General features: G+C 38.1%; 3 protein-coding genes and 2 pseudogenes across 4 annotated transcripts in view; 1 reads left to right on the top strand and 4 right to left on the bottom strand.

The window, feature by feature from the left end:
* Window positions 1-2,458: 2,458 nt before the first annotated feature.
* LOC128572985 (olfactory receptor 2T27-like) lies at window positions 2,459-3,412 on the bottom strand. The gene has a single exon (XM_053573171.1). It carries the CDS (start codon window positions 3,410-3,412, stop codon window positions 2,459-2,461), a length of 954 nt encoding a protein of 317 aa, XP_053429146.1.
* Window positions 3,413-17,128: 13,716 nt separating this feature from the next.
* LOC128572542 (olfactory receptor 2T1-like) lies at window positions 17,129-27,634 on the bottom strand (annotated as a pseudogene).
* Window positions 27,635-46,591: 18,957 nt separating this feature from the next.
* Window positions 46,592-47,994, top strand: LOC128572984 (elongation factor 1-gamma-like; annotated as a pseudogene). The gene has a single exon (XR_008376290.1). The product of XR_008376290.1 is annotated as an elongation factor 1-gamma-like (transcript).
* A 3,713-nt stretch (window positions 47,995-51,707) lies between these two features.
* LOC128572541 (olfactory receptor 2T6) lies at window positions 51,708-52,661 on the bottom strand. The gene has a single exon (XM_053572568.1). The coding sequence runs from the start codon at window positions 52,659-52,661 to the stop codon at window positions 51,708-51,710; it is 954 nt and encodes a 317-aa protein (XP_053428543.1).
* Window positions 52,662-65,301: 12,640 nt separating this feature from the next.
* LOC128572539 (E3 SUMO-protein ligase RanBP2-like) overlaps window positions 65,302-72,089 on the bottom strand; it is a 6,972-nt gene continuing 184 nt past the window's right edge. Inside the window, 4 exon segments of the mRNA XM_053572566.1 lie at window positions 65,302-66,702; window positions 66,705-66,799; window positions 66,801-67,416; window positions 67,419-67,509. Coding sequence (XP_053428541.1) covers window positions 65,507-66,702; window positions 66,705-66,799; window positions 66,801-67,416; window positions 67,419-67,509 — 1,998 coding nt within the window. The 3' untranslated portion in view covers window positions 65,302-65,506.

The following is a 72,089-nucleotide window of genomic DNA, read 5'->3' as shown; positions in this document are numbered from 1 at the left end:
GGGACATTTAGGAATAAGAAACAATGTCATCTTCCACCCATATGTCTTTTGAAATGCAAAATGGAAATTATGTGCCTTTGACAAATTATGTGCCTCTGCAATGAGATGTTTTCCCTTTTTTTTGCCCAGGTGTAGAAGCTAGATTTTTCTGAAGCATATGTCAACTCCCAGAAGACTTGTCTACACAAATGTAAATTCCCAAATACTTACATTTTAAAACTGAGCTTATAGATAAGTACATTTTCTTTTTCTAATGCAAATAATTTTCTTCTTAGCTAATATAAGTTCCAAGATATAAAAGTAAGAAAATGAGGACTTAAAACAGAATAAATTTTAAGGAAACAGGGAATAAACATAATTTTCTCCATCAGAATGATACTGGTTAATATAAAACAATTTATTAAAATTATTAAATGCAGGCTTGGCACCTGTAGCTCAAGTGGCTAAGGCGCTAGCCACATACCCCAGAGCTGGCGGGTTCGAATACAGCCTGGGGCTTGCCAAACAGCAATGAGGACTACAACCAAAAAATAGCCGCATTGTGGTGGATGCCTGTAGTCCCAGCTACTTGGGAGGCTGAGGCAAGAGACTCACTTAAGCCCAGGAGTTGGAGGTTGCTGTGAGCTGTGATGCCACAGCACTCTTCCCAGGGCAATGGCTTGAGGCTCTATCTCAAATATATATATATATATATTATATAATATATATAATATAATATATATATATTATAATATATATATATAATGCAAAAGAGTAAATTAAAATTCGAAAGGTAGAGAAAATGTGAGTAATACATATTAATTTCCATTTAATAAATCAATATTTTGCTGACAAAAGTGTCTCATTACTTTGCAGAAGGAATTTCAGAAATAAAATATATTAGGATATACATTGGGCCATCATATAATTTAAATAAGATGAAAACTTTAATAAGGTAAAACTTATAACTTTTTCCATATTAAATGATCTTATTTAAAAGTCAGGGAAATGAGGGATAGAAAAGGTAGGAGCCATCCACATGGCAATAATTTTTTTTTTAATACAATGAACCCATCATGCTGGGATGATTTTTAGTAAAACATTATAAGGGAAAAATAAAGGTAGATATCAATGTGCTGGTCTCCTCTAAACTTTAGTGTCTATAAGCTATATGGATACAATTAAGTTGAAAAAATTAATTACATAGAGTTACGGCATCTTTTTTCCATCATTAATAACCATTTGATTGAATTAAATGCTATGGAAGACCAAAAAATTCACTTGTAGAAAAATTGGTTAAATATTAAAATAATATGGTAGTTTCCCCCTTGCTTGAGGTTTTACTTTCTGCAAGGTCAGTTACCACTTCATGTATGAAAATATAAAATGGAAAATTTTAAAACTAAATGGGTCATATGTTTTTTTAAGTTGTACACTGTTCTGTACATGATGTAGCATGATGACATCTTGCACCATCCAGCTTCATCCAGCTGGGGACATAATTTTATCCCTCTGTCCAGTGTATCCACACTGTGCTACCTGCCCACCCATTAGCCACTCAGTAGCTATCTCAGTTATGAGGTCAAATGTCAAGGTGTTGCAGTCCCTGTATTCATGCAACCCTTATTTAACTTAATAATGGTACCAAAGAATAGAAGGGATGCTGACAATTCAAATATGCCAAACAGAGGCTACAGTGTTCCCTGTCACCTTTCATGAAAAGGTGAAATTTCATGATCAAATAAGGAAAAAAAAATTGTATGCTGAGGTTGCTAAGATCTGCAGGTAGCACAAATTTTATTTTTGAAATTGTTAGGAAGGAAAAACAAATTCATGCTGGTTTTGCTGTCACACCTCACAATGCAAAAGTGACAGCCACAGTGCATGACAAGTGGTTACTTACAATGAAAAAGGTATCAAATTTGTGCTTAAAAGACATGAACAGAAGCGTGTTCCAAATGACAGTAAGGTGGTTGGGTACAATCAGGGGTTTCAGGCATTCACGGAGGTCTTAAGACATTTCATAAACAAAGGTGGGAGGAGGGATTACTAAATTTGAAATCCAATCTGATAATATTTGACGAGTCTATTCCTTGTAATGGTGAACTGGCAGACTGTCTAAAGAGAGACAGTAGTGAGAAATCACAGGAGAAGCTGAAAATGACCATTTCTTTTGACAAGACTGAGCATAGCTAGTTATAGATTACTGTGTGATTTCCAGTAGAAAATACCTTTTGTTAAAAGCAGATGGGTGACTGCTGAAAACCCAAATTTGTTTCTGCTTCATCCAAAATTGTCCATTGTTCAGAATTCTCATACCTTCCAAAAATGACCAAATCCTCAAAATCCCAGTCTGCTTTCAAAATCCCATGAATGCCCCACAATCATTTATGTATTTAGACAGAGACTATTTCAATTCCAAGGTGATGACAAAGACCTGCAGTCTATTTTCAAACCTCTAGCAGCACATGCAATTTCTTTAGAAAGTGGTTACCTTTCCTAAGGACAAACACCTCCTCAGAGACTTGCGTAGGGCCCCTATGACATCCTTGTTCCTGAGGCTGTAGATAAGTGGGTTGAGCATTGGTGTGAGGATGGTGTAGAAGGCGGACACAGCCTTGTCCTGGTCGGGGGTGTGGTAAGAGCGAGGCAGCACATATGTGTACATGGAGGCCCCATAGTACAGGCTGACAACCATCATGTGTGAGGAGCAGGTGGCCACAGCCTTTCGCCTTCCCTCTGCCTCACTCATCCTATAAACAGTAATGAGAATTCTAGTATAGGATGCTGAGATAACAGAGAAAGGGATGAGGAGCATCAGGATACAGCAGATATACATGGCTGTCTCATAGGTAGATGTGTCCATACAGGAGAGCTTCAGAAGGGCAGGGGCCTCACAGAAGAAGTGGTTGATTTCCCGAGAGGCACAGAAGGGGAACTGCATGGTGATTGGGGTGAGCAAGAATCCATCTAGAGATCCTCCCAGCCAGGCTGCTGCCACAATCAACAAGCACACCTTGCGGTTCATAAGGACAGGGTAACGCAGAGGGTTGCAGATGGCTACATAGCGGTCGTAGGACATGAGTCCTAGGAAGAAGGACTCAGCTCCCGCCAAAGTCAGGTAGAGGAAGTGTTGAGCAGTACATCCTGCAAAGGAAATGACCCTCTGTCTCATCACCTGGTCGATCAGCATCTTAGGCACAATGGTGGAAATGTAGAGGATGTCCATGAGGGAAAGCTGGCTGAGCAGGAAGTACATGGGGGTGTGGAGGCGACTGTCTATGTGAATGAGAATGATCATGACTGTGTTGCTGGCTATGGAGATCACAAAGATCAGGAGAATGAGGGCAAAGAGAAGCCCGGGGAAACGGGTGCTGCTGAACAAACCCAAGAGGATGAAGTCTGCATATATGGAATAATTGCCCCACTCCATGGTACTGTAGGGGACACAAAAGAGAGAGAATGATGTGGTAGAGGTAGTTGGAAAAAATATATTTTACATGAAACATTCTGATGTGGTCATGGATGTATCAGAAGATATGAATTTCAACTCATGAAACTCGATACTTAATTTCTTGATCAAACAGCCTGAGTAGGATTGTACTATGTCTTATCACATAATATTATTCACTTGAAGATAATGTTTGATATCCTGACTATTGCTTGTTAATTTAGAGGTTGTAATGAAGCAATTTTATGTCCTTTTGTTCGTGAACATTCTTTTTCTCTCTCTCTCAAGCACAATCTTAACATTGAAAGGGGTGAACAGAAAACAGAGGAAAATTGAACCAGCTGAGAGTAAGGGAAGGAGGAGGCCCCACCCTAGACTGCTCTACCTCCACTAGGCTCTCATTCTCAGAATCCACTTTAAAAACCCCAATTAAGGGTGGCACCTGTGGCTCAAGGAGTAGGGCCCCGGCCCCATATACGGGAGGTGGTGGGTTCAAGCCCTGCCCTGGCCAAAACTGCAAAAAAAAAAAAGATAAATAAATAAGAGCATATATTTTGCCTATAATGGATAGGCAAAATAATCATGTTGACTTTACCTGATTTACAGCACTCTTCTCCCATTTGTACATTGTAAATCTTGAGTGCTTAACTTACATCTAGTAGACTAATAGATTTGGGGTATTTGAAACTAATGCAATGAATGATAAACCACAAGATCTCTGAACTCTGAGGCATAATCTGATAATCAGCAAAAAAGCAAGCAAAGGAAAAAATAATGTTTAGCATCGAGCAGTGTTTTTTTTCTTCTTTTTAGCAGAAAACTACTGATTTTCTAATAAAATACAACTCAGTCGACATGATTAAGTGAAATGGGAGCAATAATTAATATATAACTTTTTAATAGAAAAAGGAATAAAAATCTGATTTAAACAATAGTTGAGATATTATCTCCCCAAAGAGGAACTTTTCTATTAAGTGTGAAGTTAGATTATGCATATGTAGCTATTTCAGCTGAATAACATTTTGCCACATTTATGCACACTTATGGATTATTTGGACAGCTTCTTTCAGAATCATGTAGATCTGCAGTACACACATGGAAGCTGTGAGCCTTATGAAACTGTGGAGTACACGACAGTACTGCTCCCCATTGAGATGTGCTTGTTATTTTCCTATAAATTCAGAGAATGATCAATGGTCAGTGGAGGCCAAGGACTGGGGCTACTGTTGGTCCACAAGACATACTGAATAAGCCCAAAATGGACAACTGGGATCCCAAATCTGCCTATGAGGGTGGAGGTGTCCCCCACTCTTACTCCAATTATTCCTTGCACTGAAACTCAGTAATGAGACCCAGGAGACCTCCCCAACACTCCTCACAGAGGGGAGATTTGAGTGGCTCCATAATTACTTTATAATTACTCAGATTTTAAGAACTTCTTTTGTCAGTCACTATTGATTCATGCCCTGAATTTTAAAAATTACAGAGTAGCATAATAACTTTTTATAATATTTGGAAAATAAGAAAAAAATGGAGTTAACTGTAATACTGTAGGCCACCATATAATAACTACTTTACATCTATGCATAATTTTAAACTTTAGTATACTTTCAATTATATATGTATATATGGTGTATAATGAAGGTGTGCAGTCTTTACAAAGAATATTGCAACATCTGAATGATGTGAATGCATTTACTTAATTATCCTTCGGTTGACATTCACATCACTTATAAGTTTGCTTACAATATATAATATTATGAGGTTAATTCTTTGTGATGGACCATGGAAGAAAGATTATTGGGCCTCAGAAGCCCATCACCAAGTTGTCAAAGTTTTCAACAGTGGTGATGAACACATGTGGTCCTGTGCTTGCCCCAGCAATTAGCCCTCGTATATAAACATGCATTAATATGGATTTCTTTGATTACTAAGAAATTTGGACATATTATTACATGCATTGTTTTTATCTTTTAATTACTTGATAATTGATTATAAATGATCATTGCATGGCCTTTGCTCTTTTCTTTATTGATTTATCAGAACCAACAAGTTCTCTTTATAGAATATGAGCATTCTTTCCATGTAATATTTCCTGCAACGATTTTACCCAAACTATTTTACATAATTGTAAGTTTATATTTAAGGCCCAAAAAGGTTAAAAAAGTTATGGGTCAGGATATTTATTTTATCCCTTTATCCTCTAAGTTTATTTTGAAAAGTTATTCCCAATATAGGTGTATGATTAGTGTATCATTCCATTTTACCTCAGTTATCATACCTTTATTAATGTATACTATTTTAAGTATACATTAATATACTTAATGTATACTTAGTAAATAAGTATACAATAAATGTCTAGAATTTATTTTGGTTTTTGTTGGAAATTATGGAACTATTGGTGTCTTTATATGGCCAAGCATATAATAAATTTTTCCTTTAAGATCATGCCAATGAGTTCAAATTTCTAGTTCTTCAAATAAGCAATAGAAATGACTTTCTCACTGAAGTTCCACCACTTCTTTCTGTTGATGTGGTAACACTTCATTATGGGTGAAATTAATCTAGTTAATTAAAATCTGATATGAAATATGAGTACTAAAAAACAGAGGGGTGTTAGCTGAGCCTTAAGCAATACTGTAATAGCAGTGAAAATTCACTTGGAATCTCACTGTCTTTGTCTTTCCTCTGAATATCAGGTAACCAGTTTTCTTTTTCTTTTTCCTTTCCCTTTGTCATTGTTTTTTTTTTTTTTTTTTTTTTTTGGTCTGGATCCAGATTTGAACACACCACTTCCAGTATATGGGATCAGCGCCCTAGTCCTCGTGCCATAGGCACCGCCCCCTTTTTCTCATTTTCCTACCAGTCTCTGGTCTGTGCCAAAGATTGGCATACTTCTTGGTGGCCACTTTGGAAGATGTCTGAGAGTGCTAAAAGGCTAAATTAGATAGGACAGAGGACAACTGGCATAGACAGGAACTGTCTTGGGAAAACAGAAATAAATGGTGACCCTCGCTACATAAACCATTGAACCCTCTGTACAATTGATCCATTATGTCTCCTCCTCAGCAGTATTTCCATATATAGTCTCACTCAAATGGAGGTACAAAAGGAGCTTTCTAACATAAAATCATTTAAGGAATCTTTAGAATAGTAGAGATATTTTGCTTAAAGTAAAGGGCCCATTATCATTCGAAATCAGATCATTTGAAAGCAGATAAAGGGCACAATTACCTTTTCAGGTGTCTTGAGAAAAATTGAACCTGTGGTTTTTATTTCCTGCCTTGAAACCACTTTATGTTTGATCTTTTATGTGTAATATTGTGAACATTAAACATAGTTTAGGGTCAGAAACTCAGTTTTGCATCCTATCTTCATCATTTTCAAGCTTCTGAATATTTAATAAGCCACTTGCATATTCTATGCTATCTGCCTCCAGTAATTTCTAAGTATCAAATGAGAAAATGTGGTGCAATAGGTTCTTGGAGCAAGATATGGAGGATTTTCCTAACAAAAACACTTTTAGAAATAATTACCTGAGAAGACCAAATGCTAAAAATAAACTAGAAAAAAAAATCTCCCATTAGATATTTTAAAATCATTTAAGTGAAAATGCTGCTCCAAAGGCAGCACTGGAAACTTTGTTGAATCTTTACTTTGAAGTGAATCTGTATGAAGTTTCTGGAGCAGAGAAGTCAGCTACATTCTGATGTACGTGGCAGATAGTTAAGTCCAACCTATCAGCTGGGAGAACAAATGAGGTCATAAGATCCAAAGCTTACATGAATAACACTCATGCAAAAATATCTAGAATTAGAATCCTGAGACATGTAGACTTCAGTATTTCTAATATTTCTGTGAATTTAACCAGCTTTCTAGAAAGTCTAGAATCTGACAGTGAAAACATCTGTGATTGATAATAAAGTTCTTACTGTTGGGGGGTCTAGCAGCCATACACAAACCCTTTTCCCTTCTGTTCTTCTCCTAAGACAAAGAAACAAAGGATCTGATCTGACCAGCACCTCCTCCCCAGAAGTTCAGGCCAAAAGGCTCTACCCTGACAGGCAATCCGTGGAATGCACCCACCTCTTAGGGCCCTATATTATAGTGGTCTCTAACTGACCCTGGGCACAGCCATGATCTTTGCACTGCCCAGGCAGGTCACCCTCCCCTTTCAATAAATTTGGACTGAATTTCTTCTCTGCAGCCTCATCTCTGCAAGATACCATTTACACCTTTCACTTACCTTACACAAGGCTTCCCCAAACTTGATGATCTTAAGCCAAAGATCTAGTACCTACTGTTCTGAGAAAAATCTTAAAGAACTAAAGAAGTTGTAATTGGTTAGCATTTCTTTTTATCTAGTAAATGTGAGCAACTAAGAGGCACAGATCAGACCTTCCAAACTGAAGACTTTCTGAATTCTGAAGTAAAGTAAAGAGGAGAGGATTGTACAGGCTGGAGCAGCTTTGAATTCAAGAATAAAGAAGGTCAGTGGTTTGAGCATGAGATTATACCTTGTTGCATAGAAGAAGGATCAGTCTCTACCTCATATGAGATCTTTTGTATGAGATCTTTTGAAATAGATAATCCTAGAGGTATAGATTGAGGACCTAGAGACAGACAAGACTGAGTTTTAAATTCCTAATGATGAAGATCCAGGGGGAGTTGACAATAGCTACATCATGTAGGCTGTTAAAAAACAAAATAGACCTAGTGAGTGAAATAGAATAGTGTGCATCATGGCGAGAGAGCAGCACTCCCATTTGGAGAAAAACTGACATCAGAATATCTATCCCTGTGGATCTTTGTCCCTAACCTACAATTACACAGTTCATATAAGCATGACAAGTTCCTTCACCTTATTTATTGTTTTAAATTTAGAAAAATGCAAACTTTCAAATTACAAAGAATTACACTAATTAAACCCCAAGGTAAATCAGATTACAGGCAAGTTCAACTCAAATTAAATTACTTTCTTTTTTACTTTGCTCATGGAATTGTTTTGGTAGTTCCTTTCCTTTTTCACATTTCCACTCCTTACGCATTTCTCTTTTTAAAGAATAATAAAACATCGAACCTTTGTATGGAAGTATTGTTTGCTAAATATACAGCATTTCAGGCTTCTCATCACCTAAGCATTCACTACTAAGTGAATGTGATCATCTCATCTTTCTTTTTTTTTTTTTTTGCAGTTTTTTTTATTTTGGCTGGGGCTGGGTTTGAACCCACCACCTCCAGCATATGGGGCCAGTGTTCTACCCCGTTGAGCCACAGGCGCTGCCCAATCTCATCTTTCTTATAACTTGTAATATAAGGAGACTTTCAGCATTGCAAAGTATTTAAAATATATAGTCAGGCTCAGTGCCAATAGCACAGGGGTTAGGGCACCAGTCAGGTGCACTGGGGCTAGTGGGTTTGAATCCAGTCTGGGCCTGCTAAAAAACAATGACAACAACAACAACAAAATAGTCAGGCCTTGTGGCGGGCGCCTGTAGTCCCAGTTACTTGGGAGGCTGAGGCAAGCGAATAGCTTAAACTCAAGAGTTTGAAGTTGCTGTGAGCTGTGATGCCCCAGCATTCTACTGAGGGTGACATAGTGAGACTCTGACTCAATAAAATAAATAAAATGTATAGTCAATGAGTAAAGGGAAAAAGAAAACCATATTCTTTATTTACTTTAAGAGAAGTAAGATCCCTTTTTCCTCTTTTATCACACTTTACTTTTGGGGAAAAATCTTAGAGTTTAGGCTTTGCTGTGATGTTATTTACTCTTGTATTATCTCACTGTAACAGAGTAGTCACCTCTCCTCCCAAAGATATAAAAGCATAACATTGAGGTGGGGAATATGTAACAGAGGGAATGACCTGGTAAAGAAAAAAGCAAAAATGTTTTCTGTCTCTTAAAAATCTTCCCGCCCAATCTTTTGGGAACTGGTACCTGAAGGGCAGGGGAATGTCTTTTGTTCTTTGTACTACCCGCTGGTGCCCCGCAGGTAGAGGTTACTTTGTTTTTTGCACAGATGGAGTAATTAAAATCATTCATTTTAATTGAACAATAATAGCCTAGAACTGAGAACTCTCCATTAAAGAGCTCTGTACTTTTGCTTATGTACAGTAGGATGGCATTTTAGAGACATGACTCTTTTTTTTTTATTAAATCATAGCTGTGTACATCAATATGATCATGGGGCACCATACACTTGGTTAGAGACATGAGTCTTAATCCTCCTCCTCTGCTGGCAAATTAATAAATTTCTCTTTCCTTCTCATCACATCACTTGACTTTATTCTTCAGATGCAGCCTCTGGGGCATGTTTCAAGCCTTTGGTAAGATCCCCTTTTTTTTTCCTTCTTTGTGTATTTTTTTTTTGAGACAGAGTCTCTAACTTTGTTGCTTTGGGTAGAATATCGTGGGGTCACAGCTCACAGCAACCTCAAACTCTTGGACTTAAGCAGTTCTCTTGCTTCAGTCTCTCAAGTAGCTGGAACTAAAGGCACCCGCCACAATGTCTGGCTATTTTTTAGGGATGGGGTCTCGCTCTGGCTTAGGCTGGTTTCGAACTCGTGAGCTGAGTCAAGCCACCCGCCTTGGCCTCCCGAATGCTGGGATTACAGGCGTGAGCCACTGGGCCCAGCGTAAGATCCCTTCTTTGAGAAATGTAAACCTAAAAGGGTGAAACTGAGGCCAAATTAGTATATGTAGAGCATTTATTTGCATTGAGCTTGAGTATTGCAGCCCAGGAGCATAAATTCAAGTTGTCCAATATATATTCCAATTAGAAGTTACCAGTGGATTTTTAAAAGAAAATAACAGGCAATTTCCAGGTTGTTTACAAATTGTTTATTTTAAAATAACATAATCTATTAGTTATGTATACATTGTGTTTTATAAAACAAAATTCAGGAACAGCCAGGCAGCTAGTCAGGAGAAAAATACTTTTTAGCAATTGCCCCCAGGCATTAGTGAACTTCCAAGCTCATGTCTATCTGAGCCTGAACAATTTGCAAACCTCACTGAGCTCAGACTCCTTGCTCAGACTCTGAGCTATTTTTCTTTTCTCACATGCAATTTACATTTATATCATTCTGGTGTTTTAATGAGTGGGGACTAGAATTCAGCTTTTTATAGCTGTAAGCTTGTGTAATTTGGAGAGCCTTCTTTGAGGAAAAAAAACTACTATGAGTCTTTCTCTGGCTCTGGCTGGTATGGATTTCACTAAGAAAAGAAGAGAACTCTTTCTTGTTTTTCTGACTCTGTTAAAACATTCCTTCCAGGTTACAGATTTCCACCAGATGAACTTTGATCTCTTGCACCACACCCCAAGTTACTGAGCTGCACTTACTCCACACTCCGAATTGCTTTAAAAAGAGGCCTCTTACCCTAACTTGGGGCTGACACCAATCATTCTGGTGGCAGTTCATTAGTTTTCAGGGGCTCTTAATAAATCCCTGCTATGAGCTCTACTCAGCCCAGTTCTTTGTGGCATCTTCCATCTAGCATTCAGTGCTGAACCCAGTCCTATACCAAGTGAGAACCCCTGGGAAGTCTCTCCTTACTTGCTGGCTCGGCATCCACCACCAGGACACCACAGTTTCTCCCCCATCCTTCTTTTTCAGTGAATGGCTCTGGCCTTCCCTACCAGGAGTTATTATTTGTGCTCAGTGTTTTCTGAAGTCCTACAGAGGCCAAATAATCCTCTCAGCCTGGGCTCTGGGACCTACTCCTGGACTTTCTCTAACTCTGGGAACAACTGGATTAGAGACTGTCCTCTTATCTCTCTGGGTAGCCCAACTGAGATTCTCTGTCCCACTATGAAGGCACTTGTCCTCACCCTGCCTTCCCTACAATCTAGACACCCTGAAGCCTTTTAACTTGCTGTGGGGATCTGGCTAACACATAATGTGAGTAACATCTGTTCGTTGGTAACAGGGTTTACATGACTCAGCCTCCAGGCTTGACTTTACTTTCTCGTGAGAAGTTAGCAGTGTGCCCCTGAGATTTTCTTTCTTTCTTTTTTTTTTTTTTAACATATAGGCACCTCATGTGAGAGAAATCATGCAATATGTGTCTTTATGCTTATTTCACTTAGCAATAATGCTTTTAAGATTCATTCATGTTGCAGCATATATCTGAATTTCATTCCTTTGGAAGACCAAATAATATGACATTGTTTGTGCGTAATACATTTTATGTATTCATCCATCTGCTGATGGTCATTTGGATTGTTACAACCTTTTTTTTTTAAACTTTTTTTATTTTTTTAATTTTTTTATTAAATCATAGCTCTGTACACAAATGCGATCATGGGGCACCATACACTGGTTTTATAGACTGTTAGACACATTTTCATCACAATGGTTAACATAGCCTTCCTGGCATTTTCTTAGTTATTATGTTAAGACATTTATATTCTTTTTTTTTTGATGTGGATTGTTACAACCTTTTGACTTTTGTGAACAATGCTGCCATAAACAGTAATGTAGAAGTGTCTGTTTAAGCTCATGATTTCAATTCTTTTGAGCATCAATACTTTTTTTTCAAAACAAAGTTGGAATGTTTTTGAATATTTTCAATACATTGAGACAAATACATTTGTAGTGTAAGTCACTGAGCTTTGGAAATGCAGTATGTAAGTCTTATGACAGGACTTAGTGTAAGCAGACTGGTGCTCTGTTCTTACTTTTTACGGATATATAGTAATATGTTTAAGGCTATTATGCCATGATATTGCCAATTTACCTTAAAATTTCAGCTTAATAATAGTAGTTTTAAAATGAGTGGATGGTTGATGTATTGGATAGATAGAATTATATAAAGAGATTAATAAAGATAAATACATAAATCTGAAGTTAGACTAGAAATAGAGATATAGTTTCAATTCAATCTTTTTCTAATACCTATGTCTCTTTATATATAAAATATACATTTTTTTTAATGTTTCAAGCAGATTCAAATAAAGTAGATCAAAGGGACAAGACTTGCTATAAAGGCAGTATTAAATCAGAACAATGATTGAAAAAGTATTAGACAAGAATAAAAATTTATTTTCAAGTTAAATAATTAAAAAAGTATGAAATTGACATACTGCAAGAAAAATAAACAAAGAAAAAGATGAGTCCAAGCATATATGGACACTTTGCTCATTCTTTTACCTTATATGCATTCGTTGAGTTTATACTCCATGTAGCCATTCTGTTGAGACCATTGGGATACATGAGTTTGCAAAACAGGCAAAGGCCCCTGTCCTGCAGGAGCTCCCTCCTATATCAGGGAGGTAAACAAAAATAAATAGAATAAACCAGTTAATTATATAATTTTTCAAATAGTGCTAAATTATAATTTTTTACTGGAGTCCTTTATATTTGATAGGACAACAGCTACTCTTCTTTTTTGGTTTCCTTTTGCATGGAATATTCTTTTTTATCCCTTCACCTTGAATCTGTTTGAGTCCTTGTAGTTTATATGTATTTACTAGAGACAGCAGAAAAGCTTGTTGTACTTTTTCTTTGATCTACTCAGCCTGTGTCTTTTGAGTGGAACATTCAGAGTGTTAACTTGGAATAATAGAAAAATATGTGGGACGCTATTCTGTTCATCAGGCTGGATATTACCTTATTCTTCGTTTTTGCTCTTATATTGTTGCTTCATAAAAGTTGTGAGTTTTAGGCTTTTTTGGGTGATTTTGCACTAGTGGGTATCTATTATGCTGATCCATCTATAATGCAGTTTGAGTATTTTCTGCAGGGCAAGTTTGGCCTTGACAGAAATTCTCTCAGTATTTTGTTGTCTGGAAATTCTTTATTTCTCTTTCATTTATGAAACTTAGTTTTGTGGGATACAAGATTCTTGCCTGGTTATTGTTCTGTTTAAGAATACTAAAGATAGAGCCCCAATTCCTTCTGGCTTGTAAGATTTCCATTGAGAAGTCTGCTATTAGCCTCATGGGTTTTCCTTTGCAGCTCAGTTGTTGCTTTCATCTTGCAGCTTGTAGAATTTTCCCCTTCATTTTGAATATGGCAAGGTTTATTTTTGTGTGTCTTGGAGATGTCTTATTTGCTATGAATCTTCCAAGAGTTTGATGACCATCTTGTATATGAATCTTTGAATCTCTGTTGATATGCATACCAAAGACATTTTCCTTAATAATCTCACTAATTCCCTTGAATAGGTTTTCCATGCTTTTTTTTCTTTCCTCTTCTCCCTTTGGGATACCTATCATTTGTATGTTAGTTTGCTTTGCATAGTCCCTTATTTCTCTGAGTGATTGTTCAGTCTTCTTTATTCCCTTTTCTGCATATTTGATGTCTAAGTTAGCTTAAGTCTAGTATTCAAGCTCTGAGAGTCTTCTGGCTGTATGTTGGTGAAGCTTTATGCTGCATGTCAAAAATCCCTACATGAGTCTTTAAAATTTTTAAGTTCTATTATGTCATTCCTTATGTTTTCTAGCCCTTTAATGAATTTTTCATTGATTTCATGTCATGCTTTTTGGCTTCTTTTTCTTTTTATCTTCAATTCCATTCATCTTATTTATCATCCATATTCTGAATTCCAAATCTGACATTATGAGAGTTTTCTTTGGGTTGGGTCCACTACTGTGGATCCATTATGATCTCTTTGTGTTATCAAACTGTTTTACTTTCTCATGGTGTCAGAGTTATTTTGCTTGTTCCTTCTTATCTAGATACTCTTCTGTCAACTCAGGACTGCTGTTGATTTGCAGGGCATCTGTTCTTCTTTTCTGGGAACTCTTCTACTTAGTAGAACAAGGGGTGGTCCCTAGATATTGCTTTTGTTTCCTATTCTGATATGTTGTACAAGTATGAGAGGGGAAGGTGCAATGACAGCCTATATTAAAGGTGCTCTGTTTTGTCCTGTTCGCTGTGATTGTCAGTGTGGGATGATTTTTGTGTGGAGTGGTGGATTATTCCCTAGATAGGTTTTGAAAGCTTAAGTTGGGATCTGAGTAATATATTCTCCATGGAGGCTGGCATTGTGGGAGATTTCTATGCCCAGGGTCTCCCTGCAGAGGTGACAATGGCAGCTGATTGAGGCTATCTAGGCAGTGGTCACGAGTGTCTGGGCTATGGACATTTGCTTGATCAAGGTCCAGCTGTGGGTGGTGCCTGTGGCTCAGTGAGTAGGGTGCCGACTTCATATACCAAGGGTGGTGGGTTCAAACCCAGCCCTGGCCAAACTGCAATAAAAAATAGCCGAGCGTCGTGGCAGGCACTTGTGGTCCCAGCTAATCGGGAGGCTGAGGCAAGAGAATCGCTTAAGCCCAGGAGCTGGAGGTTGCTGTGAGCTATGATGCCTCGGCACTCTACCAAGGGCAGTAAAGTGAGACTCTGTCTCTACCAAAAAAAAAAAGGTCCAGCTGTAATGGGAACTCAAGGTATGTGGATGCGCATTCCATTGTGGAAGAGTAGACCTCAGGGAAGTTCTGTGGGGACCCGGCATAGCATTGGAATCTCAAGGCTGGAGTCACTGCCCCTGCAGGAACACTGGATCCACAGAAGCAGAGCCTTGGGTTCTGGGGGAAGCCTTAGAGCCTCATGGGGTAGATCCATGATCCTAACAGCTGCTGTGAGACCCTTAGCAATGGAGCCTCAGGCCTAACCCCAGCAGGAGCCACAGAGCTGGCATTGCAGTCTGGAGGTAGAGTAGAAACTACATGGGCAGGCTATAGGGTTAGACCACATCATGGAACCATGTAGGTGGAGCCACGTGGGTTGTGGCTGGCTCCAATAGTGCAACAATTGCATAGGTAGAGTTTCACAGGTGAAAGGCAATTCCAGAGGCATGGGGATTGTAGAGGGGGAGCCACATGGCAAAGAGTTTCTCAGGAATCTCAGGAAACATAGAGCTAAAGCTATACAGGTTAAGCTGCAGCATGGAGTTGCAGGGGGATGGGACTGAGGACTGGGGCTGCCAAGTAGCCAAGGCTCTCCTTCTACTCTGGTTTCACTGAGAAATTCACTACAAGCCTTCTCTGGTATTGTCTCTGATACCTGAAGACCTTCTTCTCAGATCCCAAATGCGGACTGTAATACCCAATGTTCCACTAAAGCCAAATATGATACCAGTTCTTGGAGATAAAGAAGGGTGTATTCAATTCATCCAAAGTGAGAAGATGGGAGAACAAAACGTCTCAGATTCATCTTTCAAAAGAGATGAAGTGGAGAGGTTTTATGTAACTAGTGGGTAAGGAAGGGAACTTCAGAGACCTGAGAGTGAAGTCTGTGTTTCTTCAGTTTGAGATAACACATTGAGCAACCAGACTTCTGAAAATCACCAGCTGACTTTCTGAAAGGCATTCATTTATTCTACAAATCAAACTCAAACATTTTTCTTGTGACCCTAGAGTTGTCTCCTCCTTCTCAACAGACAATATACCAGCAGTTGATTGCTGTGAGAACAAGAAATAGGGGAGGAAGCAAGTGGTTACAAAGTACATACAAACAAGAGCCTGGTAAGAATTTGCATTATGTCGGTCACTAAAAATGCTGGGGTATGAAAATCTCAGAGGCCTGGCTACATCATCATTCTTAAAATACTCAGTATGCCAAGGAGTCACATTTTGGGGTACAGGCAGTCCCTCAGTCCCTGGGTTATGAACAAGATAGGTTTTGTAGGTTTGTTCTTAATTTGAATTTGTATGTAAGTCAAAGCAGGTACATTTATCTATTGCCTGTGGTAGCCTCCATTCAACTGACTCATATGTCAGTTGGATGTTTATAACCAAGGGACTTACTATAATAGCCTCTGTTCATAAATGCAAGTTACATGTAAGTTGAATGTTTGTAACTCAAGGACTGCCTGAATTGTGTGCTTAGCCCTGCCAGTGGAAATTAAAAAATTTTCACATCCATCCAATTAATCCTTGGGCTTGATTAATATGCTAGAGTGGCTCACAGAACTCAGGGAAACACTGACTCCAGTTTGCCTGTTTATTATAAAGAATATTACCAAGAATACAAATAAACAGTCAGATGAAAAGATACACAGGGCAAGGTTTGGAAGGGTTCTAAGTGCAGGAGCTTCTGTTCCCAAGGAGTTGGGTTGTACTACCCCACTGGGCACACAAACGAGTTCTTGGTTACCTTCCTGCAAGTCTCAAGTTTAATTGTCCAGAAGTTTTGTATATCCCATGTTTTGGGGTTTTTCATGGAGTCTTCATTAGATAGGAATAATTGACCCATAGACAACTATGATAAACTGAGTGGGGAAATCCAGCAGGCTGTATTGGTTGAGATGATTCTTGGCCTTCCTGTGTAGCCATTCCTTCCTCCAAGGTATGGGGCAGGTCCCTTTCTGAAACGAGGATTTTATGACCTATAATCAGGAAAGGTAAATCAAAGAATTTCTTTATGACCATAAGTTAACAAAGGTTGAATAATATATTTAGTTTCCAAAGCCTGCTTTAAGAAGAAAAAGAAGCACTTGAACAAAGAGCAGTAGAAAGTCAGAAGCCCAAATCATCCCAACATAGAAAGAGCTATGTGAGTGATGATCCAGGAACCATGGATGAAAACCAGAATCATGGATTTATCTTCCTTCCTTCCTTCCTTCCTTCCTTCCTTCCCCCCCCCCCTTTCTTTTTTCCTTCCTTCCTCCAATTTAATCCCTCAAGGATAGCATGGTCACAATGACCACAGCGTCTCTCATTTATCTTCTGCATGGGAAGGAGCTGACTGTCAAAAGATATCTCCTGACACTCTTTAAGAACACTTGAATCTTCCCAGTACTCTCTTCTGAGCTCCAGTCACATCTTTGTTCCTCAGGCTGTAGATGAGGAGGTTCAACAGGGGTGTGAAGATTGTGTAAAACACAGGGAGGACTTTGTCCTGGGCAGGTGTGGTGTGTTAACATGTAGTTATACATGGCATCCCCATAGAACAAGGTCACCACAGTCATGTAAGATGAATAGGTGTCAAATGCCTTCCTCCTCCCCTCTACTGAGCTCATCCAGTGGACTGTGGTCAGGATTTGGGCATAGGAAGTAATCACCACAGAGAAATGAATCAGCAGCATCAAAACACAGCACGCATACATCACTGTCTCATAGAGAGCTGTGTCTGCACATGCCAATTTCAGGATTACAGGTGCCTCACAGAAGAAATAGTTAATCTCCCAGGAATTGCAGAAAGGAAAGCTCATGGTGATGGGGGTTAGGAGGAAGCCATCCAAAGAGGCCCAAAACCAGGACCCTGCTATGATTGACCAACAGACCCAGATTGCAGGTGCCTAAATAGCAGTCTTATGCTCTAAAGCCCAGTAGCAGAAATATTTTTATTTTATGAATTCATCCATGGATTTTTTTTTTTTTTTTTTGCCAAAATCTTCAAGTTCTAGGTATTTACTTGGGATGGCCTTTGCAATGTCCATTTTGAAATGTAATGTCTCAATTTCAACAGATTACTCTTAGAGTGATTTTTTTCCAGTACAGTATACACTGGCAATATTACTTTTCTGTTTTTATACAAGACACATCACACTGTTGACTCATTATAACATACATTAAAACTCACAGTTGTATTTTCACTTTCACATGAAACATTTTCAATCCAGGTAAATACAGAATTGTGCAATTTTGAAACTAAATACAAAACATATGTTTCTAAATCTTTGTGTTCTTGAATTGTTTAGTATTTGGAGAAGTTGGAATCATTAAGAATAAGCAATTAAAATAAACATTATCAAATTATTAAATAATAAAATGTTCTTGCACCCAGGCAATGTGGGAATGACATACCACATTTTTTTTTTGTCAGTCACATACAATTCCTGTCAGGACCTGTAAACAGAACATAATCCAAAATAAGCTTCACAGCTATAGGAACCTCCTGTTCCTAATGGGAGTTTATTCTTTTTTTCGTTGTGGCACTAAAATAATGCCTGTGAATTTCTGGTAGGGTAGATCTGAGAAATTCAGATGTATGCACATCCTGTAAAATCACTGTGAAGAAATGAGTTGTAAAATGTTTGAACCTTTGACAGTAAGGCAAAGAAGCTGTGCTGAAAGTTAGAGGCCTGCAGGAGTTTGGCTATGTTGGGCTGTGTGTCTTTAAAAGAAAAATCTTCAGAAATAAGGGCCAGAATGCAAGGACATTGCACTACACAGAGTGTGAGGAAATCCGTTCACAGTTTGTACTTCAGAAGCTAAGACCCAGTGCAAGTTTTTCATTTGCCCTTCTGTGCCTTTCACGGATTTTTTTTTTTTTGGTGTGTGTGTGTGTGTGTGTGTGACAGAGTCTCACTTTGTGGCCCTGGGTAGAGAGCTGTGGCATCATAGCTCACAGCAACCTCAAACTCTTGGGCTCAAGCAATTCTCTTGCATCATCCTCCCAAGTAGCTGGGACTACAGGTGCCTGCCACAATGCCTGGCTTTTTTTTTTTTTTTAGAGATAAGTTCTCACGCTGGCTCAGGTGGTCTTGAACCTGTGAGTTCAGGCAATCCACCCACCTCAGCCTCCCAGACTGCAAGGATTACAAGCATGAGCCACCCCACCCCAGCTATAGTGTATTTCTTAAGACTAAGGTTTACTTAATTATTTAAAAAAAATCCCACAAGTGTAAAGAATTTGCTAAAATTATACACACATACAAATATTTTAAAGAAAATAAGATTATTTGCAATGTTGTACTTAATACTACCTCTTACAACCTGAGATTTGCAACCCCCAGTCCAAATAATTCCTACAGATACATGAATAGGCCCCTCCTTCTCAATGCATGTGCATCCGGGATGGAGTTTGCAGTCACTCCCCCAATGTACCTGCACCTGAGATTTCAGGCCTAGGAGTTGTAGACAACCCTGCCTCAATTTCCTTAGATACAGCTTACACAATCTTGTTTGTATCTAATAGAGAACATAAATTTAATCAGACCACCAAGAAATGTTGTGGAAATTCATTTTCTCATGCACCAAATATCTAAGGTGCTACTACAAGGAGTGATCAGTTTTGGTGTTTATCCACATTTGACTGTCACTTGTCAAATTCCTGCATGATTCCAAAAGACCTGGATTCTCATCAAGGGAATTGGGGGAGTGGAAAAAACAGTTGTTCTAAGTATAGCAGAAGCTCCTAGATGATTCATTATATTGCCTAATTCTAGTCAAAGATTTGCATTTTTCATTGTTTAGACACAACCTTACAGAATGAAATCCAGTGACTTAATTTTCAAAAAGCTTTAAAATAATTTATTCATTTTCCCCATATGACCTTAAATTCCATCAATCTTTTCTCATCTGTGTTCTGAATGCAGCAATTAAAAGCAGCATGCTGGAGGGAGCAAGATGACGGCTGAGTAACAGTTTCTTTGCAACCAGGCCTGGTGAGATTGGGGATAGAAGACTTGAGACATCTTTGGCTTGTGGGCTCTGCCCAGAAATATCCTTTTGGGTATGCAGGGAGACAGCAAGAGACTTCTGGACCCCAGGAGAACAAAAGCAGTGGAGAAGTGGCAAGTGGTTGTGCAAGAGGCTGCTGCAGCTGTAACTACAACAGCAGTGAGATTGAAGACAAGGAAGGCCTTCCCTGTGGGTTGTTTTATTTTTTTGGACTTGGGCACTTAGTTGAATTACCTTGGGAGAACTTTGGCAAGAGTGCGAATGACCTTAAGAATAGTCCAGGGTCTGGGACTAGGCTGCTGGGACGGAATGGAGCTAACATTGTTTGGCTACAGGCTGTGCCTGCAGCCATTGTAGGAGAACTGTCCTGCAGGTTCCACCCTCTGGTCTAGTCATAGAGCTATACTGTGGCTGGAAGACCTTGGACAAGTGATCTAGTGACTGTGAGCCGTGCCAAAAGCCAGGACTGAGATGCCAGGGAAGAGCGGAGCTTTCAGTGTTTGGCAATAGGAGGGCTGCCTTGCAGCCTCAGCCCTCAGGGGCACAGAGTAAGGCCAGTATTGGTGCACTGGATAAGTGAGCTTCCACTTCAGGATTCCAGCAATAAGTGCTTTCGTGGGAAAGCTTCTGCTTAGCCAAGGTTAAAGGTTTAAAGTGTCTGTAAACACTCAAAAGAAATTTAGTCTCTTAACCCCACAGGGCTTGAGGATGAAGAATTCAGTAGACGACTCCCATCTCCATCTCATATAGCTGATTCAGCATTGTTATTAGCACCTTAAACCCCAGAAGATCACTTGTTGCCCAGACAATATTCAGCAAGATACATATACGGCTTTGATTTTGGTTTTGGGTTGTTTTTTTTTTTTTTTAACTTCAACATTTTCTGCTAGATTTTTCATTCTTTTTTTTTCTCTTTTCTTTCTTCATTTTTCTAGTTTAAATATAATTTTCTATTGTGGCCTTTAACAATATGAACTTCATTTTTGCTAGTGTTTCTGCCCCTGTTATTTTATTTTCCCCCAATTTTATCCTGTAAGGTTTTCTGTTTGTTTGTTTTGGTTTGATTTATAGCATTTTTGTCTTTCCTCTCTATTCAGTGGAGGTGATTTACCATGTCTGCTCAGGCTGGCAAAGAGCTGCTGACCTCAAGGGAACCACTCAATCCAGCACTCCCAGAGGATATGAGTTGTTAAGCTGTGTTTCAAAGTACCCTCCTATAAACCTGTATTATTCCCTCTTTCTCTGCTTATCTACTTTTTGTCAATATTTCATTTTATTCACACCCTCTCCTTTCTCTTTTTTCTTTTACTTAATTTTTGTTTCCCTTCTTGCTCTTCAATGTTTTCATTCTTTTAGTCCTGTACAAAAAGGATTCATTGAAACCTTAGGCCTGAGGTATGGTAACTTAAAGAACAAAAGGAAGTGAAGAATAATTAGGGCAAGGAAATATATAAAAGAAAACACTCAAGTGGAAGAATCAGCAGAAAAATCCTGGCAATAGGAAAAAAAAGTCCAGAGGAACCCTCACAAGGGACCATGAGGTAGCTACTGCAGAGGATTCCACCTATAATGAAATGTTAGAAATTAAAGAAATACATATGATGAAAACAATGGAGGAAATTGCTGAGAAAGTGGAAATTAATCAAAAAAAAATGAAAGAAATTGCTGAGAAAGTGGAAAATAACCAAAAGGAAATCCAAAACCAGAATCAAATAAGAGATAAATGATATGAAGAATATAGAAAGGATATAGCAGAGCTGAAGGAATTGAAGAAGCCAATTATGAAACTTAAAGATGCAATAGAAAGTATCAACAACAGATTAGACCATGCAGAAGAAAGAATCTCAGAGATAGAGGACAAAACTCATGAGATAACTCGGACAGTTAAAGAGACAGAAAAAAAGAGAAAGCAGAAAGTTCACAGAATTATGGGACTTTATAAAGCATTGAAACATATGTGGTATAGGTATCCCAGAAGGGGAAAAAGAATGCCCCAGAGGTGTGGAAGCCATACTACAGAATATTATAAATGAAAATTTCCCAACTATCACCAAAGATTCTGATACACTCCTTTCAGAGGGATATCGGATCCCAGGTTGCCTCAACTCAAATAGAGCTTCTCCAAGACACATTGTGATGAACATGTCCAAAGTCACCACCAAAGAGAAGATAATGCAAGCTGCCAGGGGTAAGCCCCAATGGAACTACAGGGACAAATCCATCAGGGTGACTGCAGACTTCTCCAATGAAATTTTTCAAGCCAGAAGACAATAGTCATTCACTTTTAATCTACTTAAACAAAACAATTTCCAGCCCAGAATTTTACATCCAGATCTACAGGAAATATTTCAACCTGTTCTGCACACTGACCATCACAAGGACCACTAGCAAAGTAAGCACCCAGAAATTAAATGACGGAACCTAGCTTTCACAATGATGCAAAAGGTAAAACCAAGCAATAGACCTTTACAAAATAAGATGAATAGAATGGCACCACACTTATCAATTATCTTAATAAATGTTAATGGCTTGAATTCCCCACTAAAGAAGCATAGACTGGCTGATTGAAAAAAAAAAAAAAAAAAAAAAACACAAGCCATCCATTTCATTTACTGTCTGCAGGAAACACACCTAGCCTCAAAAGAAAAATTAAAACTCAGAGATAAGGATTGGAAAAGAATTTTTCAGGCAAATTGAATTTAGAAGAAAAGAGGGGGTATACTCTTATTTTCAGATACAAGTGGATTTAAAGCAATTAAAGAAAACAAAGACAAAGATGGAGCCTTCATATTGGTCAAGGAAAAATATAACAAGAAGACATTTTAATTCTAAAAATTTATGCATACAAATTAAATGCTCCCAGATTCTTGAAACAGACCCTAATTAGTATAAGCAATATGGTATCTTGCAACAAGATAATAAGAGGGGACTTTGACACTCCTCTTACAGAACTGAACAGATCCTCTAAACAGAAATTGAGCAAGATATAAGGGACTTAAATGAGACCCTAGAACAACTGTGCTTGATAGATGTATATAGAATATTCCATCACAAAGATAAAGAATATACATTCTTCTCATTGGCCCATGGAAATTCTCCAATATTGATCATATCCTAGGACACAAAACAAACCTCAAAAGAATAAAATTGAAATTTTACCTTGTGTCTTCTCAGCCCACAAGGCAATAAAGGTGGAACTCAACTCCAACAAAAACATTCAACCCCACACAAAGGCATGGAAATTAAACAACCTTATGCTGAATGACAGTTGGGTCCAGGAAGAAATAAAAGAGGAAATCATTAACTTCTTTGATCATAACAACAAGGAAGACACAAGCTACCAAAAGGTGTGGGATACAGCAAAAGCAGTCCTGAGAGGAAAATTTATCACTTTGGATGCCTACATCCAAAAAATAGAAAGAGAACACATCAACAAACTCACAAGCCATCTTTTGGAATCAGACTCAGTAGAAGAAAAGAAATATCCAAAATTAAATCAGAAATTAATGAAATCGAAAACCAAAGACTCATTCAGAAAATTAATAAAACAAGAGTTGGTTTCTTTTAAAAATAAATAAAATAGATAAACTTTTGGCCAGGCTAACTAGAAATAGAAATGTAAAATCTCTAGTAACCTCAATCAGAAATGATAAAGAGGAAATAACAACACATGCCACAGAGATACAAGAGGTTTTCTCTGAATACTACCAGAAACTATATGCCCAGAAATTTGACAATGTGAAGGAAATGGATCAATATTTGGAATAACACCCTCTCTGTAGACTTAGCCAGGAAGAAATACATCACCTGAACAGACCAATTTCAAGCACTGAGATCAAAGAAACAATGAAAATTCTCCAAAAAAAAAAAAACAAAATGCCCTGGTCCAGATGGCTTCACACCAGAATTATATCAAACATTCAAATAAGAGCTTATCCCCATACTGCAGAAATTATTCCAAAAAATTAAGTAGGAAGGAGTCTTCCCCTACACGTTTTAAAAGCAAACATCACCCTGATACCAAAACCAGGAAAAGACCCAATTAAAAAGGAGGACTTCAGACCAATTTCACTAATGAATATAGATGCAAACATTCTCAACAAAATCCTAGCCAATAGATTACAGCTTATCATCAAAAAGTCATACATCATGATCAGGTAGGTTTCATCTGAGGGAGGCAAGGCTGGTTTAACATACACATGTACAAAATGTTATTCACTATATCAAAAGAAGCAAAAGCAAGACCATATGATCCTTTCAATTAATGCAGAAAAAGCATTTAATAAAATCCATCATCCTGGGGGAGTGCCTGTGGCTCAAAGGAGTAGGGAGCCAGCCCCATATATGAGAGGGGGTGGGTTTCAAACTTGGACCAGGCCCCAAACTGCAAAAACCCTCAAAATATCCAGCATCCTTTTCTAATTAGAATACTGAAGAGTATAGGCATACATGGCACATTTCTTAAATTGATCTAAGCTATTTATGAAAAACCCATAGCTAATATTTTACTGAATGGAGTAAAACTGAAAGCTTTTTCTCTTAGAACTGTAGCCAGACAAGGTTGTCCTCTCTCACCACTACTATTGAACATAGTGGTGGAACCTCTAGCCAATACAAACTTGCAAGAGAAGAAAATAAAGGGCAGCCAAATGGGAGCAGAGGAGGTCAAACTCTCTCTTTGCTGATGATATGATCTTATACCTAGAGAACCCCAAAGACTCAACCACAAGACTCCTGGAAGTCATCAAAAAATACAGTAATGTCTCAGGATATAAAATCAATGTCCACAAGTCAGTAGCCTTTGATTGGCCATTAACAGCCAAGATGAGCAGCTAACTAAGGACACAACACCCTTCACCATAGCTTCAAAGAAAATGAAATGCCTAGGATTATACCTAACAAAAGAGGTGTAGGACCTTTATAAGGAAAACTATTAAACCCTAAGAAAAGAAATAGTAGAGGATATTAACAAATAGAAGAACATATCATGCTCATGGCTGGAAGAACGAACATGGTTAAAATGTCTATATTACCAAAGCGATCTACAGATTCAATGCAATCCCCATTAAATACCAACATTGTACTTTCAAGACTCAGAAAAAATAATTCTGCATTTAGTATGGAACCTGAAAAAAAAAAAAAACCCGTATAGCTAAAGCAGTTCTTAGTAATAAAAACAAAGCCAGGGGCACCAACAAAGCAGACTTCATACTGTACTACAAGACCATTGTGTAGTATGGTACTGGCACAGAAACAGAGTCATAGACATTCAGAATTAAATAGAAAACCAGGAAATAAAACTAACATCATATAGCCACCTAATCTTCAAAAAACCAAGCAAGAACATACACTGGGGGGAAAGATTCCCTATTTCATAAATGGGAGAACTGGATATCCACATGAAAAAGACTGAAACTGGACCCCACCTTTCTCCACTCACTAAAATTGATTCAAGATGGATAAAATACCTAAATTTAAGGCATGAAATGATAAACATCCAAAAAGAACGCATAGGAAAAACACTTGAAGATATCAGCCTGAGGAAAGACTCTATGAAAAAGACTTCGGTGGCAATTGCAACTTCAACAAAAATAAACAAATGGGACTTAATTAAACTGAAGAACTTTTGTACAGCCTAGGAAACAACAACCAAAGCAAATAGACAACCTACACAATGGGAAAGGATATTTGCATATTTTGAAAAAGCCAACAATCCCTTATCTCTATGGGCAATAAATGAACAGAACCTTTTCTAAAGAAGACAGACAAATGGCTAGCAAACATATGAAAAAGTGCTCATCATCCCTAATTATTAGAGAAATTCAAATGAAAACCACCCTCAGATATCATCTTATCCCAGTGAGAATGGCCCACATCACGAAATCTCCAAACTGCGAATGCTGGTTTGGAGAGGAGAACACTTTTACACTGATGGTGGGACTGCAAACTAATACAACCTTTTTGGAAGAAAGTATGGAGAACTCTCCAAGAACTCAAACTAGATCTCCCATTTGATCCTGCAATCCAATTACATTATTTTTTCTTCTGGGCATGTACCCAGAAGAAAAAAAAAATCCTTTTACTGTTGTGCCCAGGTTGCGGGGTACCCCTCATAAATCACCCGAAGACCAAGTCCAATGCAAAAGCAATAGGTAGTTTATTCACAAGCTTGGGCTTGGGCTTCTCTGCTCCTGATGCAGCAGGAGAGCAGAGAAGCCCTGACAGCAGAGGGAAGAGCAGTTTTAAGGATACAGAAAGGAAAAAGGGAGGGGGCATAGGGGTTTAAGGAACTAAAAAATGTTTGTTGTCAATGTTTGATCTGGGCTAATTAGCTTGGGGGAAGGATTTACTACTACTGGGGTCCAGGGTGAGTGCTGTTATTGCTCGGGGCAGATATACTGGAGCCGGGGGTGGGAGAGGAAGCACGTTGCCTATCACCTTTGGTATGCAGCTGCAAATTGAAGGCTGTGGGGGAAAGTGGGGTCAGTGAAGGCTGTGAGACCAAATGGAGTTCGTTTTTAACAAAATGGAGTTAGTTTGGTCCTTTCATTCCCCCCTTTTCTAGTGTATAGAAGATCCAATCATGGGTCTTCAGTAGGTCCTACGGGCCCTAGCTCTATGCCATCGCCAGTGAATCCAGAGCTGAGGGGAGTATACTGTGTCCATAAAACCATTATTTGAACCACATTTATCCTAGATCGGCTAGGTGAGCGTGCATGTAATGTATCCAGGAGGTGATGCCATCAACCTTGAGTGCGGTGGGGGTGACGAGGACCACCGTGTATGGGCCCTTCCACCAGGGTTCCAGCACCTCTTGCTGGTGACGTTTCACATACACCCAGTCTCCAGGTCAGAAAGCGTGCGGTTCAGGGACAGGTCCTGAGCGGTAGAGGGCTATGAGTCTCTCCCAATCAGCTTGTTGTGACTTTTGGTAAAAATGCAAAGTTACTGCATAATCCTTCCAAGTTTTAAGGTCAGGATCCTCTGAGGTAAGGGCCTTGCAGTATACCTTAGGGATTATAGGGGGTTGCTTCCCAAAAAGAATTTCATAGGGAGTTTTCCCTATCAAGTAGGATGAGTTTCGCACCCGGTACAGGGCAAAGGGGAGGAGAGGCACCCAGTCACCGCCGGTCTCTATGATTAATTTGGTCAGGGTCTCTTTTAGAGTGCGGTTCATCCTCTCTACCTGCCCTGAACTTTGGGGCCAATAAGCACAATGCAATTCCCAGTTAATCCCCAAGACCTCTGCCAAACTCTGCACTATCTGAGAAGCAAAGGCTGGGCCATTATCTGACCCTATCTGATTAGGGATTCCAAACCTAGGCATTGTATCTTCTAATATTTTCTTTATTACTACCTGTGCAGTCTTGTTTTTGGTAGGAAATGCTTCTACCCATCCTGAGAAAGTGTCTATGAAAACAAGGAGATATTTATATACATATTTACCTGGCTCAACTTCAGTAAAGTCCACTTCCCAGTATGCACCTGGCTCTGTTCCACGCTCCCTGGACCCTAGATTGTGGGGGCTAAATACACTGTTAGTCATAATACATACTTTGCATGAAGCTATAACTTCATCAATTTTGGTATTGTGGTTTTGTATCTTGATTTTGGCATGGCACAGCAAGCCTTTCATTTTGAGTGACCCCAGGTGGGTGGAGGAGTGGATTCTATTGAGGATTTCCTGTCCCAGTTTTGCCAGCACGAGCACTTTGTCATCACAGGTGATGTACCATCCATTGTACTTTTCAGGGGAGTGGGACTGTGGGATCTTCTTTATCCATTGTAAGTCCTCCAGGGTATACTCTGGAGATAGTGGGAGTGTTGGGGGTCCAGGGGCTGGCAACATGGTAGTAGGAAGCTCTCACCACATTGAAGTGGCTATAGTTTTGGCAACCTGGTCAGCTCACCAGTTGCCTCTGGCCACAGGGGAATCACCCCACTGATGGCCAGGGCAGTGGATGATAGCTAGCTTCTGGGGAAGCCATAAGGCTTATAAGAGGTTAAGTATTTCTTCTTTATTTTTAATAGTCTTTCCTTCTGCTGTGAGGAGCCCTCTCTCCTGATAGATTGCCCCATGTATGTGGGCAGTGGCAAAAGCATGTTGGCTATCAGTAAAGATGTTAAGTCTCAGGCCGTTTCCCAAGGTCATAGCTTGTGTTAGGGCTATAAGTTCCAGCCAGAAGGGGCTCTGCCCAAACAGTCTCCGTCTCAGACACCACTGCCGCCCCTGCATACCTGCATCCATCCTGTATGAAGCTGCTCCCATCTGTGTACCAAGTGGCTTCTGCATCAGGGAGAGGCTGGTCCATGAGGTCCTGGCGTATGCTGTGGACCTGGGCCAGGATGTCAACACAGTTGTGCAGGGGGGCATCTAGGTCTGGGTCTGGCAGAAGGGTCGCTGGATTGAGAGAGGTCTTTGGCAGAAATCGGATTCGTGGAGGATTTAGTAAAAGGCCCTGGTAGTGGGCAAGCCGGGCATTGCTAACCCATCGATCGGGTGGCTGTTTGAGGACTCCTTCAATGGCATGAGGGGTTGTGATCAACAACTCTTGCCCTAAAGTCAATTAATCTGCATCCTTAACCAGCAATGCAGTGGCTGCAATGATGCATAGGCATGGGGGCCAGCCTGCTGCTACAGGGTCTAGTTTCTTTGACAGGTAGGTGACTGGCTGGGTCCAGGGACCAAGTGATTAAGCAAGCACTCCGTTTGCTATGCCTTTGTGCTCATCTTCATACAGATGAAAGGGCTTGGTAATATCTGGGAGTCCTAGGGCCAGGGCCAAGAGCAAGGCTCCTTTCAGGGCCTGGAAGGCTCTTTCTTGTTCTGCACTCCATTGGAAAGGCAGGCTGTCCCAGGTGGCCTCATAGAGGGGCTTTGCTATCTCCGTGAACCCCAGAATCCACCAGCAGAACCTGGCTGACCCAAGGAACTCCCACACTCCTCGCTGTGTGGTCAGGGGTGGTGGAGGTGGTGGGGGCGGATTTTCAGAACTGTTTCCTTTCTTGCCTGGGACAGCCCCCACTGCCCATCTTTAAGGATGTACCTCAGATAACTCACAGTTTGTTGACAAATCTGAGCCTTCTTGGCAGAGGCCTGGTACTCCAGAGCTTTGAATGCAGTCAGCAAGTCCTGGGTGCCTTGGTGGCATTCTGCTTCTGTCTTGGCTGCGATCAGAATGTCATCTACATACTTTAAAAGAGTCAGGTGAGGGTGTTGCTGCCAGTACTCACTCAGGTCTTCATGTAAAGCTTCATCAAAGATGGTGGGGGAGTTCTTGAACCCTTGTAGCAGCCAGGTCCAGGTAAGTTGACTATGGATCCCTTGCTCTTCATTGTTTCACTCAAAGGCGAACATTGCCTGGTTCTGGGGGGCTAGCGGGAGGCTGAAGAAGGCATCTTTTAAGTTAAGAACAGTGTACCATACTCGATCAGGGGTGAGAGTACTTAATAGTGTATGAGGGTTTGGGACTGTGGGGTGAATGTCTAGTACCCGCTTGTTGACCTCTCTTAGGTCCTGGACTGGATTATAGTCATTAGTCAGTGGCTTTTTTACAGGCAACAGGGGAGTGTTCCATGCAGATTGACAGGGCACTAGTATCCTGCTTTTAAAAAGTCTCCAGATGTGAGCCGTGATGCCCTGCTGGGCTTCTTGAGACATGGGATACTGCTCGTACAGGTTCAGCCATTGGCTTGATCTCTACGATGACCGATGGTCAGTGGGCAGCTAGCCCCACTCCTCCAGTCTCAGCCCAGGCAAGCGGGTAGGTTTTCAGCCATACAGCAATATCTGTTGGCTGATTGTTCTTAGGCTGCTGCTGGTGCATTCTGTACTCATCTTCAAGTTGTAAGGTGAGTATTTGTATGGGACTCCCATACTGCTCTGTGACAAGGGGTCCTTCATCTTTGAAGATGATGTCACCCCTTACTTTAATTAGGAGATCTCACCCAAGGAGGGGGTAGGGGCTGTCTGAGATAACCATGAACGTGTAGGACACCTGGCCCATGCCTAAGTCCACAGTTCTTTGGGTAGTCCATGAATATTGTTTGATACCTGTGGCCTCCTGGACCCATGATTTCCGGGTATCCATAGGGCCGTGGTCCTGGGTCAGGACTGTGTCCTGGGTCAGTGCTGGGCCCCAGTATCCACTAGGAAATTTATTGGGGACCCTTCCACTCTGAGAGTTGCCCAGGGCTCAGGGAGGGGTGACAAGCCCTGACCTCCCTATCCTTCCAGCTCGCTTAGCTCCAAGACTGGCACTGAGGGGGGGCATGAAGATCTGGGGGTCTGTTTCTTGAGGCACTCATGGGCCCAGTGTCCATGTTCCTTACAATAGGTGCACTGGTCCTTCTGGAGGCATAGTCTTTCCCTGCCTGGGGAGTCCTCCTTACCTCCTACTGCCAGTCGGTGCAGTCACCGTTCTTTTTTGTCAGGAGTTGCGGCCATGGCGGCTAAGAGGATCCTGGCCAATTCCTGGGTCTGTCTTCTAGTCATCTTCATTTGCTTTTCTTTGGGTGTCTCATGATCATTGTAGACTTTTTCAGCAACTTCTTTTTTTTTTAATTTATTTATTTTTATTGTTAAGTCATAGCTGTGTACATTAGTGCAATCAAGGGGTACAATGTGCGGGTTTCATATACAATCTGAAATATTCTCATCAAAATGTTCAACGTAGCCTTCATGGCATCCTCTTAGTTACTGTATGTAGGCATTTGCACTCTGCATTCAACTTCTAAGAGGTCTGTAAGGACTTCTCGCCCAGTCTATCTATTCTCTGCAACTTACGTTTAATGTCTGGAGCTGACTGGTTAATGAAGAACATGAAAACTGCTGCTCTATTCTCTACAGCTTCAGGATCTATGGGTGTGTGCATGTGGAATGCCTCCATAATTCTTTCTAAGAAAGCTGCTGGGGGTTCTGTCTTTTCCTGCTGCACATTACCTACCTTCGCCAAATTAGTTGTCTTTCTAGCCACTTACGGAGACCCTTCATTAGTTTGGCGGTAGGCTTGGAGTCTCACTTGACCTGTTCCTGTATTAAAATTCCACTCGGGTTGTGGCGGGTGCCTGTAGTCCCAGCTGCTCGGGAGGCTGAGGCAAGAGAATCGCGTAAGCCCAAGAGTTAAGAGGTTGCTGTGAGCCGTGTGACGCCACAGCACTCTACCCGAGGGCGGTACAGTGAGACTCTGTCTCTACAAAAAAAAAAAAGAAATTAAAAAAAAAAATTCCACTCGGGACGTGTGAGGGGGAAGGTTGCATCTATGAGAGCCTGATTGGTATTGGGGTTCCATCTGGACCCTCAACGGCCTTCCTGGCCTCAGCCACGATGCAGTTCTGCTCCTCAGTGGTGAAAAGGACCTGTAAGAACTGCTGACAATCATCCTAAGTGGGCTGATGAGTAAAAAAAATTGAGTCTAAGAGGTCAATAAAAACAGTAAGTTTTTCAGAGAATTTAGGATTCTGCATCTTCCAGTTATAAAGATCTCTATTGGCAACGGGCCAATAGAGATATTCTTGGTTCTGGGGGTTTTCTCTATCAGGAGGGGCCCACTGTGTGAAGGGGAAGGACAGTGGAGTCTGCCGCCAGATTGCGCAGGGCTCTGAGGCAGGTGTGGGGTGGGCTCTGGAGATTACTCCCTGGGCCTGGGGCTGGAGTGGCCTCATTGCCTGGTGGACTCAGAGGGACAGGTGCCCCCGAAGATGAGGGTTGATAAGGAGGGGGGAAAAGCAGTTCTGGATCGGTTCCTCCTTGGAGGACTGGGGAAGGGGCAGTGGGTTCAGGAGACTTCTCCTTTTTTTCCTTCAAGGCTAGGAGCTTGGCCACTTCTTTGTCTGGCGGGGAAACAAAAGGTTTTAACCATGATGGCAGGCCCTCCATGAGGTCCTGCCAAACAGTTATGTATGAGATTTGATCCGGTTGCCCGGTCCCAGATCGATAGACTATATATCTTTGACCTGAAAGATAATGGGGAGATGAAAAGTGCCAGCGGGTGGCCATCCGGTGTGTAATGCCGGCCATTCATTTCTGCAAAGAGTCACAAGTTTATTTCTAGACAGGTTGAAACCGTACTCTCGGGCTTTGTCTTTGAAATCCTGGAAATGAGCCAAAGTTAGGGAAAGGGGTGTTGTCTGCGTCTGTCACATGTCGCCCTCTAAATATAACAATACTCACACAAAACAAATAGCACACAAGATACTCCCAGAAAGCAAGAGCCTGCCCTTGTGGGTTTACAGGCAAAACTGAAAGTGAGATAATGGTATAACTTCACCCGGTGGTCACGACCAACCTTGTCTCTCAACCAGAGGAATCATCTGGTCTTCTTCACCAGGGACTGGGGGTTCCACCTCCCAGTCTCCCATCCATGGGGCGTTTCCTCTTCTACTCTGCCAGGGGTTCAATGTCCCAACTGTAGACTTAACAAACGAAACCAACACAGAATAGACAAGACAAATAGACAATGCCAGCACACACGCACTCACCTCCAGAGTAGGTTCTCAGTGATTTTGGGGAGCAAATCCCGGACAAGCCCCCAAATGTTGTGCCCAGGTCGCGGGGTACCCCTCATAAATCACTTGAAGACTAAGACCACAAAATCAAGAAGTAGTTTATTCACAAGCTCAGGCTTGGGCAGCAGGAGAGCAGAGAAGCCCCGACCACAGAGGGAAAAGCAGTTTTAAGGATACAGAAAGGAAAAAGGGAGGGGTGATATGGGCTTAGGGAACTGGACAATGTTTGTTGTCAATGTTTTATCTGGGCTAATTAGCCTGGGGGAAGGATTTACTACTACTGGGGTCAAGGGTGAGTGCTGTTATCACTCGGGGCAGACGTACTAGAGCCGGGGGGTGGGGGAGGAAGCAGGTTGCCTATCACCTTTGGTATGCAGCTGCAAATTGAAGGCTGTGGGGCAAAGTGGGGTCAGTGAAGGCTGTGAGACCAAATGGAGTTTGTTTTAACAAAATGGAGTTAGTTTGGTCCTTTCATTACCATAAGGACTCTTGCACTGCACTCTTTATCACAGCTCAAATTACAATCACCAAAATGTGGCAATAGTCTAAATGCCCACCAACACAGGAATGGATTAAGAAGCTGTGGTATATGTATACCATGGAATGCTATTCAGCCATTAAAAAAGACAGAGACTTGGGTGGCACCTGTGGCTCAAAGGGATAGGGCACAAGTCCCATATGCCAGAGATGGTGGGTTTAAACCCAGCCCTGGCCAAAAACTGAGAAAAAAAAAAAAAAAAAAAAAAAGAAAGAAAGAAAAAAGACAGAGACTTTACATCCTTTGTATTTACCTGGATGGAAGTGGAACACATTATTCTGAGTAAAGCATCACAAGAATAAAGAAGCATGAACCCTATGTACTCAATTTTTATATAAGGACAATTAATGACATAGTACACAATGGGGGGGAAGGGGAAAGGAGAGAGAGAAGGAGGGAGGCTTTGAGAGAAAGGAAGAGTAGAGAGAGGGAAGAAAGGAGGGGGCTGGCTAGTCCCTCTTACAGTTGTATCTTTCCCCAAAAAGGTGTGTCAGCACCTTTGACACACCATTTATAGGACTATACCTAACAAATGCAATCAGTGTAACCTGCTTTCTTGTGCCCTCAATGAATCCCCCAACAACAACAACAAATTTAAAAAAGTAAAAGCAGTATGCTATACACATCACCTACTAGGCATCAAGCAAAGAAATGTATATACCACTTTCATCAGAAATTATCTTAATGTCAATTTTGCTCTAACGTGTATTCTAACAAAAGAAGATCATCTGTCACTTATTTGGAGCTGAATCCTCTTCAGAGAGCCATTCTGAACAAAGCACATAGTTCAAAGATGGAGAAGATTATACATATTTTAGTAAAACAAAATTTACCAGTGAACTATGAGAACTTTATGTAATTAAACAAGGGATGAAGAGTAAACTGAGATTTTTTCCAGAGGCCAAAGAAAGATGATCTACTGTTAGAAGGGAAAATTATTATGTTTATGAATTTAATTTCTCACCCAGTTTATACTGAGAAAAAATACACAAAGCCATTCTTAGTCATTGGTATCCATAGCAGGAAAGTCTTCAAAAATCTGGGCCATCTCTATGGTGTTGTTGAGATATTAACCCTGAATATTCAGTATACAGATTTTAATTTGGACTTGAGAATTCAGCATGACTGAATTAAGGAGTAGAAATATCGTTAGCAATTGACCATGGAGTTAGCACAAAGAGAGACATGCAACAACTTATTAAGAACTATTTCTGAAATATAACTCTGCAGACGAAAATGTCATTAAAAAAAACAAAAAGTGTCAACCCAGAAACGCTTGAAACACTTTTCATTGCCAGGAACAGTCATGCAAATTCTCCAGTCTTCTGGAAATGTGTAAGAATGTCTTCTTCTTGTCTTTATAGGGAAATGCAGTATTTAACAACCAAAGAGCAATAATTATTGTGAAAAAAATAAAAAAGTCAGGAAAAAGTCTTTAGACCAGTAAACAATGACCAAAGCTCTGCTTTGGGATCCCTGGTGTGACAGGGTGTCCCACAAAGAGAGGAGCAGGAGCTTAAATTGTTTTCTGAGAAGGCCTGGAGTGAAGTGCTCGTGGAAAGAGCAGGTGGATCTTTTCCTTTTTCATCTCAGGAAACTTTGATGAGATAACCTTGTCACAGCTAATGAGAAGTGTGTTAATGATGAGGAGAGTGAGCCTTAACATCACATGGGCTTTGAGAAAACTGTTTATGCTGCCGGGCTTCAGAGTATTAAGATGTTGAAGTGTTATATTAGAAACTTTTCCAGCAGCTCTTCCTCAAAGAAAAATGTTGAAACAAATGTGAAAAGCCCTAAAAAAATGAAAAGTAATTCAGTTCATTTTATATTTTTATAACATAACATCTATTCTGTGTATTGCTAGTTTAACAAGTGTTATTTTATCTCGAGAAGGCCAGATTAACCCCATCTTGCACTCTCTCATCCCACACCCCCACTTTCTCATGACCTGTCCCTGAGCACGGAGGCCTTGCAGAAATGAGGAGGGTTAAATGAACATACCCTGTGGAGACAGGGCAGATTAGCCCAATCACATGTGGCTCCCCTTGTAATTGCTCCACCCAGAACCCCTGCCCCATAGATCTAACCTTACCTCTTGCTTCTGTAAACTGCTTTGCATTAGGAATTCCAACCCCCCCCCAAGTGAAAAAAGGGTATAACAAGCCTCTACCTCTGTAATGCCTGGTCGAGAATTTTTCAGGTGTGAATCTGTCTCCATCAGCTAGTCAATAAAGGACCCCATGCCTAATTTGAACTCAGTGTGTTGGCATTTTCTCTATAATTCCACTCACATTGGGTACAACAATCTGAGTATTAAGGCAATGTATACCCATTGGGGGAAAATATGAAATGGCTTTAAAAATTTACTTCACCATAATGCCAAAATTGGTCATCAAAAACATATAATGTATCCTTACAACATTGCATTTTCAGTGTGGATAGGTTTGTCAGAAAATTTCACCACAAAATATGACTTTTTGCTACAAAGAATTTTTTTTATTAAATCATAGCTGTGTACATTAATGCAATCATGGGGTAAAATGTGCTGGTTTTATATATAATTTGAAATATTTTCATCAAACTGGTTAACATAGCCTTCATGGCATTTTCTTAGCTATTGTGTTAAGAAATTTATATTCTACACCTAGTAAATTTCGCATGTACCCTTGTAAGATGCACTGCAGGTGTGGTCCCACCAATTACTCTCCCTTCACCCATCCTCCCCCCTCCAATATCCTCCCTCTCCCCTTTCCCCTTTTACTTGGGCTATAATTGGGTTATAGCTTTCCTAAGAAGGCTATAAATTGGTTTCATAGTAAGATTGGTTTCATTGGATACTTTTTCTTCCATTCTTGATAATATTTTGAAGGAAAGGCCATTTGAGATCAGGAAGCATTGGAAGGGGCTTCTCTACCTGCATAAATCCTGATTGATCTGAAGATCAAAGGGGTAATTGGCTTCCCTTCCTCCCCATGTTATCTCAATATATCTCAGGAAAGAAGATCAAGAATGCAGCCAGACCTAGCCCAAATCACTTAGATATAACTCCTGTCTCCCAGGTTAATTTAATTTGCAAAAAGAATCATTTACATGTCAATCTGTTGCTCCCATTCATTTGTCCTCCATAGCACTATTTGTCACCTCTAAAAAGAATTATCTGTACTCCTCATTTCCTCTCCCCTCCAAAAAGACTGGTATAAAAACATTTCAACTTCAATGGGATATTAGGTAGTCACTTTGTGATTCTTCCCTTCACATGGTAAATAAACTGTTCTCTTATGAATCTGCCTCAATTGTGGGTTGATATTTCAGCAAGCTTTGTGGTGAGAGAGTATTTCCCCTCAACACTACAATATACATAAATGTGTATGTGTATACATCAGCAAGCTACAAGAATTTTATGTATGACTGAGAACCATCAGACACACACACAAACCAGAAGCAACTATTAAAACATATCAAAATTGACACCGGGTATATGTCTGTATGTATAAGTTTGCCTGTGTGTGTTGCAACCTATGAGAACTTTGTTCAACTAAAAAAAGGTAGAAAACCAAGAGAGAGAGGCACATATAACTAAGCTTATACACATATAAGTGTATGATGACATTTACAAATCAAAACATAAATGTGAGTATGAGTCTGTTGCTTACACATAATTTGACAATTTGCATAGCTGACAAAGCATCTCACAAGTGTCCCTGCTTTGAAATATTATTCCAAGAGTAATGTGCAATATTCACAGAGTATTCTACCTTATAGATATGCTCAATATTATTTAGTTAATGCTCATTTTAAACATACATATTGCTATAGTTGGTGGAATTAATAAATCATGTGCTGATGAACAGCATTATACTTAATTTTGAGTATGAATTTAAGAGAATTTTCTTCATAAACTTTTCTCCAATCAGAATTATGTTATCAATTTGTGTGAAGATTTTGAAATTATGGTTTCATTTTTGAGTTGCACTTCCAAAATATTTTCAATTATTTTTTATTTTTTATTTTTCCATTTCATATTAATATGAGGGTACAAATGATTAGTTTACATTGTTTGCATTTGTCATGCAAAGTCCAAGTTGCGGTTCAGCCCTTCACCCAGGGGATATAACATATACCCTTACATTGTGTCCATTAGGTAAGAGCCCACCAATATGCCCTCTCCCCCCCTCCTCTCCATTGTCCTCCCTCATTCCCACTTGAATTTAATTGTGTTTTTCTTGAGTGTGGGCATGTAGTTGTTTTCTATTGGTTTCATATTACTATTGAGTACATTGGATACTTGCTTTTCCATTCTTATGATATTTTACTAAGGCGAATGTTCTTCAAATCTATCCAGATAAAGACAAAAGATATAAAGTCACCATCTTTTTAATGGATGAATAGTATTGCATGGTATACATATACATGGTAATATACCACAGTTTATTAATTCTTACATGCATTGATAGACATGTGAGTTGATTTCACATCTTGGTAACTGTGAATTGAGCTGCATTAAACATTCAAGTGCACATGTCCTTATGATAAAATGATAGTTTTTCTTCTTTGTAGATACCTAGTAATTGGATATTGGGATCAAATGAAAAGTCTACCTTTAGCTCTTTGAGGATTTTCCACACTTCTTTCCAAAGAGTCTGCATTAGTTTTCAATTTAACCAACAACCAACAGTACATAAATGTTTCCTCTCTTCACATCCACAGCAGCATCTACAGCTTTGAGACTTTGTGATGGGGGCTAATCTTACTGGGTGTTAGGTTATCTCAGGGTGGTTTTGATTTGCATTGCTCAGATGATTAGGGATGATGAGCATTTTTTTATGGGGTTTTTGGCTACTTATTTCTTCCGAGAAGATTCTGTTCATGTCTCTTGTTCATTTATCAATAGAAATGTTTGCTCTTTTTTTTGTTCATTAATGTGAGTTCACTGTAGATTCTAGTTATCAGCCCTTTGTCAGATTCAGAGCATGCAAATATCTTCTCCCATTCTGAAGGTTGTCTGTTTACTTTAGCTGTTGTGTCCTTAGCTGAACAGAAGTTATCAGCTTGATTATGCTCTTCATGTCCCATGTATTTATTTTTGGTGTTGCAATTGCAAAAAAAGTCTTCTTCATAAAATCTTTTCCCAGGGAGATATTAAGAGTTTTTTTTTTTGTTGTTGTTAAATCATAGTTGTATACATTTGTGCTATCAAGGGGTACAATGTGCTGGTTTCATATACAATCTGAAATATTCTCATCAAACTGTTCAACGTAGCCTTCATGGCATTTTCTTAGTTATTGTATGTAGACATTTGTATTCTGCCTTTAGTAAGTTTTGCCTGTACCCATTCTAAGATGCACCATAGGTGTGGCCCCACTTATTATCCTCCATCAACCCTAACCTCCCCCCTCCCTTCCCCTTCCTTGGCCCTTTCCTCATAGTCTTGTGCTAAAGTTGGGTTATAGCCTTTATGTGAAAGCTATAATTTAGCTTCATAGTAGAGCTGAGTACATTGGATACTTTTTCTTGCATTCCTGAGATACTTTGCTAAGAAGAATATGTTCCAGCTCCATCCATGTAAACATGAAAGAGGTAAAATTTCCATCTTTCTTTAAGGCTGCATAATATTCCATGGAATACATGTATCACAATTTGCTAGTCCATTCATGGGTCGAAGGGCACTTGGGCTTCTTCCATGACTTAGCAATTATGAATTGGGCTGCCGTAAACATTCTGGTACAGATGTCTTAGTTATATTGTGATTTTTGGTCTTCTGGGTATATACCTAGTAAAGAAATTAAAGGATCAAATGGCAGGTCTATTTTTAGATCTCTAAGTATTCTCCAAACATCCTTCCAAAAGGAATGTATTAGTGTGCATTCCCACCAGCAGTGTAGAAGTGTGCCCTTTTCTCCACATCCATGCCAACATCTCTGGTTTTGGGATTTTATTATGTGGGCTACTCTTACTGGGGTTAGGTGATATCTCAAAGTAGTTTTGATTTACATTTCACTGATGATTAAGGATGAAGAGCTTTTTTTCATGTGTCTGTAGATTGTGCATCTATCTTCTTTAGAGAAGTTTCTCTTCAAGTCCTTTGCCCACCCTAAGATGGGATCACTTGTTCTTTTCTTGCTAATACGTTTGAGTTCTCTGTGGATTCTGGTTATTAAGCCTTTATTGGAGGTATGGCCTGCAAACATTTTCTCCCATTCTGAGGGCTGTTTGCTTGCTTTACTGACTATGTTCTTGGCTGTGCAGAACTTTTTAGTTTGATCAGGTCCCAGTAGTCTATTTTTGATACTGCTTCAATTGCATGGGGAGTCCTCCTCATAAAATATTCACCCAGGCTGATTCCTTCAAGAGTTTTCCCTGCACTTTCTTCAGGTATTTTTATAGTTTCATGTCTTAAGTTTAAATCTTTTATCCAGTGAGAGTCTATCTTAGTTAATGGTGAAAGGTGTGGGTCCAGTTTCAATCTTCTACAGGTTGCCAGCCAGTTTACCCAGCACCATTTGTTAAATAGGGAATCTTTTCCCCACTGAATGTTTTTAATTGGCTTGTCAAAGATCAAATAATGGTAAGTAGCTGGATTCATCTCTTGGTTCTCTATTCTGTTCCAGACATCTACTTCTCTGTTTTTGTGCCAGGACCATGCTGTTTTGATCACTATGGGTTTATAGTACCATCTCAGGTCTGGTAGCATGATTCCTCCTGCTTTGTTTTTATTGCTGGGTAATGTTTGGCTATTTGAGGTTTTTTCTGATTCCATATAAAAAGAAGTATTATTTTTTCAAGATCTTTAAAATATGACAATGGAGCTTTGATAGGAATTGCATTAAAATTATATATTGCTTTGGATAGTGTAGACATTTTAACAATGTTGATTCTTCCCAGCCATAAGCGTGGTATGTTTTTCCATTTGTTAACATCTTCGGCTATTTCGTTTCTTAGTTTCATAGTTCTCTTTATAGAGATTTTTCACATCCTTTGTTAGATAAACTTCCAAATATTTCATCTTCTTTGGCACTACTGTGAAAGGAAAAGAGTCCTTGATTGTTTTTTTTTGGCTTGGCTATTGTTGGTATATATAAAGGCTATAGATTTATGGGTGTTGATTTTGTAGCCTGATACATTGCTGTATTCCTTGATCACTTCTAAAAGTTTTGTAGTAGAATCCCTAGTGTTTTCCAGGTATATGATCATGCCCTCTGCGAAGAGTGAAAGTTTGATCTCTTCTGACCCTATGTGGATACCCTTGATCACCTTTTCTTCCCTAATTACAATGGCTAAAACTTCCATTACAAAGTTAAAGAGTAATGGAGACAATTGGCAACCTTGCCTATTTCCTGATCTAAGTGGAAATGATTTCAGTTTAACTCATTCAATACGATATTGGCTGTGGGTTTGCTGTAGATGGCCTCTATCAGTTTAAGAAATGTCCCTTTTATACCAATTTTCTTAAGTGTTATGATCATGAAGGGATGCTGGATATTATCAAAAGCTTTTTCTGCATCAATTGAGAGAATCATATGGTCTTTATTTTTTAGTTTGTTTATGTGCTGCATTACATTTATATATGTATGTATATTGAACCAGCCTTGAGACCCTGGGATAAATCCCACTTGGTCATGGTGTATAATTTTTTTTCATGTGTTGTTGCATTCTATTTGTTAGGATCTTATTGAGTATTTTAGCATCAATATTCAGTAATGATATTGGTCTATAGTTTTCTTTTCTTGTTGGGTCTTTCCCTGGTTTAGGGATCAAGGTGATGTTTTCTTCATAGAATGTGTTGGGTAGTATCCCTTCTTTTTCTATATTTTGGAAGAGATTTAGTAATATAGGTACTAGTTCTTCTTTAAAGATTTGGTAGAATTCTGACATAAAGCCATCTGGTCCTGGGCTTTTCTTTTTAGGGAGATTTTGTATAGTTGATGCTATTTCAGAACTTGATATAGGCCTGTTAAACACTTCCACTTCATTCTGGCTAAGTCTTGGTAGGTGGCGTACTTCCAAGTATTGGTCAATTTCTTTCAGATTTTCATATTTCCAAGAGTAAAGTTTCTTGTAATGTTCGTTAAGGATTTTGTTGAATTTCTGAGGGGTCTGTTATTATTTCATCTTTACCATTTCTGATTGATGAAATTAGAAATTTTACTCTTTTTTAACTGGGTAGTTGGCCAAAGTTTTATCTATTTTATTGATCTTTTCAAAAAACCAACTTTTGGATTTATTGATTTGTTGTATAATTCTTTTGTTTTCAATTTCATTTAATTCTGTTCTCATTTTGGTTATTCCTTTTCTTCTGCTGGGTTTGGGGTTGGAATGTTCTTCCTTCTCCAGTTGCTTGAGATGTCCCATTAAGTTATTAACTTCTTCTCTTTCCGTTTTCTTGAGGAAGGCTTGCAGTGCTATAAATTTCCCTCTTAGGACTGCCTTTGCAGTGTCCCAGAGGTTCTGATAATTCATGTCTTCATTGTTGTTTTATTCCAAAAATTTGGTGATTTCCTTCTTAATCTCATCTATAACCCATCTGTCCTTCAGCATAAGGTTATTTTGCTTCCATGTTCTTGTATGGGTATGCCTATTCCTGTTGTTGTTGAGTTAAACTTTTATTCCATGATGGTTTGAGAATATGTAAGGAATAATTTCTTCTTCTTTTTTCTTTTTTTAATTTGCTGAGGTTAGATTTGTGGCCTAGGATGTAGTTGATTTTCGAGTATGTTCCGTGCACTGATGAGAAGAATGTGTATTCAGTTTTGTTGGGAAGAATTATTCTGTAGATATCTGTTAAGTCCGGATGTTGAATGGTTAATTTTAAATCTAAGATTTATTTTGCTTAGTTTTTTTTGAAGGATCTATCCAGCACTGCTAAAAGGGTGTTAAAATCTCCAACTACTATGGAACTGGAAGAAATCAAGTTGCTCATGTCTGTTAGAGTTTCTCTTATAAATTGAGGTGCAGTCTGTTTTGGTGCATAAATATTAATAATTAAAATCTCATCATATTGAGTATTATTTGTTACAAATATGAAGTGTCCATCCTTATCCTTCCTTATTTTGGTTGGTTTAAAGCCAGTTTTTTCCATGCTTTCTTCTAGATTTTTTTCATTTTTTGTCTTAAATTTAAGCCTTTTATCCAGGAGAGTCAATTTTTATAAGTGGTGAGAGATGACAGTCTAGTTTCAGTCTTCTACATGTGGCTTACCAGTTCTCTGTATTTAATAGGGATTATTTTTCCCAGTATATGCTTTTGTTTGCTTTATCAAAGATCAGATGGTGATACTTGGTTGGTTTCCTTTCTAACTTCTCTATTATATTCCATAGATCTATATCTCAATTTTTGTGCCAGTACCATGCTATTTTGCTTGCAGTATTGAAGCCAGAAAAGCAGCCAGCAAGATGGACTCTGAGAAGCTGTGCTGAAGCAGTACAGCTGACCCAGTCTGCTTAGCTTCTTCTATATAAATTCTATGATTATCTAGTTAATATGTGAGGATGTTTGTCTCAAAAGACAATAGGGTGAGATTGTCACACATAGAAAATAAGTATTGTTAGAGCAAAAGCTATTTTGATGTTATTTTCTGATTATTCTCTTAGATATTTTATTAGGGTAAAGGTTACTTTTACTACTATATTGTTAGAGTAAAGGTAACTTTTCTATTTTTAAAACGTGTTACATTATTAGAATAAAGACTACTTTGATGTTGTTTTCTGACAGATAAAATTAAAATTTCTTAGGTTTATTTACTTATATTCCTAGTAGAAAAATTATTAGAATTTTAATGGAGGCAGAACAGAATTGAGAGGCTACTCTCCATATTCTCCGGAATCAGCAGCCTTCTGACAATGAAGCTTGATGGACCTAATACCCATCTCTGCATTTAGCTGACAGTGACAGGCAACCAGAACTTCTTAGTCTGATAACATATCTGCTTCAAAGTAAGAAAAAAAATCTGTGTATAAGGATGAATTAATTTATATATTAGTATTAAAGTTAAAATAAAAGGCTCATTTCCACCCATATTGGTTGACATAGTTTTTGGAAATTCTAGACAAGGTAATAAAGTTTAAAATTTTCAAAGCCTTAGAATAAAGAAGATAAAATCTTGTCCACTTAATGGCTGTGTAAAGTAGATAAAGTGTCCCTCTACAAAATTATTTACTGATTAGAGGTTTTAGGTTAACAAGATTAAAAAATAAATCAGGAGGTAAAAACTTGCAACTTTCCAGTTTGCCAGAAACAAGCACTGACAAATATAAAAATATAAAGCAATAAGAAAATATTTAGAAATAAATTTGATGATAAATATACAAAAATAAATATAGTGAGAAATACACACAGCACTCTCCCACACACATTACATGTGTTTCCATGCACCAAACATAAATACTGATTCTTAGCAAGAGAAGTTAACTGAATAGCTGAGCATATCAAGGGCTGAGTATACTCTTAGGTGAGAAGAATAATTTTATAATGATGTCAATAATCTTCAAATAGAAGATAAAGCTAACATTATTTTTCCAACATAAATTATAATATAATGTATTTTTGCTAGTCTTGGTTTTGAAACATAACAATGCAGTTCTAGGGTTGTTTTTTATTCCTAAATAAATGAGTAAATATTTATGAAATAGTTTTGAAAAAGAAGATGAAAGACTATTCTCTTTAATGCACATACACATAAAAAATACTATGTTAAAATAATTTAAATACTGAGATAGTTTAAGAATTAGAAGGATCGGGCAGCGCCTGTGGCTCAGTCGGTAGGGCGCCAGCCCCATATACCGAGGGTGGTGGGTTCAAACCCAGCCCCGGCCAAACTGCAACCAAAAAATAGCCGGGCGTTGTGGCGGGCGCCTGTAGTCCCAGCTATTCGGGAGGCTGAGGCAAGAGAATCGCTTAAGCCCAGGAGTTGGAGGTTGCTGTGAGCTGTGTGAGGCCATGGCACTCTACCGAGGGCCATAAAGTGAGACTCTGTCTCTACAAAAAAAATAAATAAATAATAAAAAAAAAGAATTAGAAGGATCAATAATGTACACTAGATAAAACCCTTGATAAACATAAGCATTTAATATATGAAAATAATTAGTATTCAAACTCATTAGATAACGAAACAATTTATCAATAACTGGTGTTAGAATAATTGCATCCTTATTCAGAGATGATATAGTAAATCACTGCTCCATGGTCACACCCCAAAATTCCAGACTTTTAGAAATTTTCTAATAGTAGCATCAGAAGCAACCACAGATTTTAATGTGTCTTATTACTTCAAACTTAATAATAATTCTTGTATAACAAAAAAGTTATGAGTGAAAATAAAAGGGAAAAAATATGCAAAGGGAAGGGCTCAACAAGTAAGAAAAAAGTACAAATTAACAAGAGTAAATACAATGGGTAATTTAAAAAAAAAATCATTACCAACACATTCAAAATATTTCAACTTCACTAGGAAAGAAAAAAAAATATTAAATCTAATTTTTTTAGGTAAGAATAATCAGAGATGAAAACATGTGTGGGATCATTTACAGATTAATAAATAGATGATAGAAATAAACTGATAATATAAAAAGTGAATTGTATAATTTTTGATATGTAGCTTTATTCTGTTTGCTAGGATTTTATTTTGCAAGTTTGGTTCAATGTACATAAGTCATAAATAGAATTCACCACAAAATCAGAAATGAAAACAAAGACCATATGATCCTCTCAATAGATGCAGAAAAATTATTCAGTAAAATTCAGCACCCTTTTTTGACAAGAGCACTGAAGAAAATAGGCATAGATGGAATATTTCTTAAACTGATAGAAGCTATTTACAACAAACCCACAGCTAATATCATACTGAATGAAGTATAACTGAAAATATTTCCACTTAGAATTGGAACCAGAAAAGGATGTCCATGATCGTTACTATTATTCAACATAGTGCTGGATGTTCTAGCTCCAATGCAACTAGGCAAGAGCAAGATAGCAAGGGAATTCAAATAGGGACAGAGGAGGTCAAACTCTTGCTCTTTGCTGATGATATGATTCTATACTTAGCAAACACCGGGGACTCGACCAAAAGTCTCTTAGAAGTGATCATGAAATACAGTAAGGTCTCAGGTTATACAGTCAATATCCATAAATCAGTAACCTTCATATACTCCAATAACAATCAATCTGAGAATCAAATCAAAGATACAATACCTTTCAAAGTAGCTTAAAAAAAAAATGAAATACTGGGGAATATACCTAAACAAAAGACATTAAAGATCACTACAGAGACAACTATGAAACACTGAGGGGAGAAATAGCAGAAGACCTTAACAAACAGAAGAAGAAACCATGCTCATGTCCAGGAAGAAGCATCATTATAAAAACAGCTAAAATATTCAAAACAATCTACAGATTTAATGCAATCCCCATCAAAGCACCAATATCATACCTTGAAGAACTTGAAAAAATAGTACTTCATTTAATATAGAACTAGAAAAGAATCTGAATAGCCATGCAATTCTAAGAAATAAAAACAAATCTATAGGCACTTTAGGATGATTGTTACCAGATTTTAGGATGAAATGTTACTGGATGAAGAGGGTCTGGCCACCTGTCATTGTCATCCAAATTCAGAGATGGGGATTAGGTCCAACAAGCTTTATTTTCAGAAGGCCAGAGATTCTGGAGAAGAGGGAATGTGGTTTCTCAAATCTGTTCTGCCTCAATTATAATTTTAGTAGTTTATATAATAGGATACAAGGAAACAAACGTAGACAATTTTAACTTTATCCAAATGAATCATCAAGAAAACAACATAAGGTAGCATTTACTCTAACAATGTAACAATACTTAACATAAAAGTAACCTTTACCCTAACAATATAACAACACTTATTGTCTAAGTGTTACTACCTCCCTCAAAGTCTTTTGAGGTAAACATCCTCATAATAAAGGAGAAACCTTAGCTAGATAATCATATGTAATGCTTTCCCCATGTATGTGGGAAAAGAATGTGGCTGAGCAGACTAGGTCAGCTGTACTGCTTCAGTTCAGCTTCTCAGAGTCCATCGAATAGGTTGTAGTCATTGAAATATTACTGGACACAGGGGTCCCTCTGCCTGTCACTGTCTAGCCAATGTGCAGATATGGGTGATAGGTCCACCAAGCTTCGTTATTAAAAGGCCAGCAATTCTTCAGAACAGTGAGAATGGCCTCTCCAAGACTTTTCTGCCTCAGTTAGAAATGCAGCCATTTTCATAGAAATTTACAAAGAAAAGGCATCCAGTGAATTACAACTGAATGTAGAACTTAATGTACAGCAACATCAAAGTAATCTTTTCTCTAACAATGGAACACTATCTCTCTCTTCCTGAGACTGTTTGCTTAGTTTCTTAAGATATACATCATTATGGCCTGGGTCTGAGGATTGAAATGTCAAGGAAGAAAATGTTGCTTAAGCAAAGTGGTGATGTGGCAGTCACATAGTCTTTTAATTTTAAACTAAACTAAAGTAGGCTGTAGCCTAAGTAACTCCATGTCCCTATTTCTTGTCCCTAACCCCACTAGGTGTGTAGCTCACTGTTATTTTAATTATTTTTTTAAAGTATGCATTATCTATTTTTTTCTAATTTTTATTAAAAACTACTTTCAATAACTGTATTTGTGATAATAACTTTTCCTCACTATCAGTCATCTATACTTTAGTATACTTAACAAGACAGTACCCTTACATATGTGAATGATAGGAAAAGAAATAGGAGAAATTTATAAAAACTGTATCTAGGCTGAAGACCCCAACACCTTTCTCTGCGGAATCACCATGGCGGCTGGGACCCTGTACACATATCCTGAAAACTGGAGGGCCTTCAAGGCCCTCATTGCTGCTCAGTACAGAGGGGCTCAGGTCCACATGCTCTCCGCACCACCCCACTTCCACTTTGGGCAAACCAACCGCACCCCTGAATTTCTCTGTAAATTTCCCGTGGGCAAGGTTCTAGCATATGAGGGTGATGATGGATTCTGTGTGTTTGAGAGCAACGCCATTGCTTACTATGTGAGCAATGAGGAGCTACAGGGGAGTACTCCAGAGGCAGCAGCCCAGGTGGTGCAGCAGGTGAGCTTTGCTGATAGCGACATTGTGCCCCCAGCCAGTACCTGGGTGGTCCCTACCTTGGGAATCATGCATCACAACAAACAGGCCACTGAGAATGCAAAGGAGGAAGTCAGATGAATTCTGGGGCTTCTGGATGCACACTTGAAAACGAGGACTTTCCTAGTAGGCGAATGAGTGACACTGGCAGACATCACAGTTGTGTGTACCCTGTTATGGCTGTATAAGTAGGTCCTGGAGCCTTCTTTCTGCCAGGCCTTTCCCATACCAACCACTGGTTTCTCACCTGCATTAACCAGCCCCAGTTCTGGGCTGTCTTGGGGGAAGTAAAACTGTGTGAGATGGCCCAGTTTGATGCTAAGAAGTTTGCAGAGAGCCAGCCTAAAAAGGACACCCCATGGAAAGAGAAGGGCTCAAGGGAAGAGAAGCAGAAGCCCCAGGCTGAGAGGAAAGAGGAGAAAAAGGCAGCTGCCCCTCCCCCTGAGGAGGAGATGGACAAATGTGAGCAGGCCCTGGCTGCTGAGCCCAAGGCCAAGGACCCCTTTGTTCACTTGCCCCAAAGTACCTTTGTGTTGGATGAATTTAAGCGCAAGTATTCCAATGAGGACACAGTCTCTGTGGAGACACTGCCATATTTGGGAGAGCACTTTTATAAGGATGGCTGGTCCCTGTGGTACTCTGAGTACAGCTTCCCGGAAGAGCTCACCCAGACCTTTATGAGTTGCAACCTCATCACTGGAATGTTCCAGCGATTGGACAAGCTGAGGAAGAATGCTTTTGCTAATGTTATCCTCTTTGGCACCACCAACAGCAGCTCCATTTCTGGAGTCTGGATCTTCAGAGGCCAGGAGCTTGCCTTTCTGCTGAGTCCAGATTGGCAGGTGGACTGAGTCATATACATAGCGGAAACTGGATCCTGGCAGTGAGGAGACTCAGACTGGCTCGCGAGTACTTTTCCTGGGAGGCGGCCTTCTAGCATGTGGGCAAAGCCTTCATCAGGGCAAGATCTTTAAGTGAACATCTCTTGCCATCGCCTAGCTGCCTGCACCTATCCTTCAGGGAGATGGGGGTCATTACAGGAAACTGAACATTGAAATAAAATGCATATAAAAGGCAATCATATTTGTTAAGAATAATTAAAATAATAATCATTATTTATAAAGATTTATTGTATTTATCATTTTACTTGGGCATTACAGTGTGTCAAGGAAAAAAATGGTATTAACTCAAATTTTACCAAAAAGGAAATTGGGCCTCAGATACATTACATGATTGATGAAAGTTCACGTGGTCATTACATGGTGCTGAAGTTGATGCTCAGTTCTCACGAGTCAGTGCCTCCCTTCTCTTCTGATTTATTATATTATTTTAACTTCAGCATATTCTGGTTTGGAAATGCTCACTCCTCCGTCTGGTACATGGGATTTTCCAAGGCAGTGTGACAAAATTGAGGGAGATGAGAACCTCCACTCAGAGAGCCTCAGGAACCATGCTCACCTACATAGAACCACATGTACTTTATCAATGAGCTTGCCAGCCCAAGCCACAGTGTTCCAGGGTGGGAAGTCCAGTGCCACGGGAGTGCTGTACTTGGCTAAAGATTTGGTCTAGTGCTCAGAAGTCTTTTCAGTACAATAGGAGATGTGGCTGTGTTTTATTTGCCCATCATCTCTGGGATCTGTGAGCAGCAGAACATCACTGACCCTGATCAGTGGTTGTATCCAGCTGATCAGAGAACAAAGCCAGGGAGCAGTGTGCAGATGTGGCACAAGGCATCTGAGATGTGGTCCTGGCTTTTAGTGCTAAGCTATTTTTCTCCAGATCTCAGCTTCTCGAAAAGTAATGATACTAAGTTAAGCATTTCCCAGCTCTAACTTTCAAATGAAAAAGGCTATTTCCTTCACTTCAGCCAATGCAAAATATCTCGTGCTGAAAATAAAGAAAAATGTGCTGCTCACTGTTTCTTTGGAATAAAAAAATTTTAGAAATAGCTCCATCATCAGTAACATCTAGAAAGAGATTCCAGCAGTCTAATAATCCTAAAGAATTGGGAAGAAGCTGAAAAGCGATTACAGAAATTGCTAGATAATGGGGGCACTTCTTTCTCAACTACTTTATTTATTTATTTATTTATAAATCATAGCTGTGTAAATTAATCATGGGGCAATCATGGGGCACCATACACTGGTTTTATATACCATTTGACATATTTTCATCACACTGGTTAACATAGCCTTCCTGGCATTTCTCTTAGTTATTGTGTTAAGACATTAGTATTCGGGCGGTGCCTGTGGCTCAGTCGGTAAGGCGCCGGCCCCATATACCGAGGGTGGCGGGTTCAAACCCGGCCCCAGACAAACTGCAACCAAAAAATAGCCGGGCATTGTGGCGGGCGCCTTTAGTCCCAGCTACTCGGGAGGCTGAGGCAAGAGAATCGCTTAAGCCCAGGAGTTGGAGGTTGCTGTGAGCTGTGTGATGCCATGGCACTCTACCGAGGGCCATAAAGTGAGACTCTGTCTCTACCAAAAAAAAAAAAAAAAGACATTAGTATTCTACATTTAGTAAGTTTCACATGTACCCTTGTAAGATGCACTGTAGGTGTGGTCCTATCAATCACCCTCCCCCCTCCCCACCCCTCCCTTTCCCCTTTCCTCATATTCTTAGATTATAATTGGGTTATAGCTTTCATATGAAAGCCATAAATTAGTTTCATAGTAGGGCTGAGTACATTGGATACTTTTTCTTCTAGTCTTGAGATACTTTACTAAGAAGAGCTTTATATTCCAGCTCTATACATTTAAACATGAAAGAGATAAAATCTCCATCTTTCTTTAAGGCTGCATAATATTCCATTGTGTACCACAATTTATTAATCCATTCATGGATCAATGAGTTCTTGGGCTTATTCCATGACTTAGCAATTATGAATTGGGCTGCAATAAACATTCTGGTACAAATATTGTTTTCATAATGTGATTTTTGATTTTCTGGGTATATACCTAGTAGAGGAATTATAAGATCGAATGGCAGGTCTATTTTTAGATCTCTAAGTGTTTGCCAAACATCTTTCCAAAAGGAACATATTAGTTTGCATTCCCACCAGCAGTGTAGAAGTATTCCCCTTTCTCCAGATCCATGCCAACATCTCTGGTCTTGGGATTTTGTGATATGGACTAATCTTACTGGAGTAAGATGATATTTCAAAGTAGTTTCGATTTGCATTTCTCTGATGATTAAGGATGAACTATGAAACTTGAAATAGCTGAAAATGTTCACAAATGGAAAAACATACCATGCTCGGGCTGGGAAGAATCAACTTTGTTAAAATGTCCATACTCTCCAAAGCAATATACAATTTTAATGCAATCCCTATTAAAGCTCCACTGTCATACTTTAAAGATCTCAAAAAAATACTGCGTTTTATATGGAATCAGAAAAAACCTTGAATAGCCAAGACATTACTCAGAAATAAAAACAAATCAGGAGGAATCATGCTACCAGACCTCAGACTATACTATAAATCGATAGTGATCAAAACAGCATGGTATTGGCACAAAAATAAAGAGGTAGATGTACGGAACAGAATAGAGAACCAAGAGATGAACCCAGCTACTTACTGTCATTTGATCTTTGACAAGCCAATTAAAAATATTCAGTGGGGAAAAGATTCCCTATTTAACAAATGGTGCTGGGTGAACTGGCTGGCGACCTGTAGAAGACTGAAACTGGACCCACATCTTCCACCATTAACTAAGATAGACTCTCACTGGATTAAAGATTTAAACTTAAGACATGAAACTATAGAAATACTAGAAGAAAGTGCAGGGAAAACATTTGAAGAAATTGGACTGGGCGAAAAATTTATGAGGAGGACCGCCCAGGCAATTGAGGCAGCATCAAAAATACACTACTGAGACCTGATCAGTCTAAAAAGCTTCTGCACAGCCAAGAACACAGTAAGTAAAGCAAGCAGGCAGCCCTCAGAATGGGAGAAGATATTTGCAGGCTATGTCTCTGACAAAGGTTTAATAACCAGAATCCACAGAGAACTCAAATGTATTAGCAAGAAAAGGACAAGTGATCCCATCTCAGGGTGGGCAAGGGACTTGAAGAGAAACTTCTCTGAAGAAGACAGGCGCACAGCCTACAGACATATGAAAAAATGCTCATCATCCTTTCTCAACTACCTTACACTGTGTCTTTCAATGTAACAATTATTAGCCACATTAAAAAAGTAGCATCACAGAATTCTTACCCCTCAGAGATTTATTCTTGTTTTTTTTTTTTTCTGCAGAACATGACTTATTTCTTTCCCAGCTCCAAATTTAGATAAAATAAGAATATTTTCAGTCATTACCTACAGAAGAGATATTGGGATCTCTAAATCCTTGTGCAAATCTACAAATAGATATCCCTTTTAAAGCTTTATGACATTTTATTCTCTTTTCAAATACCAGCATCCCTAAACCTTCCATAAAATCTATCTATAGATAGTTAAAGAATGTAGTCAAAACCATCAGTTTTTAAGAGGCCATTGAAAAAGAGCAGACTATGTCATTTGAAGCAGATATCTGGGGACATTCATATACATGGATTTCTTTGGAATCAGTGGAAACAGAGAATAAACTCAGGTGGTGTTTGCAGAACTCAGGCATTACTTATGTGTCAGTGTTACAGTCACTTCAGATTTTGATGAAGGTATTGAAATCTGCGATTGCTGCCAGAATTCTCTGCATTGTCTGTGATGGAATTCCACATACACCTGAACAGATATGGTGGTTTTAGCCTATCAGAATTATTTTCTTGGTGCACCCCAGGCCACTCGACATCTTGCCATAACTCTCTTCAAGGCCCCTGCCACATCTCTGTTCCTGAGACTATAGATGAGAGGGTTTAACAGAGGGGTCACTATGGTATAAAAGGCAGAGAAGACTTTGTCTTTGATTGGGGTGTGGTAGGATTGTGGAAGCATATACATGTACAAGGCAGCCCCATAGAACAGAGTCACCACAATCATGTGTGAGGAACAGGTGACAAAAGCCTTCTTCTTCCCTTCCGCTGACTTCATCTGCTGCACTGTGATGAGAATCCGGGAGTAGGATGCAATCACTACGGAGAAGGGGATCAGCAACATCATGACACAGCAAATGTACATCACTGTTTCATAGGCAGCTTTGTCCCCACAGGCCAGCCTCAGCATGGTGGGTGCCTCACAGAAAAAATGATTGATTTCATGAGAGGCACAGAATGGAAGACTCATGGTGATAGGGGTGAGGAGGAAACTGTCCAAAGCACCTCCAAACCAAGAGCTGGCTAAGATCATCCAGCAGACCCGCCGACTCATGAGGACAGGATAGTGGAGCGGGTGGCAGATGGCCACATAACGGTCATAGGCCATAAGCCCCAGCAAGAAGAATTCAGCCCCCACAAAGCCCATGTATAGAAAGTACTGAGCTGTACAGGCAACAAAGGAGATGGTTCCCTTGCCCACAAGGTAATCAACCAGCATCTTGGGCACAGTAGTGGAGATGTACATCATGTCAATGAAGGAGAGGTGGCCGAGGAGGAAGTACATGGGTGTGTGGAGGTGAGGGTCTGTGTGGACTAGGAAGATCATGACCCCATTAGCTACCATGGCCATGAAGAAAATGGCACAAATGACACTGAAAAGGAATCCTGAGGCTTTACTTTGAGTGAAGAGCCCAGTGAGGATGAAATCACTGGACAAGGTCTTGTTGTTTTCATTCATGGTGTTGAGTTTGTCCTAGAGGCATAAGAAGAGACGTATGAGGTTAATGAATATCATGAAAAATAAAATGAATCACTTATACATGTTTGTATAAGCATTATAATTTTAGAATAATATAACTAAATCAATCAATTTTTGGTGGACCGGATTAGCGGCTTCTTCTTTCCTGGCAATTTCTTCTTGATGAAGAGCAATTCCAAAGCTAGTTCCTGGCTGCAGAAGGTTGAATAGAAATTTGGCAATTGGTGCTTGCCACTCAGAGTTGGCTCCATTTGTTTATACAGAGTAATGTGGTACAACTGCAAGACAATTGATTCAAACAATTCAAACTACCAAATACAGAAATTCAGTAAGACATTTAATGGTATTGGGCATTTTTGTGATAATCTTAAAACTGAACAGTCTTTTTTACATATCTGTGTACATGTAACAATAATTATATCTATATTTATAGATACATGTATTTTTATTAGAATTATTTATTAACAAACACATATATGAAAATATAGATATAAAATATATAAAACAAGCTATGCAAATGGAATGCTAATAAGATACATTAAAAATTAGATACTGTGTAAATAGAGTGGACATTAGGAAATATCAGAAAGCAGCTTTCATCCATTCACTTATTTATTCATTCAATTATTTATCATGATCTATCACTTCACTAGTCATTGTTCTAGGATCTATAGATGCCACTGACAAAGTTCTGTTTCTCTTGGAACATATAAGGAAAGAACCGACAATAAACCAATACACATATAATTAATAAGACTCTAACATCTTTCTCTCAGTAAATGAGACAGAAAAGATAGATTTTTGCTTATGACTACAACAGAAAGACAACTATAAGAGTAAGATTAATTTGGAAAAGCACATAAAAACTTCAGTAGCTAGCATTAAAATGAGTTCAAAGAATATATGTACATGAATATGAATGTGTGTGTGTTCTAAAATACTTTAAAATATGAAAGCAAAAATACACAATAATCCAAAAGATTTTTTTAAAAGCATGCAATGAAATTATACTCTTATAGAAAGCAGCTATTTTAACTGTAGCTAAAACATGATGCATAATAAGCATATTTAAAGTGTGGGTTTTACTCTTCAAAGAAAGCAAAACAGAAAAGTACAAAACAAAAAAATAGAATTAAAAGATGCAAAAAGAGAATGACTTAAGCATATACAGAATATAACTTAAGGTGATGTTATAAATGGAATAAGGAATAATTCTATAATTTGAATTTTAAGTGTGCTTACTATAGTCAGTTGGTCTCCATAGAACAATTACTTTCACTAAAGTATATTAGAACTCTAAAGTAATAACAGATTTACATGTAAATCAGAGAATTTTAAATACTTTTTTCATATGCTTAAAGTATTATATAGACCAGGGTTGTTCAACCTTTTTTCTTTCCTGTTGCACATTGGAAGAATAAAACTTGCCTTAGGCCACATACATACAGGTCAGTATATACTTTTTGTGATATCTAACACCAGAGGTAAGCAAAAAAAATCCTTACAAAATCAGTATGTGGTCCACAGGATGTAGGTTGGACGCCCTGATAGGACCAAAGGAAGTTCAAGGGTGCATTACATTAAACATGTCATGAGTAGGTGCGTATGGAATATAGCCAGAAAAAATTTTATACCATCCCATAATGTATTTTTATAGAAAAAATGTGATATAAATAAAGATCCAACCCAATGAGTTAGAAAAATATCCACAAAATAAATTTAAATAATAGGAAGAGAATATAAAAGATTGAAATAGATATTCATGGACTCTAAAATAAGTGACTATATATTTAAAGAGCTGGATCTTTGAAACTAAAACAAAACAGACCTACTTCTAACCATGCTAATAATAGGTGGGGGAAGAAAAATCACATAAAGAAAGCATCACTGTAATTAAGAAAAATGATCTCACCACAGATACAAGAAAAATAGCAACATATTTACATATGGAAGGTTATTTCAATATTATATTAATACTGTTTGAAATTTCAACAATGAAAATGATTTTAAGATATTTTTGTATCCTTATATGCGTGCATGTATACACATCATATAATTATAAATAGAAATAATTCATATACACACATATGTAATCAAAAGTTGACAAGAAATTACTAAGAAATACTAAAGAAGACCTCTAAATTTAGAAAAAATTAAAAAACTATAGTTATTCTCACTCAAAAATGCTTAGTTTAGAAAGTATCCTATGGAAAATCTTTAAAGAGAAGAAAGTTTTAAAATTTCTGTAGTATGTAAAATATATGGAATTAATTTTCCACTTATTTTCTGCATTACATTTTGTTTAGCTTCAAAGATCCACTTATTTTCTGGTTATAAAATAAGTGGAAAAATTAATTCCACTTATTTATTCCACTTATTTTATAACCTCCAAAACATAAATACCCATAATTGTAAACTAATTTCACATCTATACATGAATATTTTTCAAATGAACATTGACTATTTTTTTTTATGATGGGGAACCATACATTGGTTTTATAAACAGTTTGACACATTTTCATCACACTGGTTAACATAGCCTTCCTGGCATTTTCTTAGTTATTTTGTTAAACAATTATATTCTACATTTAGTAAGTTTCACATGTACCCTTGTAACATTGACTATTAAGATAAGCAGTACATTAATAGTGACATGTCTGCAATACTGCCATATAAACTCTTTCCCTCTCTACACTCTTAACATCCTCCAAAGGTTCTATATTATTTTTGAGCTAAAGATAGCAGTCCTGAGTGTGGTGTGTCTGTCCCTGAGGGACCAGTGTGCCCAGTTCTCCGCTGTCCTATGCTTTACTGATGCCCAGCACTTCTCTCTCTGAGGACAGCCTAACCCAGGGCTCTCTCCATATGGAGCAAAGTTCTCTTCTTTTTGTCCCATTACTGTAGCCCCAGGAATCAGCTCTCTTGAACTCCCTGCAAGTGCCTCATTTGTCAACAGATATTTGTTCATAATATCAACAAAATATTTCCATATAACAAAAGTGATAATATAATTGGTAATGTACTGAACTTGGAGAAAAACTAGAAAATTAATAAAATTCAATTCTAATAAAAGTACCAATAGAAAAATTTTCTAGAGAAACTTGGAGAAATGATTCTAAATTTGATTGAAAGGATGAGCATGTATATATTGTCCAGGGTCAAGAAATGTTAAAAATTGACTTTACTCTCTGAAAGACCAACACAAAATACAGAGGCTGAACAATTGAACAGAAAAATAAGGCTGAGCAACTAAACAGGAGAATATCTAGAAACAAACACCCAATTCTTATGTGTATGTTGCACATAAGAAAGATGAGAATTCAAAGAATTGGGAAAGATGGATTTTGTATTAATTTTTGTTACAAAATAACACACAGCAAGAAAAATCAATTTATTTATTTTATCCTGACAGTTGCAAATATTCTTTCCCATTTTGTAAAGAGTTAATGTTTTGGTAGGGATGGCTGTAAATTTTTCTTCCACATCACTGCAATTTGAAGTCAAGATACAGCGAGACAACAAAATCCTACCTCTGTAAGGAATGATACTTTTAAATGCACGATCTTTAGACTAAATAGCTCAAAAGCTTAAATGCAAAAGATAATTTTCTTAAGACTTTGGTATAGCACTTGAATCTCTTTAAAAACATGTATATTACTTTGTAACATGGAAAAAATATGTTTAAAGAATGACAGTAACATTTAGAATTTATATTTTGAGGACATGGATGATATCATGTCCTGCTAGTAGATGTAACTTAAAATAACATTTTTCTAAAAGTGGCAACATATATCAAACTTTTAAACAATCTATAAAGTAGGCATTATTATGTGTTTATTCTGAGGAAATAAGTAGTATGAAGATGTATGTATAAATATGTTAAATTAATTATTGCTTTTGACAATAAAAATAAACTGGAAACAATCTAAATGGTCAACTTTACCAGGGTGACTAAATTAAACACCATTTAGCTTATATTACACTCATTGACAATAATGGTTTGTTGTAAAGTAAAGCTATGAATAATTTATTTTGTGCAAAAACATCCCTGCCTCTTTAAAGACATAGATGAGCATAGATAAATTGTCATCACCTATAGTTTGCCTAGCAAGGTCTGGATTGATACTGGAAAGAATCAGCCCCACGGCAGAAATGAGGCCCCAAGTAGAGTTACTGGAAGACTCTGCTGAATGGAAAGGAAATTGAAGAGTCAGGAATACACTTCACAAGGGCATCCCAGAACCTGATAATTTATTTACTTACTGTAAACTGTGAACTGTATATTTCATGCCTTTTCGAATAAAATGGACAGACTCTGATGGTTCTCAGAGTTCACAAAGACACCTTAGTCACCCTGTGATGCTCTCTAACTTCTGACCAGAGAGAAACCTATGCTACCTTTGTTCCCACGACCTCTTAAATTTGTCTCTATAATTTGTGCAGTTCTCCCTGATGTTTTTATTTTCTGCCTTCTCAAATACAATGTGAGCTGTTTGAAAGTAGAGTCATTTGGGGCTGTCCAACACACTCCCGGGCAGGCTCAGGTAGATTATTTGAGAGCTGTTTTGCTTATCTGTGGTGTCAGATATCAAGAAAAGCACCCAGACCTTTTCTTTATGCTCATCAGCGTTGTTAGTGTTTGTGTATTTAATGTGTGGCCAAATGCAATTTTTACTCTTTCAATTTGTCTTGGCAGCTAAATTTTTGTCTGATTTATCTCTGGACTCCTAAATTGTGCTTCATCTATTTTCAATCCAAACTTTTTAAAGTAAAGCATCTTGCTTTCTCACACCTTCACCAAAATCCCTGCTTTCCAGTACTATTCAGTTTAACTATTTTCTAATCTTACCTAAGTCTCTGTGCTTGAAACTAGTATCATGTTTGTGGGAACTGAATCTGAATAATCTCAAAAACATAACTTCCTTATTCTTCTCCCAAACACATTATCCAAGAGAACCAATGGCTTTCTTACCCTGAGCGTGGATACGCAAGGTAATGACAATGGATCACTTACAGATATCTAGAGAAAGCAACATTATTTAAATTTTGTGAATTTGTCTGCAACTTCATAAAATGTAAGATTTTAGAAACTGAAGAAATTAAAGGAAATATCCTTGATCTCCTTGTTTTCTGTCTCTGTATTAGCCTCTTTCTTTTCCCAAAAATATGACAGGTGATCCAGGTTGAAAGGCACAAATTATCAAAAAAAGAACATGTTAGTAAGAAGTATTTGAAGATGACCACTTACCTGGAACCTTGGATTTCATCATTCAACACCAGCCACACTTTGGGGCACACAGCACAATGGAACCAAGGAGAGGAGACTCTAAATAACATGGAATAACATCATAACTATGCTGAGATTTCTTAGGGAGAAAGCTCCTTCTAATAAATGAACTGAGGAGCTATCAATTAATCTGGTTCTGGTTGACAATAAAAACTTACCTCAGAATGTCTAAATGGCAAGCAGAGACTGTGTTCTAAAACAAATGATTTGGAAAATAAACAGTTTGAGAACAACTGTTTTATCATCAGTTTCCTTATGTCATTTTTCCCCTAGAGGGGAAATTAGCAACATTGGGAAAATTGCCAAGGGGAAAGAATTTTTTCACATGGTCATTTAGTTTCTCACTTTAACAGCAATCATGAGCTCTAATTCCTTCATTTTTCTTTTCAGGGAAGCAGCTTCCCAATAAACACCACTCATTAACCAAATGGCACTGAAAAAACTTTTATAAGCACCAGTTCAATAAAAGCACTGAATGATCTGCTAAAAAATATATCAGGTAGATTTCTGCTGAACAGTTTAATTAATATGAAAGCCCAATTTATAAATGCTATTTCTATACTTGTTTATATTTCTAGACCCATTTAAACACAAGATCAGAGATCAAGTTCATGAAAAAGTACTTTATTCTAGATTGAGGGTTTTCATCTCATGTAAAAACCACTTTTATTTGAAAAAAATAAGCATTGGCTTTATTTTTAAAAGCAACAATCCATTTTAGAGGAGTTGAAAACTGTGGAAAATTCTTAATATATTTTTCTAATACAAATGAAAATCATGACAATTATTTGGAAACCTTCATTATGCTCAGTTTCTCCTGGGGAATATCTGACTCAGAGTTCTGGGATGACTTTTTTGTCAGTGGCTATCAAGCTTCTGTTTCTGTTATACCCAAAGAAAATGTTTTCCCTTTCCATTGGTTGTCTATTTACTCTTTTGAGTATTTTTCTGGTTGGGCAGAACCTTTTTGGTTTAATTATATACCATTTTTCTATTTCTGTTTTTTTCCCTTTGCTTTTGGAATCTCAGACATCATTTTTTCCCTAGACCAATGTTTTCTTCTAAGGTTTTTACAGTATGAGGTCTTACATTTCAGTCTTTAACCCATCTTCAGTTAATGTTTTATATATGGTGAAAGATAGGGATCCAAGGAGGTGGAGCAAGATGGTGGCCGAGTAACAGCTTCTTTGCATCTGGGCACCGTGAGTCTGGGGAGATAGGACTCCAGGCATCTCTGGCTGGTGGGATCTGCCTATCATCACCCCTGTGAGGATACAGGGAGTCAGCGAGAGACTTCTGGACCCCAAGAGGAGGACTAAAACAGTGGAAAAATGGCAAGTGGTCATGTGTGTTCAATCTGTCTAAACCCGCCCGCAACTGTAAGTTCAGTAGCAGCAAGACTGCAAACTGGAAAGGCCTTACCTGTGAACTGTTTTTGGGGTCTTTGGACTTGGCCCTCAGTTGAACTGCCTTGGGGAGAGCCTGAGCGGGAGTGCAGAGAACTTTGGCCGTTGTCTAGGGCCCCAGTCTGAGCCACTGAGCCAGACAGAGCTAATAGTGTTTGGCTGTGGGCCACAGGGAGCCATTGTCAGGGATCTGCCCCAGCAAGCTCCGCCCTCAGGGTCGCAGAGCTAGAATCGGGTGGGAGATGGTAACCCAGTGACTGCGTAGCCTAAGGGTGGAGTCTGAGCCACCTTGCAGCCCTAACCCTCAGGGGCAGAGTGAGACCGGTTTTGGCACACTGGATAAGTGGATAGCCACTTCAGCAGTGATTCCAGCAACAAGCACTTTCCTGGGAAAGCTTCTACTCAGCAAGTTTATAAGTTCAAAGTGCCTTTTAAGTGGGCTGAAGAGAGATTTAGGGTGTGTACCTGCTGGGGTTTGAGAAATCAGTAGCCTCCAGTGGTATCAGAACTGTGATTAACATCTCATGCCCCAGAAGACCACGTGTTGCCCAGACAATATTCAATAACATATACATACTGCTTTGTTTTTGGTTGTGTTTTTTTTTTTTTTTTGGTTTGGTTGTATTTTTTTGTTTATTTTGATGATGTTGATGTTGTTTTGTTTTTTAATTTCAACTTTTTCCATACACATCCTTTTTCTTTCTCAATTTTTCTAGTTTAATTATAATTTCCCATTGCTGCCTGTTTCAATAACTAGAACTTCATTTTTGCTAGTGTTTCTACCACTATTATTTGGTTTTTCACCCAATTTTATCTGGCAAAGTATTCTGTTTCCTTGTTTTGGTTTGATTTATAGCATTTTTGTCTTTCCTCTCTATTTGGTGGAGGTGTGTAATGTGTCTGATCAGGTTAGAAAAGAGATGCTGACCTCAAGGGCGCCACCCAACTGGGCACCCCCAGAAGGTGGGGTTTTTTTAAGGTTGTGTCAAAGTACCCTACTGTACACCTATATTGCTCTGTCTCCCTCTTTCTGTGCCTCTCTTCTTTTTGTCAATATTCCTTTTACCCACCCCCTCTCCTTTCTCTATTTTTCTTTTTTTTTCTTATCACTCGGTCCTCCTATCTTTCATCTCATTTTTGCCCTTCAAACTTCTCACCCTTCTGGTCCTGTAACCCTTAGTCCACAGGCACGAGAACTTAAAGAGCAAAAGGAAATGAAAGGAAAATTAGGGCAAGGAAACAGATAAAAGAAATCACTCATGAGGAAGAATCAGCAGAAAAATGCAGGCAACATGAAGAACCAGTCCAGAACAACCCCAACAAGGGACCATGAGGTAGCTACGGCAGATGATTCCACCTATAAAGAAATGTTAGGAATCACAGAAAGGGTATTTTGAGTACACATGTTGAAAACAATGAAAGAAATGATGGAAACTATGAAGGAAACTGCTAATAAAGTGGAAAATAACCAAAAGGAAATCCAAAAACAGAATCAAATAAGAGATGAATGATGTGAAGAATGTAAAAGGGATATAGCAGAGCTGAAGGAACTGAAACAGTCAATTAGGGAACTTAAAGATGCAATGGAAAGTATCAGGAACAGGTTAGACCATGCAGAAGAAAGAATTTCAGAGGTAGAAGACAAAGTTCTTGAGATAACTCAGATAGTAAAAGAGGCAGAAAACAAGAGAGAGAAAGCAGAACGTTCACTGTCAGAATTATGGGACTTTATGAAGCGTTCCAACATACGAGTTATAGGAATTCCAGAAGGGGAAGAAGAATGCCCCAGATGAATGGAAGCCATACTAGAGAATATTATAAAGAAAATTTCCCAAATATCACCAAAGATTCTGACACACTGCTTTCAGAGGGATATCAGACCCCAGGTCACCTCAACTCTAATCAAGCTTCTCCAAGACACATTGTGATGAACCTGTTCAAAGTCAAGACAAAAGAAAAGATTCTGCAAGCTGCCAGGAGTAAGCGCCAGTTGACCTACAGGGGCAAATCCATCAGAATGACCGCAGACTTCTCTAATGAAAATTTCCAAGCAAGAAGACAATATTCATCTACCTTTAATCTGCTTAAACAGAACTATTTCCAGCCCAGAATTCTGTACCCTGCTAAGCTAAGCTTTAAAATTGACAGAGAAATCAAATCATTTACGGATATACAAACATTGAGGAAATTTGCCACAACAAGACCAGCCCTACAGGAAATACTTCAACCTGTTCTGCACACTGACCACCACAATGGATCAGCATCAAAGTAAGAACTCAGAAATTAAAGGACAGAACCTAACCTCCACACTGATACAAAAGATAAAACTAAGCAATGGACTCTCACCAAATAAAATGAATACAATAGTCCCACACTTATCAATTATCTCAATAAATGTTAATGGCTTGAGTTCTCCACTGAAGAGACACAGATTGGCTGACTGGACTAAAAAACACAAGTCATTCCTTTGCTGTCTGCAAGAAACACACATGGCTTCAAAAGACAAATTAATGCTCCGAGCCAAGGGTTGGAAGACAATTTTTCAGGCAAATGGCATTCAGAAGAAAAGAGGAGTTGTGATTTATTTTCAGACACATCTGGATTTAAAGCAGCTAAAGTCAAAAAAGACAAAGATGGTCACTTTATATTGGTCAAGGGAAAAATACAACAAGAAGATGTTTCAATTCTAAATATCTATGCACCCAATTGAAATGCTCCCAGATTCTTGAAACAGACCTCACTCAGTCTGAGCAATATGATATCTGATAATACCATAATAACACGGGAGTTTAACACTTCTGTTACAGACCTGGACCAGATCCTCTAAACAGAAATTAAACAAAGATATAAGAGATTTAAATGAGATTTTAATTAACTGTGCTTGATAGATGCATATAGAACACTCCACTCCAAACATAAAGAATATACATTCTTCTCATCACCCCATGGAACATTCTCCAAAATTGATCATATCCTGGGACACAAAACAAATATCAACAGAATCAAAAGAATTGAAATTTTACCTTGTATCTTCTCAGACCATAAGGCACTAAAGGTGGAACTCAACTCTAACAAAAATGCTCGACCCCACTCAAAGGCATGGAAATTAAACAATCTTCTGTTGAATAACAGATGGGTGCAGGAAAAAATAAAATAGGAAATCATTAACTTCCTTGAGCATAACAACAATGAAAACACAAGCTACTGAAACCTGTGGGATACTGCAAAAGCAGTTTTGAGAGGAAAATTCATCGCTTTAGATGCCTACATTCCAAAAACAGAAAGAGAGTGCATCAACAATCTCACAATACATCTTATGGAATTGGAAAAAGATGAACAATCTAAGCCTAAACTCAGTAGAAGAAAAGAAATATCCAAAATCAAATCAGAGATCAATGCAATTGAAAACAAAAGAATCATTCAGAAAATTAATGAAACAAGGAGTTGGTTTTTTTGAAAAAATAAATAAAATAGATAAACCATTGGCAAGACTAACGAGGAATAGAAAAATAAAATCTCTAGTAACCTCCATCAGAAATGATAAAGGGGAAAAAACAACTGATCCACAGAGATACAAGAGATCATCTCTGAATACTACCAGAAACTCTATGCCCAGAAATTTCACAATGTGAAGGAAATGGATAAATATTTGGAATCACACCCTCTGCCTAGACTCAGCCAGGAAGAAATAGAGCTCCTGAACACACCAATTTCAAGCACTGAGATCAAAGAAACAATAAAAAATCTTCCAACCAAAAAATGTCTTGGTCCAGATGGCTTCACTCCAGAATTCTATCAAACCTTCAAGGAAGAGCTTATTCCTGTACTGCAGAAATTATTCCACAAAATTGAGGAAGAAGAAATCTTCCCCAACACATTCTATGAAGCAAACATCACCCTGATACCAAAACCAGGAAAAGACCCAAACAAAAAGGAGAATTTCAGACCAATCTCACTCATGAATATAGGTGCAAACATTCTCAATGAAATCCTAGCCAATAGATTACAGCTTATCATGGAAAAAGTCATTCATCATGATCAAGTAGGTTTCATCCCAGGGATGCAAGGCTGGTTTAACATACGCAAGTCCATAAACATTATCCACCACATTAACAGAGGCAAAAATAAAGATCACATGATCCTCTCAATAGATGCAGAAAAAGCATTTGATAAAATCCAGCATCCTTTTCTAATTAGAACACTGAAGAGTACAGGAATAGGTGGCACATTTCTAAAACTGATTGAAGCTATCTATGACAAACCCACAGCCAATATTTTACTTAATGGAGTAAAACTGAAAGCTTTTCCTCTTAGAACTGGAATCAGACAAGGTTGTCCTCTGTCACCTTTACTATTCAACATAGTGGCGGAAGTTCTAGCCAATACAATTAGGCAAGACAAGGAAATAAAGGGAATCCAAATGGGAGCAGAGGAGGTCAAACTCTCCCTCTTTGCTGACGACATGATCTTATAATTAGAGAACCCCAAAGACTCAACCACAAGACTCCTAGAAGTCATCAAAAAATACAGTAATGTTTCAGGATATAAAATCAATGTCCACAAGTCAGTAGCCTTTGTATACACCAATAACAGTCAAGATGAGAAGCTAATTAAGGACACAACTCCCTTCACCATAGTTGCAAGGAAAATGAAATACCTAGGAATGTACCTAACGAAGGAGGTAAAGGACCTCTATAAAGAAAACTATGAAATACTCAGAACAGAAATAGCAGAGGATATTAACAAATGGAAGAACATACAATGCTCACGGATGGGAAGAATCAACATTGTTAAAATGTCTATACTTCCCAAAGCAATCTACCTACTCAATGCCATTCCTATCAAAATACCAACATCGTACTTTCAAGATTTGGAAAACATGATTCTGTGTTTTGTATGAAACTGGAAAAAATCCCGTATAGCCAAGTCACTTCTTAGTAATAAAAATAAAGCTGGGGGCATCAGCATACCAGATTTTAGTCTGTACTACAAAGCCATAGTGCTCAAGACAGCATGGTACTGGCACAAAAACAGAGACATAGACACTTGGAATCGAATTGAAAACCAAGAAATGAAACTAACATCTTACAACCACCTAATCTTCGATAAACCAAACAAGAACATACCTTGGGGGAAAGACTCCCTATTCAATAAATGGTGTTGGGAGAATTGGATGTCTACATGTAAAAGACTGAAACTGGACCCACACCTTTCCCCACTCACAAAAATTTATTCAAGATGGATAAAGGACTTAAATTTAAGGCATGAAACAATAAAAACCCTCAAAGAAAGCATAGGAAAAACACTGGAAGATACTGGACTGGGGAAAGACTTCATGAAGAAGACTGCCATGGCAATTGCAACAACAACAAAAATAAACAAATGGGACTTCATTAAACTGAAAAGCTTCTGTATAGCTAAGGAGACAATAACCAAAGTAAAGAGACAACCTACACAATGGGAAAGGATATTTGCATATTTTCAATCAGACAAAAGCTTGATAACTAGGATCTATAGAGAACTGAAATTACTCCACATGAAAAAAGCCAACAATCCCATATATCAATGGGCAAGAGACATGAATAGAACTTTCTCTAAAGATGACAGACGAATGGCTAACAAACACATGAAAAAATGTTCCTCATCTCTATATATTAGAGAAATGCCAATCAAAACAACCCTGAGATATCATCTAACCCCAGTGAGAATGGCCCACATCACAAAATCTCAAAACTGCAGATGCTGGCGTGGATGTGGAGAGAAGGGAACACTTTTACACTGCTGGTGGGACTGCAAACTAGTACAACCTTTCTGGAAGGAAGTATGGAGAACCCTCAAAGCACTCAAGCTAGACCTCCCATTCGATCCTGCAATCCCATTACTGGGCATCTACCCAGAAGGAAAAAAATCCTTTTTTTTTTTTATGCCAGTGTTAAAACTTTTATTTCACACCATGCAAGGTCAATTATAACACATTAAAAAAAAGGACAAAGCTATAAGCTGCATTTTTACATTTATACATCAGAAACATCCATTTTCAAAAGCTGAACATAATTACCACATTGCCTTTAACAGCTAAGTTTCAATTCAACTGCTTATACAGAAAAAATTTACTATGAAAATCAATGATTTTATATCTGTCCACATTCTGTGATACTTATTCTTTTACTAACAGACCCTTTAGGAGAACCAAAAGATTCAATCTTTCTCACAGTATCCATGCCATCCTTAACAAACCCAAACACTACATGCTTAAAGTCCAAATGTTCTGCTTTTTTCAGTGTTATAAAAAACTGAGAATTATTGGTATCCAGGCCTCGATTGGCCATGGACAGTAACCCAGGACCAGTATGTTTCACATCAAAGTTTTCATCTTCAAATTTGTCTCCATAAATTGACATTCCTCCTGTTCCATCATGTTTGGTGATATCTCCCCCCTGACAAACAAAATCTGGAATTACTCTGTGAAAAATGGAGTTCTTAAAACCAAAGCCCTTCTCTCCAGTGCACAGTGCTCTGAAGTTCTCAGCAGTTGGAGAAACAATGTTGGAAAATAGTTCCATGGTTATACGTCCTAGAGGTTCACCATCTGCGCTAATATCAAAAAACACCACAGGGTTGGTCTCCCTTGATAATTCTGCTGCCAGTGATACATGCTCCTTCTGGAGTTTCAATAAATTCTGTTGACATTCTTCAAATTTTTTCTTGAAAGAATCAGCCACATGTTTAGTTTTAAATCTCACTGCAAGTTGTTCTACTTTTGCTTCACCATCAGCATAATCTGAGGCAGTCCAAACTAAAGCATTATTTGAAACATTTAAGGGTTTTAATTCCATTGTTTTGGTAATAACATGGTTTGCACACACTTTAAAGACCTGGTCTCTTCTCATTAGGATTCGATAGTAATTCTTCATTGTATGCCAAAGAATCTTTATATCTCCAACACCACGCTCCTTCCACTGATTGACATCCCGATCCCATCTGTAAAGTTTGGCTCTTTCTTTAAACAAAATTTCTTCATCTTCCTCTCCAGATTTTACTTCTACCTCTGGTAATGACACTATTGGTTCAAAATGGATATCTTCATTATGAACTACTTCTTCATCACTACCATCTTCATCTTCACCAACTTTACTGGTTGATTGTGTTCCAAACACAGTTGCCCCGGTATTTGCCCACTGAAAATTTTTATCTTTAGAACCAAAAGCAAAATCTCCAGAATTACTGGAAGCCAAGTCTGCAAATGACAGCCCTGTGCTACTTCCAAATCCAAATGAAACTGTTTTGCTTTCTTGGCTTGTAGAATCTGCATCAATTTCCTTTCTAGCAAATCTACAGGTTTGTCTGCAGTTCCAGAAGACACAAGTGGTGAACTAGGAGATTTGTTAACAGAATCAAATTCTTCAGATTTACAAAAAAAAGGTAGTTACTTCAGTCCCACTTGTACATGTACTTTTGGCTGTGCTAGTTACTTCTTCACTGGGAGATTTTTGAGCTTCCTGAACTTTTTGAAGCTCTGATTGAAAGTCTTCCCCATTTCCGTTATCTTCATCAGTATCACTGCAGACTCCACAAAAAAAAGTAGGTGGAAGTTTTAATGTATCTGCTTTTGCCTTCTCTTCAACTGTTGGTTTCTTTTCCCAAACAATAACACATTCCTTCTCATTATCTGCTAGATTTTCTTCTAATGGCCAACATTTTTCTGAATCATCCAGATATAGTTTTCCATTAAGTTTCTTGACAGCTGTTTCAAAATCTTCATCATCCTCTTCTTCTTCACTAACATAATCTGGTCTATTCTTATAACAGAAGAAAGTTGGAGGAAGTTTGAGTTTGGTTGCAAGGGCTTTCTGCTCAGCAGTCGGAGTTAGTTCATACACAATGAGAACATCATCATCTGAGGAAGGATCTTCAGATATTTCCTTCTCTTTCGCCTTTTCTGGTGTTTTAAATGCATAATTAATGGAGGACTCCTCCTTTGGAAAGGAAGCAAATAGATTTCTGACTTTGCCATCTGAAGATTGTTTGCCATCTGGGTTGACAGTTCACATTTGTTAGGTTCCACTTTTCTTTCAGGTCCACTCTGTACTGAATTAGTTTCTCTATTATTATTTTTCAAAGGTGTTGCAGACTCCTTTAAGAAAATTTTTGATGAAGCAAAAACAGCCCAAGAAAAAGATTCTTTGATAACACCTCATGTTTCTTGTTCAAGCACTCCCAGAGAGTCACCGTGTGGCAAAATTGCTGTAGCTGTTTTAGAAGAAACCACAAGAGAGAGAACAGATTTAATTCAGGGCGATGATGTAGCTGATGGAACTTCAGAAGTTGGAGAAGTTTCTAGCACATCTGAAACAACAACAAAAGCAGTGGTTTCTCCTCCAAAGTTTGTGTTTGGTTCAGAGTCTGTTAAAAGCATTTTTAGTAGTGAAAAATCAAAACCATTTGCATTTGGCAACAGTTCAGCAACTGGGTCTTTGTTTGGATTTAGTTTTAATACACCTTTGAAAAATAATAATAGAGAAAAAAATCCTTTTATCATAAGGACACTTGTGCTAGACTGTTTATTGCAGCTCAATTTACCATCGCCAAAATGTGGAAACAGCCTAAATGCCCACCAACCCAGGAATGGATTAACAAGCTGTGGTATATGTATACCATGGAATACTATTCAGCTATTAAAAAAAATGGAGACTTTACATCCTTTGTATTAACCTGGATGGAAGTGGAAGACGTTATTCTTAGTAAAGCATCACAAGAATGGAGAAGCATGAATCCTATGTACTCAATTTTGATATGAGGACATTAACAACAATTAAGGTTGTGGGGAGGAAAAGCAGAAAGAGGGAGGAGGGGTGTGTGTGTGTGTCACACTTTATGGGGGCAAGACATGATTGCAAGAGGGACTTTGCCTAACAATTGCAATAAATGTAACCTGGCTTATTGTACCCTCAATGAATCCCCAACAATAAAAAAAAAAAAAGATCTTTCATATTCTTTTAAAGTATATTCTGAGATATTTCATTTTCCTTGAAGCTCCTGACGTGAGTATTGTGTCTTTGATTTTATTCTCAGTTTGATTGTTGATATGAAGACTACTGATATACGAAAAATTGATTCTGAGACTCTTTTCCTTGATTACCACTGGGAATTTAATGGTTGAGTTCCTGGAGTTTACTAAGTAAAAGAACATATCATCAAAAAGACCAAAAGTTTGACATCCTCTGTCCCTTTCAGGAAACCCTTAATATCCTTCTCTTGCCTGATTGCACTGGCTAGGATTTTTAGCACTATGTTGAATTGTACTACTGAGAGTGAAAATGATTTTCTCCCTTCCAATTCTAAGTGGAATTTCTTTCAGTTTATCCCATTCTGTATGATATTGGCTTGGTTTTTTCATTGATGGCTTTCATCAGTTTAAGAAATGTCCAATGTATGCCTATTTTCTTAAGTGTTCTTATCAGAAAAGGATGCTGAATTTTGTTGAATGCTTTTTCTGCATCTATTGAGAGGATCATATGGTCTTTGTTTTTGCTTCTATTTATGTTGTGAACTATGTTCATAGCTTTGCATATGTTGAACCAGCTTTGCATCCCTAGGACAAAGCCCACTTGTTACTGATGTATATATTATATTTTTAATGTGTAGTTGTATTCTATTTGCTAAGATTTTTTGAATATTTTTGCATCAGTATTGATCAATAAAATTAGTCTTTAGTTTCCTTTTTTGTTTGGTTTTCATTTGTTTTGATAACAGGCTAATATTTGCTTCATGTAACTAGTTGGGGAGGGATTTTTCTTTCTCAATGTTTTGGAATAGGTTCTACAATTTAGGTACAAGCTATGCTTTAAAGGTTTGGTAGAATTCTGCTATAAAACAATCTGGCATAGGACTTTTTTATAGAAATATTCTTTATTGTTGTTCCAATTTTGGTGCTTGATATTGGCCTGTTTAACAGTTCTGTTTCTTCCTGCTTAAGTGTATGGAGGTAGTATGATGACAGGTATTGATCCATTTCCTCCACATTTCCATATTTCTGCAATTTGTTTTGTTTTGTTGTTTTAGTTTGTCTAAAGTTTTTTTTAATTGTTTCAAGTTAATTGAGGGTAAAAAGAATTAGGTTACAACGTTTGCATTTGTTAGGTAAAGTCCCTCTAGCATAGTTTTTTGTAGTAATCAGAGATGATCTTTTATATATCTGTGGTATCTGTTGTTATTTCCTTCTCTTTCATTTCTGGTTGAACTTATTAGAGATCTTACTTTTCTGTTTCTAGTCTTTCTGGTTAAAAGTTTATTGATTTCATTTATCTTTTCAAAAGACAAAATTTGTTTTGTTAATCTTTGAAATGGTTCTTTTGTTCTTCATTTCATTTAATTCTAATCTAATTATTATTACTTTTTAATTTCAGATTACTATCAGGGTACAAATGATTAGGTTACAGTGTTTGAGTTTGCTATGTAATATTCCTGTTGTAGTTGTACAACCTTTGAGGAGGTGTGCTGTGTACACTTACATTGTGCGCATTAGGTGATAGCAAACCAATCCTTCTTTCTCTTTCTTTTGCCCTTCTCCTTCCTCACCCTTTTTCCCAACTTGAAATGAGTTTTTCTCTTATTGAATGTGTATTATTTTGTCTACTCATTTCATATTAAACATATATGGATATACATATATGGATTCATATCTATTGAATGATATGAATTCATATCTATTGAATCCATTGGACACTTTCTTTTCTCATCTTGAGATACTTTACTAAAGAGAATGTTCTCCAACTCTATCCAGATCAGCACAAAAGATGTAAAGTCTTAATATTTTCCATGGCTGATATGCATATACACAGTTTATTTATTTATTTTTTTTTGGTTTTATTTATTTCTTTTTTTAATTTTTTTTTTTTTTTTTTTTTGGCCGGGGCTGGGTTTGAACCCGCCACCTTCAGCATATGGGACCGGCGCTCTACCACTTTGAGCCACAGGCGCCGCCCTCTTTTTTTTTAATTTTTATTAAATCATAGCTGTGTACATTAATATGATCATGGGGCACCATACACTTGGTTCATAGATCGTTTGACACATTTTCATCACACTAGTTAACATAGCTTTCATAGCATTTTCTTAGTTATTTTGCTAAGACCTTTACATTCCACATTTACTAGGATTCACATATACCCTCAAAACTACTTTGAGATATCATATACACAGTTTATTAATCCATTCATAGGTTGATGGGAACTTACATTGATTTCACATCTTGGCAATTGTTAATTGAGGTACAATAAACATTTTTGTGCAAGTATCCTTATGATAAAGTATTTTTTTCTTCTGGGACTATACCTATTAATGAAATTGCAGGATCAAATGGAAAGTATATTTTGAATGATTTGAGAATTCTCCTTACTGTATTAGTTTACAATCCCACTAACTGTGTACAAGTGTCCCTTTCTCTCCACAGCCCTGCGAGCATCTTTAGCTATAAAACTTTGTGATGTGAGCAATTCTTACTGGAGTTAGGTAATATTTCAGAATGATTTTGATTTGCATTTCTCTGATGATTAGCAATGATGACCATTTTTTCATATGTTTTTTTGGCCATTAATCTGTGTTCTTCAGAGAACATTCTGTTCCTTTCTCTTGCCCAATTATAAAATTGTTTGTTCTTTTTTTAGATAGTTAATTTGAGTGCTCTATAGATTTTAGATATCAATTCTTTGTCAGATTCATAACATTCAAATATATTTTCCCATTCTGAAGGTTGTCTGTTTGTTTTGATTGTTGTGTCCTTGGCTGTGCAGAAGCTTTTAAGCTCAATTAAATCCCATTTATTTGTTTTTGTTGTTGTGTTTGCCAAGGTAGTCTTCTTAATAAAATCTGTCCTAAGACTCATACCATCTAGAGTTTTTCCTCATGCTTTCCTATAAGTTTTTTATTATCTCCTTTCTTAGATTTAAATCTTTTATCCATCATGAGTCAATTTTTGTAAGTGGTGATAGGTGTGGGTCCACTTTCAGTTTCAGTCTTTTACATGTGGTTATCCAGTTGTCTCACCACCATTATTGAATAGAGATTCTTTTTCTCAGTATATGCTTATGTTTGGTTTATCAAGGATCAGATGGTGCTAAGAGGCTGGTTCCATCTCTAGTTTTCTACTAACTTCCATAGACCTATGTCTCTATTTTTGTGCCAATACATTGTTATTTTGATCACTAAATACTTGTAGTCTTGTAGTCTTTACTGACACCTGAAATCTGGTAGAGTGATGCCTCTGATTTGCTTTTATTACTAAGAATTTCCTTGGCTAGAGAGTTTTCTTTTTTCTTTTTTTTTTTCTGGTTCCATACAAAATTAAGAACTATTTTTTCAAGTTCTTCAAAGTATGCTATTGGTATTTTCATGGAAATTACATCAAATCTGTAGATTCCTTTGGGTCCTATGGGCATTTTAATAATGCTAATTCTTTCCATCCAAGAGCATGGGGTCTGCTTCCATTCAATAATATCTTCTGCCATTTCATTTCTTAGAGTTTCATATTTCTCACTGTAGAGATTGTTCTCCTCTTTTGTTAGATGAATTCCCAGGTATTTCATTTTCTTGGAGGCTACTTCGAAGGCTATTTTATCTTTGATTTGATTCTCAGCTTGATTGTTCTTGGTGCATACAAAGCTACTGATTTGTGGTGATTGATTTTATAACCTGTGATATTATTGTATTTCTTGA

Source organism: Nycticebus coucang, chromosome 20 (genome assembly GCF_027406575.1).
Source record: "Nycticebus coucang isolate mNycCou1 chromosome 20, mNycCou1.pri, whole genome shotgun sequence".
Taxonomy (NCBI): Eukaryota; Metazoa; Chordata; class Mammalia; order Primates; family Lorisidae; genus Nycticebus; species Nycticebus coucang.
Note: the sequence above shows the minus strand (reverse complement) of the source record. Positions and strands in the feature narration are given on the sequence as shown.

Coding starts and splice junctions, on each gene's coding strand:
- LOC128572985 (XM_053573171.1), bottom strand. CDS start 3,412: ATGGAGTGGGGCAATTATTCCATATATGCAGACTTCATCCTCTTGGGT.
- LOC128572541 (XM_053572568.1), bottom strand. CDS start 52,661: ATGAATGAAAACAACAAGACCTTGTCCAGTGATTTCATCCTCACTGGG.